General features: G+C 52.9%; 2 protein-coding genes across 2 annotated transcripts; one reads left to right on the forward strand and one right to left on the reverse strand.

The window, feature by feature from the left end:
- The first annotated feature begins 8,928 nt into the window (after positions 1–8,928).
- LOC138110144 (low-density lipoprotein receptor-related protein 2-like) lies at positions 8,929–35,872 on the forward strand. The gene is made up of 36 exons (XM_069014867.1): positions 8,929–9,054; positions 12,310–12,388; positions 18,681–18,815; positions 22,009–22,596; positions 23,063–23,182; positions 23,506–23,625; positions 23,708–23,935; positions 24,163–24,276; positions 24,382–24,501; positions 24,782–24,907; positions 25,008–25,214; positions 25,377–25,545; positions 25,681–25,849; positions 26,053–26,278; positions 26,635–26,760; positions 26,955–27,170; positions 27,394–27,702; positions 27,936–28,148; positions 28,336–28,914; positions 29,316–29,531; positions 29,690–29,928; positions 29,998–30,127; positions 30,471–30,649; positions 30,764–30,947; positions 31,281–31,499; positions 31,728–31,911; positions 32,179–32,380; positions 32,449–32,613; positions 32,908–33,108; positions 33,201–33,744; positions 33,890–34,018; positions 34,209–34,316; positions 34,404–34,640; positions 34,764–35,187; positions 35,403–35,541; positions 35,799–35,872. Exons 1-36 carry the CDS (start codon positions 8,929–8,931, stop codon positions 35,853–35,855), a joined length of 7,527 nt encoding a protein of 2,508 aa, XP_068870968.1. The 3' UTR covers positions 35,856–35,872.
- Positions 35,873–36,361: 489 nt separating this feature from the next.
- CLDN23 (claudin 23) lies at positions 36,362–37,830 on the reverse strand. Its single transcript, XM_069012109.1, has one exon. The coding sequence runs from the start codon at positions 37,647–37,649 to the stop codon at positions 36,951–36,953; it is 699 nt and encodes a 232-aa protein (XP_068868210.1). The 5' UTR covers positions 37,650–37,830; the 3' UTR covers positions 36,362–36,950.
- Between the last annotated feature and the right edge of the window lie 18,049 nt (positions 37,831–55,879).

Below are 55,879 nucleotides of genomic sequence, written 5' to 3' on the forward strand. Positions count from 1 at the left end.
CAGGGACTGGTATGAGAATTGCTTTATTGGTTTATTATGTCTATAGCATAATAACCTGCGAGGCAATGAATACCATTCGGAATATATACTCAGTTTTGTTTGGCTGTCCTAGTCTGGGCTCCTCTGTCTGGGATCTCTTCAACAATCGCACCCAGCCCCTGGTGGGAGGAGTAGAGAGTGGTTTCTTCCAGCCTTTCAGGCCAGGCACAGCAGTTTTTGAAAATATTGAGTTCCCTCTGGATGTTAAGGATGGTATAATCTTCTTGTCAGTTCTATTCTCTTTTTTCTCTATGGCCTGCATTGTGTACACCATGCTTAGAAACAGAACGCTACTTAGTGTGGTGCAACGTCTGCTTGAGGAGGAGGTAAAAAGGAGCAAAGCAGCAAATACCATGTCTACACAGACTGCCACACAGAAAGGAACCAAAAGCAAAGCAACCGCACCCATCTCTACGCAGACTGTCACAAAGGAGAAAGGAAGCAAAAGCAAAGCAACCGCATCCATCTCTACGCAGACTGACACAGAGGAGAAAGAAACCAAACGCAAAGCAACCGCATCCATCTCTACGCAGACTGTCACAGAGGAGAAAGAAACCAAATGCAAAGCAACAGCGTCCATCTCTACGCAGACTGACACAGAGGAGAAAGAAACCAAATGCAAAGCAACAGCGTCCATCTCTACACAGACTATCACAGAGGAGAAAGGAACCAAATACAAAACAACAGCGTCCATGACTATGCAGACTGACTCAGAGGAGAAAGGAACCAAAAGCACTGTCAGCGTCCCCATGCAAGCCACCACTGAACCAGAACAGCCCAAACCGATTGCAGTTGCCCCCGTGCAGAAGAAGAAATCAAAAAGCAAGTCAGTCCGCATAGTGACTGATGAGGATGCAGCAGGACCTTCGCACCCAGCAGAAGAGGCAGAGCCAGAGATCATCACTCGGTCACTATCCCTGGGTGAGCTGCGTGACCTGCGGAGGGAATTCACACGCCAGACAAACGAGTCCATCCTGACCTGGCTGCTCCGCATTTGGGATGCTGCAGCCAATGACACCATTCTGGACGGAAGTGAGGCCAGGCAGCTGGGATCTCTGTCCCGGGATGTGGTCATTGACCAGGGGATCGGGAGAACCCAAGAAACTCTCAGCCTCTGGCGGCGACTGCTTACAAGTGTCAGGGACAGGTACCTTTGTAAAGAAGACCTCCAGGTGCACCAAGGGAAATGGAGCACAATGGAACAAGGTATCCGGTGCCTGAGGGAATTGGCTGTGCTGGAGATAATTTTCTCAGAAGACGAGAGATTCCCTAAGAGCCCAGATGGTGTCCAGTGCACGTCACAGATGTGGTTGAGGTTCGCACGCCTGGGACCAGAGATATACTCCCGTTACCTGGCAACGCTGCAATGGAGGGAAGGCGAGGACAGGGTGGGCGTCTTGGTGAACAAGCTGAGGATTTACGAGGACACCGTCACAGCCCCATTTCGCACCCATGTCTCATCCGTGGAAACAAGTCTTTCAGCTGAGCAAGTCCGGAGTTTGATTGAAGAAGGCCATCAGAAATTGAAAAAGGAACTTAAGGAAGAGATTTACCAGATCTCACCAGAACCAACAAGAGTCTCTGCCATTAGGAGCCGGCGTCCCCCAACCAGGGAGAGAGGATACACCCCACGAGGTAATCTCTGGTTTTTCCTTCAGGAACATGGAGAAGACATGAGTAAGTGGCATGGAAAACCCACCTCCTCCTTAGCAGCCAGGGTACGTGAACTAAAAAGAGGGACAACTACCACAAGAAGCGCATCTAGAGTCAACATTGCTCCGGTCTCTCACACACAGAACTCCAGACGATACCAGAATGATAGTATGACTGATCCTCTTGAAGGGACCTCAGGAACATATTCACCGGAAGGGAGCAACATGCACCAGAACCAGGAATAGAGGGGCCCTGCCTCTAGCCAGGTAGAGGAAAGGGATAATCGGGTCTTTTGGACTGTGTGGGTCCGATGGCCTGGCACAGCTGACCCACAAAAATACACGGCTTTGGTTGACACAGGCGCTCAATGTACTCTGATGCCATCAAGGTATGTGGGAGCAGAACCCATTTCCATTTGTGGGGTGACAGGAGGATCCCAGCAGCTGACTGTACTGGAAGCTGAAGTGAGTTTAACTGGGAACGAGTGGCAGAAACACCCCATCGTGACTGGCCCGGAGGCCCCGTGCATTCTCGGCATAGACTATCTCAGAAATGGATATTTCAAGGACCCAAAAGGACATCGTTGGGCTTTTGGGATAGCTGCTGTGGAGACAGAAGATATCAGACAACTGAGTACATTGCCTGGCCTCTCAGATGACCCATCTGCCGTGGGACTGCTAAGAGTTGAAGAACAACAGGTACCAATCGCCACAGCAACAGTACACCGTCGGCAATACCGCACAGACAGAGACTCTGTGGTTCCCGTCCATGAGATGATTCGTAAACTGGAGAGCCAAGGGGTGGTCAGCAAGACCCATTCACCTTTCAACAGCCCTATATGGCCAGTGCGTAAGTCCAACGGAGAATGGAGACTGACGGTGGATTACCGTGGCCTGAATGAAGTCACACCACCGTTGAGTGCTGCTGTGCCGGACATGTTGGAACTTCAGTACGAGCTGGAGTCTAAAGCAGCGAAGTGGTACTCCACTATTGACATTGCCAACGCCTTCTTCTCCATTCCTTTGGCAGCAGAATGCAGGCCCCAGTTCGCTTTCACCTGGAGGGGTGTGCAATACACCTGGAACCGACTGCCCCAGGGGTGGAAGCACAGTCCCACCATTTGCCATGGACTGATCCAGACAGCACTGGAAAAGGGTGAGGCCCCAGAACATCTGCAATACATCGACGACATCATCGTGTGGGGAAACACAGCAAAGGAAGTATTTGAGAAAGGAGAGAAAATCATCCAGATTCTCCTGGAAGCCGGCTTTGCCATCAAAAGGAGCAAAGTCAAGGGACCTGCCCAAGAGATCCAGTTCCTGGGAGTAAAGTGGCAAGATGGACGACGTCAGATTCCCACCGAGGTCGTCAACAAGATCACTGCGATGTCTCCACCGACCAGCAAGAAGGAAACACAAGCTTTCCTAGGCGCCATAGGTTTTTGGAGAATGCACATTCCTGAGTACAGCCAGATCGTGAGCCCTCTCTACCTGGTTACCCGCAAGAAGAACGATTTCCACTGGGGCCCTGAACAGCAGCAAGCCTTCGCCCAGATCAAACAGGAAATTGCTCATGCGGTAGCCCTTGGCCCAGTCAGGACAGGACCAGAGGTGAAGAATGTGCTCTACTCTGCAGCCGGGAGCCATGGTCTGTCCTGGAGCCTCTGGCAGAAGGTGCCTGGTGAGACTCGTGGCCGACCACTGGGATTCTGGAGCCGAAGCTACAGAGGATCTGAAGCTAACTACACTCCCACAGAGAAGGAAATCTTGGCCGCCTATGAAGGAGTCCAAGCTGCCTCGGAGGTAATCGGCACAGAGGCACAACTCCTCCTGGCACCCCGACTACCAGTGCTGGGGTGGATGTTCAAGGGAAAGGTTCCTTCCACGCATCACGCCACTGACACCACATGGAGCAAATGGATTGCTCTCATCACACAGCGTGCCCGTATTGGAAACCCGAATCGCCCTGGGATTCTGGAAATTATAACAAACTGGCCTGAAGGTGAGACTTTTGGATTATCTTCTGAAGAAGAGGAAGAGCAAGTGACTCGTGCTGAGGAAGCCCCACCATATAATGAGCTACCGGAGACTGAAAGACGTTATGCCCTCTTCACTGATGGTTCCTGCCGAATTGTAGGCACTAACAGGAAGTGGAAAGCTGCAGTATGGAGCCCCACACGACGAGTTGCACAAGCGACCGAGGGACAAGGTGGATCGAGTCAGGTTGCAGAGCTTAAAGCCGTCCAGCTGGCTTTGGATATTGCTGAACGAGAGAAGTGGCCGAGGCTCTATCTATACACCGACTCGTGGATGGTAGCTAACGCTCTGTGGGGATGGCTGGTTCGCTGGAGAAAAGCCAACTGGCAGCGCAGAGGGAAACCCATCTGGGCCGCTGAGATTTGGCAGGACATCGCCGCCCGAGTAGAGAAGCTGACCGTGAAGGTTCGACACGTGGATGCACACGTACCCAAGAGTCGGGCTAATGAAGAACATCGCAACAACGAGCAGGTGGACCGAGCTGCCAAGGTGAAAGTATCACAGGTGGATCTGGACTGGCAGCACAAGGGAGAATTATTCCTAGCTCGTTGGGCCCATGATGCCTCTGGTCATCAGGGGAGAGATGCAACATACCGATGGGCCCGTGACCGAGGGGTGGACCTTACCATGGACAGCATTTCACAGGTCATCCACAGCTGTGAGACCTGTGCTGCAATCAAACAGGCCAAGCGGGTGAAGCCTCTGTGGTACGGCGGACGATGGTCAAAGTACAGGTATGGGGAAGCCTGGCAAGTTGATTACATCACCCTTCCCCAAACTCGCCAAGGCAAGCGCTACGTGTTGACCATGGTTGAAGCAACCACTGGATGGCTGGAGACCTACCCTGTGCCTCATGCTACAGCCCGGAACACCATCTTGGGCCTGGAAAAGCAAGTCCTGTGGAGACATGGCACCCCCGACAGGATCGAGTCAGACAACGGGACTCATTTTAAGAACAGCCTCATCAACACCTGGGCCAGAGAACACGGTATCGAATGGATATATCATATTCCTTATCATGCACCAGCTGCCGGAAAAGTTGAACGCTGCAATGGACTACTTAAAACCACCCTAAAGGCACTTGGTGGGGGAACCTTCAAAAATTGGGAAGCGAACTTAGCGAAGGCTACCTGGATGGTCAATACCCGAGGGTCCATCAATCGAGCTGGTCCTGCCGAGTCCGAACCCTTGCACACAGTGGATGGAGATAGAGTCCCTGTGGTACACCTGAGAGGTATTTTAGGAAAGACTGTTTGGATTAATCCTACCTCAGGCAAAGGCAAACCCATCCGTGGGATTGTCTTTGCTCAAGGACCTGGTTGTACTTGGTGGGTAATGCAAAAAGATGGGGAAACCCGTTGTGTACCACAGGGAGACCTAATCTTAGGTGAGAACGGTGTGTAGGGTTTCATTGTATATATATATATATATATATATGTATGTGTATTTAGAGTTTAAGAAGGTATTGATTTGGGATGATGTAGATGGTAATAGAATAAGGGGTGGATAATGTCCTGGGTTGAGGTGTATTCTATTACCATCCTCATGAGCTGTTGAAATCAGGTGGGGCAGTGTCTCCTTGCCTCCTCCCCCCAGACTATCTTTCTGTTAATGGCCCATCATTGTCCTGCTGCATGACTCAGAGATAACTCCCTCTGGACTATCTTCTGTTAACGAGCCTAATCAACACCTGGCCTCATGACTCATTACCCCATTGTGAGATGCTCCACCCAGAGGGAGGAACCAAGCATCCCATCATGGATATAACTGGGACTCTGAGCATCAAAGGGACTCCACTGGATTTCCAGAGGGCAGGAGCTACACAGCCACCGCTGGATTTTCTGAGGAAGAGCAGACCCCTTCTACTACAGGATCACCACTTCAGAGGATTGCAGCCACCATTCCACCAGACTGCTACCACTACCCTGCCTAATAGGGACTCAGGTTGTATCTTGACTCTGTCAGTGTTTTCTTTTACTTTCTTTTCCTTTTCTTTAATTTCCATTAAATTGTTATTCTGACTTGGTGCCTCTCACTGGTTTGTTTTCAAACTAGTACAAATGTGTAATTGTTAAAATTGAATAATATAATTACAATAAATCTCTTGATAAAGGGTTGGAAGCAGCTGCCTTGGGGAGGGGAGGATGCTTGACACCAACATTGCAAGGCAGGCAATGTCCCCATCTGGTATGGATGCTGCAGTGCATAGTCTGTCACAGATTTGACCACTGCCTACCACAGTGCTGCTGGCCCCCAGCATTTCTTATCTGCATGAGCACACATCCTATTTATTGAGCGGACTTCCTTTGTTTTGCAGCTCACTCTCCCTTATGAGTGTGTTATTGTCTTATGGTCAGACATTGTGGTTGTAATGCACAGCACTCCAGGTTTAATTGCTTTCTCCGTGTCATTCTGAAGTTTGAGTCTCTTAAATCATTGTCAGGGCTGTGTTCGCTGCTGCCAGGCACTGCCAAGGCTGTTTGTGAAGCACTGTGCCCAGTCTGTGTTCCCAGCGTGAGACAAATGGTGACAGGCTTCAGCCCAGTGGCTGCCACCAGACTGGAGCATGTGGCATGTAAGGAGAGACCAAGGGAGATGGGCTTCTTCAACCCAGTGGAGAAATAACCAATAGAGCCCCAGGTGCCTCTTCCACCGTGTGAGAGGTAGACAGTGAATGCAGAGCCAAACCTTCTCAGAGGCACCCAGTGAAAGGACAAGAGCCAACAGGCACGTCTGCAACACAGGGACCTCTGATGAGACAGGTGGAAACCACTGCTCCAGAACAATGGGATGGCAGTACATGGCCCAGAGAGGTGGTGGCACCTCATCCGTGGGGACCAATGAAGTCTTGCCTTGGCCCAAACATCCTGAGCTGACTGTGAGATTGTCCCTTACACAAGGAATGAGGATGGGACAGACACCTCCAGAGCACCATTCCACACATATCCATCCATGATTGTATGATTATATTTCCCCATTTGAAACTGTTGCCCGCTGAAAGCATTGATGGCTATGGAGTCCCCTGATGTGGTCTGTGGAAGTTCACAGACCTGTCTCAGTGGACCAATGCTCTCACAGGAGCAGGCAAAAACCCACAGTGCTTAAAATTAAGAGTATGTGCTACAGTGAGCAAATACAGAACGATGAGAGGCAGACAAGACATGGAGAAATCAGTTATCAGCGTGGCATGGAATCCAGCAAGATAACCTAGTCTAAGGTAAACACATGCGTCCCTTGCTAATACAGAGATATCTTATTCTGCATAAAGCAATTAAGCCTCTCTGCGGGCTGTGCACAAGTGAAGTGGCTCACAGACCTTTGCCTGCAGTGCATGATGTGACTCTTGCACCTCTAAAGATTCCTGCCTGCCTTAGCTCCTGCTGCAGACCAGATGGCATCCTGCTGGGTACCGCTTTTCCCCACAACATGCTCAGCTGCCATCTGCACTGCTGTCTTAAGTAAGTTTGGCTGGTTTGTTTCACTACTCGCTCTGGTCTAAGACTTTCTACGTGAATGAAGATCATATCAGGGATCCTGTCAACCCATGAGCTGCTAGCAAGAGACCACTCTTATTTTTTCCACTTGTAAAGGAGGTGTATGTAAAATATGCCACTCCCTGTCACAGGACCTTGTGGATACTAAAAACTGATGTGAGTTCAAAAAAGGACCAGATATATTCACAGAATCAAAAATGCCACTGTTGCCTGCAAAGACACTCCCATCTTTCCAGGAAATCCTTCATCTGCGAATCAACCTGCCTGGGAAAGTAATCAGAAGAGAAATCACAACAGGTTTGCCCAGCATTTCTCTTCCTCAGGCATCTGCCATAGCTCTCTCCCAGACAGGGTGAGGGGAAAGATGGACAACACTTGAGCTTAAGGTTTCACAGAAAAGCTTACGCAGTGTCACAGGTATATTGGAATTTCTCCCTAGAAATCTTCACAGAAGGCAAAATTCTGTGGGGAGAGAGGGACAGATGCAGAGCAAAGAGCAAGACATTCCAGCTCCTCCTCCCTACCTGAGGGCTTCTGCGTAGAATCACAGAATTGCTGAGGTTGGAAAAGATCTTTAAGATCATCAAGTCCAACCCTTAAGCCAGCACTACCAAGTTCACCACTACACCATGTCCCTAAGCACCACATCTACATGTCTTTTAACATCATCTAGATGTTACACTCAGCAGGTGAAAGCTATATTCTTTGATTTTGGTGGTCAGACAATCACAAAGAAGACCATTTGGTGTAAAAAGTACCAAGGCTGCCACGGAGCCAGTAAATTAGCAGCACCATTTTATGGTAAGTTTGGCCATACACTGAACTGGCAGTCTTTCAGTGAACCCTTGGGGTTTTCAAATAGCTTGAAATCACCTGTGGAGACAAATAGTGACAGCCATCCTCATGCTCCCCCACCTACATGCTTCATTTGGAGAACCCAGGAAGCACTGGTAACTCCAACCACCCTGTACTGGGAGAGCTGGGACCAGTAGCAAGGGCAGTGGTGAGCATCGCTGGCATAAAACTTGAAGATGCCTGCCCTGTGGCAGGTGAAATGAGTCTCTGCTTGATAGTGCACAGGGCCATGAGAAGTAACAGCCTAAGAGTCTGTGATTTCTGTGATCCTCTAAGCCAATTTATCATCCAAAAGCTGTCCTTTTGTCAACACTGGCACCCCAACTTCTGTGCAGCTGGCTCAGTGCCTGGACAGGGAAGGGCCCAGATGTGGGCTAGTGGCATTTGAGCTCGAGGGCTCACATGTCTAGAAAAAGCCTGATAAGAGCCAGGAATGCAAGTGGTCCTGAAATAGGGATAAGGGCAGCTGGGGAGTGCCTCATATGGATACATGGGCTGGGGCATTGGGGCTTGGTATGCAAGGAGATGACACCTGCCCCACACACTCAGTGTCACATTTCACTCCCGAGGTGACTTGCATGGGGTGAGTGACATGTGCTGTGTCTCAAAGGCACTGTGGAGACTGCCCTTGGCCTGTCCTACACAGAGCTGCAGGAGGAGGGGGGTCATTTTCCCCCATAGTTCCCAGAGCTTGAACAAGCCTCCATGGAACTTCAAGTGATGAAGAGTGGCCCTGACTGCCAAGCCATGCACAACAGACAGCCCTTCGAATTGTGTGGCATGTGCCCCATGTGTCAAATGCAAAAACCTTTCTGTCCATGTCATCTAAGAGGTCCCCAAGCTTGGCCACCATGGTAGGGCCCCAGAAGGTGCACAGCCCTCCCTGGCCTCCCTCTGGGATGTCCCAGGACTGTGATGAGGAACAGCTCTCCGTGCTGCCCTTCCAAGTTCCCCAGCCTCAGTCTTTGCCTCCTTGGGTGAGGTTTTGGAGATACAGCCAGCCATAGCATTCTCATCATGAGTTGCTATTCTGTTGGCCTAGTTTGGGAAACGTTGTAGGGAGAGAGGAAAAGATGGTTTTCCTAAGTTTCTGTCTCTCACAGGACTCTGTGGTGGTGTTTATAATCATCCTGTCCACAGGCAATCTGGAGTTTGGGCTGAAGCGTCTGACCTAAAGCCAGTCCAGACATTGCCATCAGAGCAAGGTGTAGATTCAGGGGCAGATCAAAGTCAGGTTTCAGCTCCAAAGAGTGGAGCAGTGCCTGGAGGCTCCTTCATGGTTTGCCTTTCCCATGCTGGATGAGTTTTGCTTTTACCAGAGGCTGTGACCCAGTTTGTCTTTCAGTGACCAGGTCTGACAGCGACCGAAGATCATCCAAAAGAAGCCCCTGAGCTTTCCTGAGCTCTTTTACTGGGTTGTCTGAGATATCTTGATCCATGGGTCCCAGCACAAGATAAGGCAAACTCCTTTCTGGGGCAAGCTAGAGTCTGCAAGAGACAGGCATGGGCTGGCATCTGGGAGAAGCATGCTAGATAAGCCCAGCACCAAACAACGTGGCAGCCAGCTACTGTGTGCCATGTGAGTATTGGAGACTAGTATTTAACCTATAAGTAAACGTCGTCCTATCTTGCTCTTCCTTTCGTCTTGTGAAAAAGGATATTCAAGCTCTCTCTAATTTTTTTTAGTTGTCTAATGCCTTTCAGTCTCCCCCTGGAGTCAGCTTGGAGGAAAAAGCAAGTGGCTGCTCACGTTGAGCAGTTGTAGCCAACAAAGACCTGTGCTCCATGGGCATTGTTGCCAAGTGCCCTGTGCTGGTTGTGGGTGCTCTTTGGGGTGCACAGCACTAATGTCTGATTAGTTCAGTCTTAGCTCCAGGCTTCAAACAAACATGGTGAGCAAACGCCTCCCAGAAGATGCCTCCAGCAAGCAGCACTGTGGCTTCTCTGTCATCCCTCTGGGGACTGCAAGATTTCCTTTTCCCTTACTGTCTGGACTTCCTGGGAGGTTGCTGCTGATCCACCTCAGGCACAAGAAGCTGTACCTTAAGCAAGTGCCTCTGTGCAGCCCTTTCCTCAGGGTCTCTGTTACCACAGAGTTTAGTCTAACTCAGACTTTCCCTCTAGGCAGGCCTGGAGGATGGCAGCAGAAACCCGTAGTTCCCTTCTTGCAGACGCAAGAGGAATGTGGGAGCCTCAGCTCGGCAGAGGCTGAAAGACTGGCACTGTCCATTGGGTAAAATGCCTGTTTCATATCCAGTGGAGATGCAATATAACATGCCAAAAGTTCTCTGCCAGCAATCCTATTCACAAACTCAAATGTTTGGGAAACCAACTGCAAACAGTATCCCAGCATTCACCTTCTTTCTGCTCCTGGCCCACTTTGCTTCCATTCTCTCTTCCCCGTGTAGTGGAGCAAAGTGAAACAAGGGCTGAATGAAGCAGTAGAAAGCTTTGCTACCTTCACAGAAGTGCAGAAACTGAGTGTAGCCGAAAGCCAGAAATGGAACATCAAGGAATTTCAGACTAAATCACCTTAACTCTGCCCAGGACTGAGGCAATGGGAGAAGTCCCTCTGCTTTGCCCAATGGCAGGATTGAGATGGTGAAACAGGGGATCTGCAGCAAGGTCTTGAAACTCCCCTGTGGTAGGTGGTACAGGACCCAGTGGGGCCTTTCCCTGCCTAGTTTGGAGCATCCCCTTCCCTCATTGCATGGGGAGCAGAAAGTCTGTACTTGCTGCTGATCACATGGAGATGGTGAGCATGTGACTGTGCTCTTTAGCAGATCTGGCCCCATATGACTGGTATTTCTTTCCAGAATTTACTATTCTCTTGTATTCTATAATGTTCAATGATAATTTTCACTTGATTTTAAAGTATTGAATTGTTAGGCAGTACATTAAACATTCAATAAATGCCACTAATTCCAACACCCACAGAAATATCATATATTACAATGTTTTAATCCAATCTGTAATGCTCTGATGACAGAAGTTATTTGCCAATGTTTTGAAGTCAGGCAGAGTGATTGGGAAGAGCCTCTACAGCTTCCAAGTTTATATCTAGGCCTCAGATGGAAACAAGTACCAGATTTATGCTGAGCACGGCTGCTGAATAGTGTGGTGAGCTCTGTACCTGTGCCTTTGCAGCCCTGGAGCACAAAGTGAGCACAGACCCCTGCCTGATCTTCAGCTGCAGCTGGAGAGAGGAGCCACCAGGCTCCCATGTCCCTCTCAGGTGGCTGGGGTCAGACTCCCATCTGTGAAGAAACTTTTCCCTGGCATCCTGCTGGGATGCGGCCAGGCCTTGGCAGGTGCTTGATTGTCTCTCAGGTATCCTCGGGATGAAATGTTTGTGCCCTGCCGGGCTGGTATGGCTCAGCAGCAGCTACATAACAGCAAACCCTGGGTGTCTGCACTGAGACTGAGAATCTTACTTCATCCCTTCCTCCAGAGATAGGCAGATGCACTCGAGGAAACATCTGGCAGCTGGTTTCATGGCAGTCCTGCAAGATGGAAGTCTCACTACTGCTGTTTTACTTTTTGCTGCCAGGCTGATAAGCCACAATTATTTACCATGGCCTCTGGAAGTCCTGCTGTACTGTGCTGTGCTGTGCTGTGCTGTGCTGTGCTCTGCTCTGCTCTGCTCTGCCCTGGAGGCTGCCTGGGTTTGGGGCTCTCACTGAGGCTGGGAGATGCTGGCAGGCTCAGACAGACTGAGCTCCTGGGTGTGTAACCCCAGGGTTATCTCTGAATGACCGCAGAGCCTGGCAGGTTGTATGCAAGTGCAGCTAATAGGGGGGAGGTTTCACAGCCCTTGAGCTTTTCCCAATTACTTTCTGCCTTCTTTATTGCTTTTATCATCTCCCCAAAGGGCCTGGGACTGCCTTAATTGGAGATGGAGGCCCTGATGGTGGGTTAAATATGTGCTTTTTCTTCATGAATAAGGCAATCTATATCTTGGTGTAGAATCATAGAGTCATAGAATATACTGAGTTGGAAGGCAATGACAAGGATTCTCCAGTCCATCTCCTTGCCCTGCACAGGACAGCCCCAAGAGTCACACCATGTGCCTGAGGGCATTGTCCAAACGCTTCCTGAACTCTGTCAGCCTTGGTGCTGTGACCACTTCCCTGGGGAGCCTGTTCTAGTGCCCAACCACCTTCTGAGTGAAGAACCTTTTCCTGATACCCAACCTAAACCTCCCCTGACATAACTTCATGCTGTTCCCTCAGGTTCTGTCCACAGGTCACCACAGAGAGGAGATCACTGTGAGCTTCTTCTCTTCCCCACGCGAGGAAGCTGTAGACTGTGGTGAGGTATGCATTAGATATGTGGACAGCTCACACATGCTGAAATTTTGGGCTGCCCTTCTTGACCCTGATATCTCCGTAAGACACAGCCTGCTCAGGACAGATTCTCACCCCAATCATGAGGGATGCAATGACAATCACACCCAGCATCTCCTGTATGACAGCATCCCATGAGCTATCTCCCTCCTAACAAGCTTAGGCAGTGCTGTTTGCCCGTGGTGGTGTCATCAGCCCTTCGGTACTTCCCAAAAAGCCACAAGGCTACAGGGAACATATTTGGCTGGATCAGCACAGCTACACCCCTGTGAAGCTAGAGCCCAATAGTCATAGTCCCAAGGCTCACACATTTTTGTTTCCCAGAAAAAAAAATGTAGCTGGGCCATGTATTTGTGCTAGATGCCGCAATCTGTGGCTGCCCAGAGCTCTAGTTTGCTGTAGATATATGCTACAGCCAGCCACAGGGCTTTCCAAAGGGACTGGCAGCATCCACTCACTGCAGGAGAGCTGTGCTGAAGGTCACAAGCCTACTGTTCCCTGCAAAGCTCTTCCTTTGCAATGGCAAGAGCACGTCCCAAGGGTGCCCAGGACAAAAGAAAAGCTAGTGGTTCCCTGGAAAGCAGAGCCAGCAACCCATTGCCTTGATGCTCCATATCTTTGTTTGATAGCACTGCAGAGATGAGGTGAGGTCCTGCCAGGAACTCTGCTGCTTCTACTGGGCTTGATCTTCCTGGAACAAGGATATTTTGGAGACCCTGTGCTTGGGTCTAATGCTGGCTTATGGCTGGCTGTTGACCTGCGGGTTTAAAAGGTTTTGAGAAAGGGACTCACAGAGTGGCTGACCAGTAGGCTTGTAGGAAAAGGGGTTAAACCAGAGTAAGCTGGGCAGAATGAAAGAGGGTGCCACCCTGAAAGGAGAAAATGAGTGCAATTCTTTATGTCCCAGGATTTACTGGCACAGTCCCTCCAAGGAACAACCAAATGTTCGATGCTGACACTCCTACATTGCTCTGAAGGAAAAATTCAGAGACAGACCACTTCCAGAAAGGTTGCTGTGCCCTGGAGGGCGGATGTCAGCATTTCCCCATGCATTGGGCACCTCCTGGGAGACTGCCAGTCTCTGAGAAAAGCCTGGCACACCTTAAAAATCAGGACCTTGGTAGCTTCTGGGCATCCCGCTGGAACAGACAGGCCAGATTACAGGAGATTTAAAAATCTTCCCTCAGGTTTTCCAGGGAGAGCTTGTGGGGCATCTTACCAACAGCCACCCGAGACAAGGTTAAGTTACAAGGAGCAGTAGTGTAGGCAACATCTTTTGCATTTATTCATTTAAAGTTGATTAAATTAAAATTCTGGCAGTTAAATGAAAGGAAGACTGCATCTTGGAAATTAAAACCCTGCCCTGGGATGGGGAATTAGCCTCCAAAGCCCATTTGAATACTTCGTATGAGAAAACTGAGGCAGTGTCAGAGTCATGGCTACAGGGCTCTCTCCTCCAGTTGTTTCCAGTCTCATCCTAGTGAGTTTGACATGGCAGCAGCAGAGTTGTCCCAGATGTTAAGCTCTGGAGACTTTAGGATTGTTTTAAATAACGTGGGCTGCTTGATTAGCTGAACCAACCTCTCTGCCAACACACTTGCTATGTATGGCAAACACAAACATTTTTGGCTTCAAGCACAATTTCCATGTCATCAATGCAAAAAATTAAGTGGGCATAGTATGTCATAAAGGTAAGAAGACAATCCAAGCCTCGTACCTCACCAAAACACAAAAGAAGTCCCTTATTTATTTAACATTACAGGAAAGAAACAATTTAATCTACCAGCCACAAATATAACACTAATTTAACTTGGTTGCTGTGAGCACTAGGAACTTGATACAGCAAGCTCCTCTGTGAGAAGGCAATTGTTTCTATTTTTGTAGGGACTGGTATTCATGAGATTAAGCAAGATGCTCTGGATGCAGCCCCAGCTCCCTGGGTGCCTGTTTTTGGGCAGTACTGCAGCAGCAGTGTTTTTCATGGGGCTAAAAGCCCAGATAGTGTGAAGCTGTGTGCAGTGCAGTTTGATCTGGCAGAGAGCAAAAGCTGCCATGAATGATGAAATAAAGCCAAAATGCCCATCCTGCATGAGACGTTTGCAGTCTTGTTCAAAGGACTTAGGCAATGTTTTTCCAGGGAGGAATTCAAACCCTGACTATTTATGTCTCTTGCTCCCATCAAATTTTCATGGAGTGCTCCTCCCCTTTGCTTGAGCATTGGAATTTCTCTGCTGGTTCCAGGCTCAAGGCAAACAGACACTCAGCAGTAAAGACTAAATGCAGCACATAGCAAAGCCCGTCACAAAATGTCGACTCTACAGTAGCAAATAGCTGCAGTTGCCTGAACTGCTGCCCTTCTTGCTCCCACTGCCCACCTTCCTGGCATCTGCTAGGTAAGAGGAACTGGTGATTGCTGCTGGTGATTGACTTTGGAAGCAGGGGCTGCATGGTGATGCCATACTGCCAGGGGCTGACCCCATCTTGCTGCTTTTCATCTCTTAATCCTAAAGTCCCAAGGCCTAGCAGGAGAGGGGAAAGTGACAAAAGTCCCCAAGCAAAACTGTGCTTGGGAAGTGACCAGATTTGTACCAAGTCCAGCCAGCATGATCACTACTGTTGGGCCTCCCAGGCTAATAAACTGAAGGTGATCTGTGGCCAGCCTGATGTCAGCATGGCATTCCTGGAACCCCACACTCATTCTTGTCTTCTAAGCTCCTGTGGTATGAGAAGCAGACAGCAAGGCACAATTCCCAATGCAGCTGATATCATTTCCAGCACTGCCAATCAAAAAGGAAGACATGAATGGGCTGTGAAGAACAAAAGCACATGTGCATATATTTTAAAGCAGTTTGGGTCTGCAGCACTGGCCATTCTCTCCCCTGGAGTGCACTGTGCCATGTGCTCCAGTACGTGCAAGTGCTGATGCGGAAGAGCAGCATCCTGCGAGGCAATGGGAGAGCTTTCACGGTCAGCACTAACCTGCTCCTGTCATCCTTCTCTGTGTCTGCCAGCTTGAGGTAACTTGGTTGTTTAACACAATGTGTTCTCGGTTGCCCCAAAGAGCTTTTGGAGAAGAATTAGCCTGGAAATATGTGACAATTCACTGTGTGGTAGAGGTAGGGATGCCAGGAGTACTCCTATGCATGAAATCCTACATCTGGGATTTGCATTGGGCTTGGGCTCAGACCCAAGATGATGGTGCAAGGTGATAAGCACCACTTCTGGCTGAAGAATGAGGGTGGGCCACGCCATGTCCCAGCAGGATGTCAACAGGAAGCTGTGCAAGTACATGCCAGCTGCAGCAGGGATGTCCTATCTCACAGGCACCTGGCTGCCAGCTGCAGCTCTCAGGATGTCAATGCATGGATTAACCCCTATCCTGTCTGAGACAGGCCTTTGGAATGTCTAGGAAAGGAACAAAATGGAAATTCTGCAGTTCATCTGCAGCCAGGGTGTGCCCATGGCTCAGATGCTCTGCCCAGCAATGGTCTCCCCAGTGCCAAAGAGCACCAAGGATTTTTAAAGGTCTGGGATGGTTTCTACACCATGGACAGGGTAGGTATATTCAACCTTGAGAGGGCAGATGTGAGCGGGCAAGGAGGAACTGTCTTTCACCCTGTTAAGCTCTCAGGTGTCCTGTTAGAAGGAAGCAAGTGGAGCTGGTTTCTTTCCACAGTACAGAACTGAGAGGAGGAAGTCTCCACTGTTTTGATATTGAGGTTTGTAAGAGTTCAAAAAGGAATACCTTGAAGAAAAAGCCATGAAGGGCTATTAGAAGGAGACACAATGTCCGGCTCAAGAAATGCTGATCACTGAAACCTGGATGAGGTTGCAGGGAGAACTGCACATTTTCCCAGTTCTCTTTTCCTTAAGCATAATTTCTTCTTCATTGTGGCTTTTTTTTTTTCCACCTTAATTTTGTTCCAAGCTCCTCGGGGAATAAGAAAGGGGATAATATGTGGAGCACAGGCTGTCCCAGGGTTATAATGCTTTACTGCTCACTGGCAGTAAGTAAGATCAGCTGTGATAGCCTGAGAGGAGGGCAGATTGGCCTGTTTTATAGCCTCCTTTGTCTCCCTGCAGCTCTCAGTACTGCTCAGTCATTAAAGAAGTGACCCTGAAAAGCATTGGCAGAGGATGAGGTCTGCTGTTGCTTCCTGGAGAGTGGCTTCACCATGTGCTTCACATCACAGTGGGCTGCACTGTCACCCCAGGCCTGGAGCAATCAAAGCAGGTGAGACTTTAATGCAAGCACTGAGAGCAGGAATCAGTGGCTCCAGGGTGACATCATGAGACAAGGGGGGCATCCTGGTCCAGGACACCAACTATGCTCCTGGGAGTGAGGACCAAGTGCACCTAGATCCCAACCTGCACCATGGTGTTCACGGAGGGAACACGCATGAGTGGGTTGGATGAGAAGCCATGATATACCTGCTACCTGCTCCAGCTGAGTCTCGTGTCAGTAGCCAAGTGCAGATGCAGCCTTCAGTATGTAAAGAATGAGGAAAACTCTGCAGGCAGTTGGAAATCAGAAAGCCAAACTCCATTCTAAAAAAACCCCAAAGAAATCTGGTCAAAGGTGGGTGGGGAGGAACTGTTCTGGAGGCATGTTAAAACCAGGCTAGTTTTCCAAGCAATGGTGAATCAGATATTTTCTTGTGAAGTTATATGCATCTAGAGAGAGATGACAAAGACAATTATTTTTCTTGGTGTGCCTTACTAAGCAGCTAAAAGCAGTGATGTGAAGATAACTGGTATCTGTGATGGCAAAGCAATGTTGGATTGGCTGCTTCTGGTAGAGGAGGACCTTTTCTCATTATCTGAGTTTTTACTCTGTTAGATAATGAGGTCAGCCAGGGAATACAGTGAGAAAGCATCTTTACCTGGGCTGTTCACTCTTGTGTTGAAGGGATGTGTGCGGAACTAGAGATGGGGTATGGACAAGGAAGAATTTGGAGTTATTAAATAGAGGACGGAAAACAGAATGGGAAAATGCTGTGTGAGTTGGGTTGGGTTTTTTTTGTTTTGTTGGGTTGTTTGTTTTGGGGGGTTGTTTTTTGTTGTTGTTGTTTGTTGTTGTTTTTGTTTTGTTTGCTTGTTTGGGGTATTTTGTTTGTTTTTTTGTTTTCTGGGGGTGGGGGGGATGTTTGTGAAGAGTTTTACTTTCTTTGGAGAAGAGCAAGGTGTGGCCAGATGGTTTTTTTTTCTGTGGTAAAGAGTTTCCAAGTTTCCTTGGAAAAAGGAAGAAATGGCCAGACCCTGGTCACTAAAGTTAGAAACACATCGGTGCAAGGTGGCATCTTGCCTGAAAGCAGGACTGGCTGGAGGGGTGAGCAAGAAGTGTGTGTGACAGTGTGGCTGCTTTCAAGAGTGGAGGCACTGTGCCAGAAAGCATGGTGGGACACAGAAATGAGGCCAGAGGAGACAGTGAAGGGTCAGCCACTGCTCATGATGGCTGACAAGGTGTCCATAATGATGAATTCAATCCCAGTCACTATAAGCAGCAGTGAATTCTGCCCTTTTTCCAGCCACAGGCTCAATCTTCACAGGCAATCTCCCCCATCTGTGCAGGGGACTCTCAACTGCTCAGGGACCGGCTGCTCACCTTCCCACTCTCTTGGCCATGCCCTGCAGCAATGGGGAACAGCAGCACTTCACCCTGCTCTAAATATCATGTCCCGGATACACTGACCTCATGGACCTGCCTGGCAGGAGACACCTCAGTGAAGCAGGGTATCAAAGGACTGGAAACAGTCCTTCAGCATCCATATAGGTGTATGTGAATCTGTATATGCATCTGTCTGTATATGTGTGTGTGTATACACAGAGATGAATGTGTGTGCCACCAAGTGGCAGGCCCCTCGTGTCCTCCTAGCACAGCTACCTCAGAGAGCCCTGCATGCCTGCAGTCCTGGGGAGATGCTTCTGCCTTGTTGGTGCAGGCTGGCAGTAATTTTTCCTTCCTGCTCCCAGTGTGGAAGGATCAGAACCCCAGAGCCAGGTCAGAGCTACCCAGGCGAGGAGACTTGTCCCCACCATCCTGTCCTGGGATAAACCTGGGCTTGGCCTTCTTGCAGCAACTGTATCACCTTGTCCCGCCTCCCCAGGTGAGACAAGGTGCAGGGAAGCTTTGAGCAGGGTGTGGTGACAAGCTGTGAAGCTGAAAGTTGGGGTGTGCGACAGGGCTGCTGTTAGGCTGAGCATGGGCTATGGCAGCTGCAGGTGGACATCCTGATTTCCTTCTCCGTTCCCTCCAGGATTCGTGGATAACTCACCGAGCCTGGGAGAGCAGAACAAGGCAGGACCTTCCTGCAGCCTTCTGCTGCTCCCCAGTGGCGGCGTGGAGAGGCACCACAGGCGGATCCTGATGGGTGAAGCCCGGACGGGAGACGGTGAGAGAACTGCGGCATCTCTAAGTGGAGGTCGTGATTTCCTTCTCCATATTTCCCAGATCTCACAGTTAATTCTCAGCGGGCTGGGGAACAGTAGGGTGACAAGGATGTGGGGGAGATACAATCACAAGCCTAGAGTTTTTTGAAAAGAAGCAAATATTTTTGGAACCTTTCAGGGCAGTAGACAGTACCTTGGGGGTTTATTTCCCCAAATCAATGAAAGCTCAAAACGGTCTCAATTTCCTTATCCTGATAATTCACTTGCTTCTTAAAAACATCTTCCTCCCCTGTTGTGTTCTGAAATAAAAAGCATGAAGGCAAACACATCAAGTTTCCAACCTGCCTAGGGTGTTGAAAACATGTAGCTCTTTTAACTGCTGAGAACAAGAAATTGTTTCCTTACTGTATTCATAAAATTAGTCCTCCAAATGGCCTGAACGTTGTTCCTTTCAAACCCCTTTTAATTAAGGGAAATAATACTGTGGTAAACAACACTGTTTCTTTAAGCATCTTGCCAGGCTGTTATCATAGCAGGTCCTAATATTTCCCAGTTCTCCCCAGTAGTGCCTTAGGTTTGTAAACTTGAATTTTTCAAAGCTGTTTGGCCTTTGGGACATGGGAGGATTTCCCAACCAAAAGCCTCAGTGTTGGTGCACCTCCTGCCTGTGCCGAGGCTCTCGGAGGCTGGAGGTGCCACTTGTGAGACCACTCTGTTCCTCATTAAAATACCCCCTGAGGCAGGTGCTGCCACCATCCCTGTTTGCTTTTGCTGGGCACTGAGCTGGCCGCAAGGGTGTAGGTTGGAGGGACACTTAAGCAAAAGAAAGACAATACTGCTAAGACAGCAAAGTAGAAAAATGACAAATGAAAGACAATGTCTCCCACCATTTCCTATCCCTCTGGCGTGGCATCTGTCACCGACTTTGCCAGGCTGTCCCAGGACAGAGTTACTGAGATTACCTGATATGTCAGGGAGTCTGGGCACCAGACCAGGGCACCACCCTGCAAGTCTCATGGGAATGTTGCTGTCAGTGTGGCTGTGGGCCAGACCCTGAAACGGGAGTTGTAGTTCTTGGGAGCACAGGATTGAAAAAGGGTTTTTGTTACCTGGAAAAAGCTTCAGTTTCTGAAAGGTAGTTTGTAATGCTCTCTTTTTATTTATTTATTTATTTTTAATTTAAGCATTGAATAGGATGATTTCCTAGGAAGAAATAGGTATTTCATGAAATCCAGTTTTCCCACTGGCATAAATTTTAGTCAACAGATTGCCGGCAGTTTAATTTTGAGTATAGTCAGGCCACACAGCACAGAGGCAAGTAGAGCTGTCCTTTCTTTATGGAAACAAGATTGCAGAAGTTTGATAACTGATGGGAGGCCGAGTGTCCCACAGATTTTTTTGTTTTTGTTTTTTTTTAACAGCATGATTTCTGTTATCTTTAGGAAAAGGCTGCTTAGAAGTTACTGAAAAGGAACAGGAATACACCAATAACAAAAAGAGAATGGGATCAATCACACAGCAGAAAGGATACATGTAATTTTCTATGAACAATATAAAATCAATCATACTATTTAATGTGAAACTGCCTTTGGATATTTGAAAAAAAAAAAACGGTTTTGCTGTACTCAGAATAGTTTAGAGGTGTTATTGGGACATGGTGCTAAACTTTTTAATAGCATTTTTCATGCTGCTGTTCACATGAGCACAGATTTGCTCCCGCTCATTTTGGTGCCAGCCTTTTCTTATCATCAAGCCCCCCTTAGATTTTGGAGGCAGAGAAGGGAGAATCTAAATGTCAGTGAGAAAAGGAGACTTCCCCACTGATGGAACTGTAAAGAAAACCCAGAAAATATCAAAAAAATCTCTTCCGAAGTCCAGAAAAAAACAATCAGTACCTCATAGAGCAGAAGTCACTGTAGGTACGTATAAATATAATTATGTACGTTGGGCTATTGTCTATACATACATATACCTGTTTGTTCTTTTATCTATACACGTGTGTAAAATATTTTGACTTTAAATCATGCTTCAAAAAAAATTTCCTGCATTTTAAGGGGCTGGACACACCAGGTCTCCTCTCCCTCACTGCTGCCCCAGATTCCCAAGCTAATGCTCAGGTGCACTGGGCATTTCCACTGCACCCACTAACTTCTGGACCCTTTTCCACAGTCCCTCTGCTTCCACTTGCCCTTCCCAGCCAACCAGTGTGAGGAGTTATGGCTTTGGTGGTGTGAGTACACTGTGGGGTGGCAGACCTAGGGTACAGGACACATCCCCAGGGACCTAACACAAATCTCAGCATTGGCCTACAGATGTGAGGAGGGCGTGGGAGCTTTCTGGATAGTCTTGGGGTTGCCTGGATACTGCTCTGTCCTTTCTACTCTCTTCCCCGACCACTAGGACCACTTTGCCTGAAGTTCCTGCCACAAGGGTGGTCATCATCCCAGGGATCTGCACACTTGTGTTTCCTGGGAAGTGCCTGAGGAAGTAAACTGCCCAGAGCTACTGGAATGCTGCCCAGAGAGAGTGGACAGCTGGGTGTGGACACCACACCTTGGAACAAATATCTCCTGACCCAGAGCTGTGCAACACCTTGGTCTTTCCATCTGCCTGAGGGTGTCTCTGCTCTGAGCTTCCAGCTGACTTGGCTGTGTCAGAGCCCTACCTGTGCCAGCCCTGTGGCTGGTACCATCTTTTCTGTAGCATGCAGGAGATCATCCTGGAGCTTTCCCTTTCTGAGCAAGCCAGAAAACATGTACATGCCAGAACGTCTCACAGAAAGACAGTGGTGCTAGTAAGTGTGTACCCACTGCAGCAACTTTCTAGACTCAGCTCTCATGCAGGGCAGTTTGATGGGAAGGCTGGAGAGGATGAGTGCACAGCACCCACAGGCCATGGATGTGCTTGGAATACAGACCAGTCTTGGGGGTGGATGGACACTCGCACCACCACACGCAGCTGGCCGGGAGACAAGCCAAAAGGGATGGAGGGGCAGCACACCGGCAGTTTTCCCCGGGTGTGTAGCGAGAGGTCTGCAAACTCCCGTGCCCCGGGGCCATCTCCGCGGCTTGGGCGATTCCCCCGCTTTGCCTGGTGGATGGTGCTCCTTTCCCAGGCAGTGGCAGGTGCCTTATCCTCTCGCCGGGCTGTTTTCCTCCCTCGGTCGCTGCCCTCCCTCTCCTTGTTGTGCTCCAGCGGCTCTTTCACAGCGCTCAAGGTCGAGGCCGGCCGGCCGGGGGGTGCGCGCAGCCCCCAGTTTTCGGGGGGTGCCCCCGCGTTCAAGGCTGCCGCTGCCTTCCCACGGCCGGCGCAGGTGCTGCGGGCCCGGTTCTCACGGCCGGCTCTCACAACAACCCCCGCCCGGCCAGGCGGGGCGGGGGCCAGGGGTCCCTCCGCACCCCTCGGCTCTTGGCGGGCGGCGGGTCCCGAGAGCGCCCGGCCCGGGGCCGCAGCTGCCCCGCCCGAGTCGGCGATCCCCGCGTCCCGGCCGGGGGGCTCTCCGGAGCAGCTCCCGCGGCGGCGGGGCGGGCGGGGGTCTCTGCGGGCGGCGGGCGGTACCCGCGGTGCCCAATGGCCGCCCGCGCCCGGACATAAAGGCGGCGGCCGCGGCTCTGTGCTCCCTCCGCCGGCCGGGCCCCCCGGAGCCGCCCCTCCCCGCCGTCGCCGCCGCCATGGGCCGTCCCCCGCCGCCGCTCGGCCGGGTCCTCGTCTTCCTCAGCATCCTCCTGCCGCCGCTGCTGCCGCTGGCCGGGAGCGCCGCTGGCGCCGGGACACGCCGCGCCCGTGAGCCAGGACCAAGGGGGGCGGGCCTGTGGGGAGGGAAATTCCTGCCTCATCCCGAGGGGCTGCGGTGGGCGCCCGCCGCATCAGGGCAGCTTCCTCATCCCCCCACGATGGGCACTGGGGGGGTCCCTGTCACCGAGGATGTTCCCGTTCTATTCATCCCCCGGTGATGTGCTCCTGCCCCCTGTGGCATACTTGTCACCCAGACAGCATGGGGACCCCTGCGCCCCGAGGGGCCCCGTACCGCTGCCTAGCGGCTTGGGGGATCCCTGCCTTCCTTGAGCGGGGACGAGAGGCCCAGTTCTCCCTGTAGACCCAGAGGAGATGCAGAGGTGGCCCTGGAAGGGACCGGTCCCTCCCCGCGCTGGGCTATGCTGGGACCCCCAGGCTGCCGGGGGGCTGTGCAGGTTGATGCCCGGTGCGGCCGCCCCGCCTGATCCCGGGCCCGGCTCCCTCTTGCCCGCAGCGGCCGCCAGCCCCACGTGTGCAGCCTCACGCCAGGCCGCCTGCGCTGCCGGCTGCATCCCCGTTCCCTGGCTCTGCGATGGCGAGCAGCAGTGTCCTGACGGCACGGACGAGCGGTGCGGTGAGTGGGGGAACTCTGGCACCCATCCACTGTCATGGGGTGGCCTGGGGGCTGTGCTGCATGGGCATCAAGGGGCTCTGGTGCTCTGGGGAGTGGCGGGGCAAGACAAGCCGGAGGCATCTGTCTTTGCTAGCTCTGCCTGTGTGGCATCCTGCAAGGACCTATGTGCCCCAGAGATCCTTGGGAATATCTGTGGCATGAGAACACACCCTGGAACCTATGTTCCTTGGGCTCTGCCAGCACCTGTCCCATTCCAGGATGAAGTGGACCCTTGTTGTTCTGCCACAGCAGTAGGTCCCAGTGACTGTGTGTTGTCCCTGCAGATGTTGCCTGTGGCGGGGACCCCCATGTCTGGCAGTGTGATGATGGCCGGTGTGTTTCTAGCAGCTGGCGTTGCGATGGTGCCGCTGACTGCCTGGATGGCTCTGATGAGCAGGACTGTGGTAGGTACTCTCTGCTGGGGGCTCTGAGGGGGGGTGGCTCGGGATGCAGGGCAGGCTGGTGAGTGCTGCGCTGTTTCCTCAGTGTGCGGGACAAAGAAGGTGCAGTGTCCTGGCACCCACCACTGTATCCCGCACTGGGAGCTGTGTGATCGGCACCAAGACTGTGAGGATGGCTGGGACGAGGAGGGGTGTCCCCAGCAGCCCTGTCTGCCCGGGCAGTGGCAGTGCAGGAACAGGGTGTGCATCATGGCTGAGTGGAAGTGCAATGGGATTGATGACTGTGGTGATTCCTCGGATGAAGATGTCTGCGGTAAGCAAGAACACTGGATGCCCCTCAGTAGGGTGAGACCTGTCTGGGCCATGTGTGAATTAGGGAGTACTTTGTTTTCCTGGGCTCCAGCTTCCCTTGGGATGGTGACAAGCTTCCCAGGAAGCTGTTGACGCTTTGCAGGGCCTTCCCAAGAGTCTGGGACCCATGGTTTCCCCTGTGCCCAGGGTATTGGCCTGCCCTGCTGACATGAGCTGTGTGTGCCATAGCCCCCTGTACACCTGGCATGGTGCGGTGCGATGAGGGCAAGTGTATCCTGGAGTCCCTGATGTGCGATGACAAGGATGACTGCCTGGATGGCACTGATGAGCCCAGCACATGCGGTGAGTTACATGCAGCTGCTGGCTGCTGCCCATCTGGGTGGGGCCAGGGGGAGGGGATTCACGGAGCTGTCCTGCCTCCTGTCACTCTTTGCTGTGTCCCCCCAGGTCGGAGCTGCTTTGTACGCAACGGAGGCTGTGCAGAGACGTGTGCTGACACGCACTGGGGAGTGCAGTGCTCCTGCGGGGCTGGCTGGGTGCTGCAGGCAGATGGGCAAAGCTGTGCTGGTAAGGGGAGGTCAGGGTGCATGTGCTTCGGTCAAATGTGGCCTTGGCCACTGACAGCAGTCTCTATGGAGCCCATGCCTCTGTCCTGCTCCTGCCTGTGCATCACACCCGGTCCCATAAAGATTGTGTCTAGATCATGTCCCAGCAGCAGCTGGTGCATTTTGGGGCTGAGGCCCGTGTTCTGGTATCTAGAGAGCCTGCCTGTAGTCGCAGGGGAGCTAGTGGCAATACTGTCTGCGGCAGCTCCATGGCAGGCTGCTGATCTCACCTATCCGTGCAGATGTGGACGAGTGCTCTCTGGAGTACAGCCCCTGCAGCCAGCTGTGCAGCAACACCCCGGGTACTTTCAGCTGTGCCTGTCTCCAGGGCTACACCCTGCGGCATGGCACCGCCTGTGAAGTGGCAGGTAGGGAGAGGAGGGGAGCCCAGGCTGGCTGATGGGCCGGGCAGTGCCCCTAGCTGGCCATGTCCCTGGTCAATGAGTGACTTGCCTCTCACCCTGGCAGACAATGCAACACAGATCCTGGTGGCCGTGGGGCAGGACCTGGCCCTTCTGGATGTACGGACCCAAGCCTACCGGCCCCTGCTCTCCACTGAGACCGAACCCCGCGCCCTGGTGTATGACCTGCTCCGAGAAACCTACTACTGGCTGACAGAGGACGGAGAGCTCCGTGTTCACCACCCAGGGAAAGGCACAAAGCCTCTCTATGCAGGTGAGGAGGACCAAGCCTGCTGGGTCCTGTAGCAGGGCTGAGATGGGTGCTGAGAGCTGGCCTGCCAGCCCAGTACTGCTTTTCCTGTATAGAGGAAGGGGCAACCTGGGTTTGCCTCACTCTCTGGAGCAGGTGTGCCTTAAAACTGCTCTGTCTCTACAGATGCCAGAGAGGTGAACAGCATCTCCGTGGACTGGTTCACAGGGCAGCTGTACTGGGCCAGCAGCCATCCTCCAGCCATCTGTGCTGGGCTGGGCGATGGCCGGGGTTATGTGACAGTGCTGGGGAAGGACATTGCACCAGAGCAGCTGACAGTACATCCAGCTGCAAGGTGAGCAGTGAACGAGCCAGGGTTGGCCCAGGCTCCTGGGATCACGATACTGGTGCTGACCGTGTCATGCTGGCTGCGGGTCTATGGCAGCACTGGTATTATGCTGTGAAGTGGGTGCTTAGTGCCTGCCCCCAGGTCCCTGTACTGGGTCAACCGTGGGCAGAGGGGCCGGGCAGTCATTGCTGCAGCTGGCATGGATGGCTCAAACCGGCGGGAGCTCACAGTTGTGTCCATGGAGGAGCCTGTGGGACTGAGCCTGGACCATGTGGCTGGCAGGCTGTACTGGATCAGCGAGTACAAGGAGGTAGGGATGAGGGCGCTCTCTCCCACCCAGAGGGATGATAAGGTGGGAGTTGGGAGGGTGGCCCTGGTTCCCCTGTGTCCATGGCCAAAGCATGGGAGGGAGCAGGGAGTGGTGCCTAGGTCTGGCATACATTCCTGGGCTGGGAGGAGAAGCATCAGGGTCTGGGGATGCCACATGGGCACTGTGCCTTGCCTTGTCCCCAGTCCATCGAGACACTGCGGGTGGATGGCAGCGGGCGCCACTCCTTCCACGCTGTTTTGCGGAGCCATACGGAGCCTCTGGGCCTGGCCGTGTTTGAGAGCCGGTTCTTCTGGACCGATGGCACAGAGCTGGTGTCAGCAACCTGGGCCTCTCCCCAGGAGCACGCAGTGCTGCTCCGTGCCTCTATCTCAGCTTTCACTGTGCTGCACGCATTGCAGCAGCCTCCCCGTGAGTACCCTGTAGGTGCTGCCCTGCTGCAGGGCTGGCAGCATGGCAGCAACCCCCACTACATCCCTGGGTGCTAGGAAAGGCTCACAGGGTCCTGAAGCTCACCAGATCGTGCCCAATGGTTTGCCTGGTCCTGTGACGAGGGGTTGTGTGGTTGGTACAGAGGGGACCTATAAAACTGTAGGAAAGCTGCCAAGGCCCATGGCTCTGGGTAGACCTGAGCCTTCTTAACTCATGAGACATCATTACCCTGCCTCCAGCCCTTTTCCAGACCCAGGACAGACTGTGGTTTTTGGAGATAAGGAGAGATATTGGGGTCATGACTGCCTAATTTTTTAACATCCTCTTGCTCCCAGGGGACACTGCTGCATGTGCTCCGGGTCTGTGCAGTCACCTTTGCCTTCTGTCCCCTGTGCACCCTCAGGGGTACAAATGTGCGTGTCCAGAGGGCCTCTTCCTCCTGCCCTCGGGGAAGTGTGCAGGTGAGCAGGGTCTGGCTCTCTGGGGTGGTATACATCCATGTGGGAGTTGGAGGAGGGCCGTAAGGGGCTGCGGCTTTGCTGGGATGAGGTTCCCGGCACACAGCAGTGCTGTGACATTTCTGTCTTGGTTCGTGCTGGTGACCCTGTCCAGTGTCCCTGGGGCTGTGCTCACACACTGCCCTTATGCCCTGCAGAGCTGTCCATTGTGTATGCATCAGGAAAGGCCATCTCCCTGGTGCATGTGGGCCCTGGAGCACACACCAAGCAGGTGCAGGAGTGGCAGGAGCCCTTCCATTTGCAAGATGTGGACTGGCAGAGGTCAGTACTCTATGGGACAGATGACCATGGGACTCTGCTGCGTCTTGTGGGCCACCCTGGCAGGAGAGAGGCCATTGTGACTGGGCTGCCAGGTGAGACCCTACGGGGTGATAGAGGGCACCGTCCCCTTCCTGATGTTCCCTGAGGCCTGAGGATCTCCTGGGTGCAGAGCACAGTGGGCTGGTGGTGCCCACAGTGAGGCCATGTCGAGGCAGTGGGCAGCTGTGCCCTGGGTTTAGGGTCTAGGGGCACCCAGGCAGAGGCACAGGGTCATGGGGCAGCTTCGTAACTGCTTGCCTGCCTGCTCTTGCCAAGTGTGCTCTGCCCGTGTGGACATCCGCTCGGGGGACCTGTACTGGCTCGCATGTAACCGGAGGGACATCGGGGTGATCCAGACATCTGACATGTCCCCGCGCATCCTGCACCGTGCTCACAGCAGCATCCAACACCTCTTCTTGGACTGGCAGCGTGGTGCTCTCTACTGGCTGGCCCGCGGGCAGCCCCTGCAGCAGCTGAGCCTGGCGGGGGGTGCTCCGTGGGATGCCTGGAATGAGACATGGCCTGGAGACCTGCCTGCAGCCATGGATAGCAGAGCCTTCAGCGTGATCTGGAGCTCAGCCCTGGGTGAGCCCTAGTGGTATCTGGAGCAGGAAGTGGAGGTAGTGGATGTAGGCAGGAGTGATCAGCCATGCCCTACATGCAGTATGTCCCTGCCTGGGCAGTAGGATGCTGTGTCCTGTGGCTGAGTCCCTGGCCTCAGCCATGAGGTCCCTGCCATAGCTGTGGGTTGTGCGGCACAGGGGCGGCCATGAGGGGTGCGGGCAGGCTCCAGGTCCTACCATGCCTCTGCCTCACAGGCCTGCAGGCGCTGAGTCTGACCAAGCGGCAAGCAGTCACCCTGGCACCCAGCTGGCCCCATGGCCTCATGGCCGCCTTTGAGCCATACCTGGTGTCGGCAAATGGGACAGCTCTGCTGCTGTGGGACCGGAGGACGCTGGCCCTCGTGCTGTCCATACCGGCAGCAGGTGTGCAGGGAGCGGTGGCCTTCGTGGGCTCAGAGCTGCAGGCTGGTAAGAGCGGCTGTGGTTTTGTGCCTGGCACTGCTGCTGTACCTGATGTACCTGTACAGGCTGGGTGGCCTGTGCTGCTCTGAGCTGGGGCAGGGTGCCTGGCTACTGGTGGCCATGTGGGGTGCTCTGGGAGGTGCCTGGAGTGTGGGGAGGGCACAGCCCCAACAAATCCCAAATCCTCTGCCAGTTCCACCAAGCAAAGGGACTGCCATGCCACTCCCTCCACCTGTGACAACCACTATGAGGACAACCACAAGCACCACTGCTACTGCTACCACCTCCACAACACCGCCGCCAAGCCAGACCACCACGGCACTCACCACTACTCCTGCACCAACCAGCAAGGCTACCACATCACAAACCACCACCAGACAGTCCACATCAAAGAAGACCACCCCTGCACCAACCACTGCCCGGACCACACCAACCACTGCCCAGACTGCACCAACCAAGCCTATCAGTGTGCAGGCAGCCAGCACCAGCACCACAGCCACTCGGTCTTTTACAACTAAGATCAGTGCCCCACAGCCAACCACTACCACCCCACGCCCAAGCAGTTCTGCATGGGGAGTGACACCTACCCCACCCCTCCGGTCCAGCCCGGCACACCCCTTGACCTCAGTTCTCCATCTGTCCTGTTCTCGCACGCATGTGCTCTGCCGTGATGGCACTGGGTGCGTGGCCCAGGAGTACCTGTGTGATGGGGAGAAGGACTGTGCAGATGGCTCTGATGAGGATGGGTGTGCCCAGCTCTGCAACACCCCAGGTAGGAGCCATTCTTCTGTCCCCTGTGCAGCTGTGTCACCCTGTGCCAGGGCTTGTGGCTGCTTCCTGGTGGGGTTTTTGGGACAGGGTCCTGGTAAAGTCTGTGTCCTGGGATCTGATGCTTGTGATGTGACATATTGGTTCCTTCTGAGCTTGGCACTGGGTTCAAGGTGCTGTTGGAAAAGGACAGAGTTGGTCTCTCTGCCCGTAGTGATGTAGATGTGGCTGAGTTGAGACTGCCACAATCACCTTGCTCAGGACCTAGGCTGCTAGAGATGCACTGTCTAGGAGGGACCAAGCACTGTCACTTGTGGGGCCTTTCTAGGTCACTGGAGGGCTAGCACAGGGTCTGGGCACCCTGGCGGCCTTCTGCAGGCAGTGCAAAGCCCCTTGTCTCCCCAGGGGCCTTCCACTGTGCGAGCGGAGCCGTGTGCGTCAGGGCGGGAGAGCGCTGCGATGGGGTGCCACAGTGCCCCGATGGCTCGGATGAGACAGGCTGCTGGACCCCCACACAGGAGTGTGCCCTGCGCTGCGATGCTGCCACCCGCTGCATCCCCAAGAGCTGGCTCTGTGATGGCCATGCTGACTGCCTGGACCACACTGATGAGCAGGGCTGTGGTGAGACCCTGGGGCTGGATGGGACGGGCTTCTGGGATTGCCTGCCCCACAGGTGGATGCACCAGGTTTCTTGTGGGTCCAGGAGCAGACGCTGCCCAGGGCAACCTGCTGAGAGGATGAGGACAGTGCCCCTGCTCAGTCCTGGCCTTTGCCCACAGTGCTGAAGGAGTGTGGTCTGGCTGAGTTTGCCTGTCGGAGTGGGCAGTGTGTGGCCCTGGCCCTGCACTGTGATGGTGACCACGACTGCCAGGACGGCTCAGATGAGGAGGGCTGTGCTGTGCCCCGGCCGCTGCTCTGCCGTGAGGGTGAGGTGACGTGTTCCCACAGCGGGGAGTGTGTGCCGGAGGCCTGGCGCTGTGATGGTGATGCTGACTGCGGGGATGGCTCAGACGAGCAGGTGAGTGGACAGCCTGTCCCCACTCATGCCCAGGAGGGCTGGTAGCCTTTTTCACCCTCTGCCTTGCAGGGCTGTCCTTGGGAGGAAGGGCTGTGTGGGGACCGGCAGTGGGGCTGCTCCCATGCCCATGAGTGCATCCCTGATGTCTGGCGCTGTGATGGAGAGACTGACTGCACAGATAGCAGTGACGAGGCTGGCTGTGAGCAACACCCTGATTTTCTCCCCTCTGTCTCACCCAGGGGTGGCTGGTGGGTGCCCAGCACAGAGGGAGATGGGTATGTGTCTGTGCTGAGGTGAAGGGCCCTGTATGCTGGCTGCCTATTCCCAGCATCTGTGGTGGCTCCAGGTCCTGATTAGCTGTTCTCCCTGTAGGGGCCAATGGCCTTTGGGTTAATATAGCCTGAAGCCAGGCTACTGGCACAGCTCTGGATGTGGCTGCAGTGAGCTCTGGGCAGCCTCTGGGACCGGCTAAATCTGCCCCAGATGAGCAAAAGGAGCTGGTGGATGAGGCTCAGGGCAGCCTTCTCCACATGTCCCTGCAGGCCAGCCTGCTCCCTGCCAGAGTCACGAGTACCCCTGCGGGCTGGGGTCCTGCCTGAATGCATCCCTGGTGTGCAACGGCCGGCAGGACTGCGCGGATGGCTCAGACGAGGGGGGGAACTGCTCTGTGCCCTGCCAGCGGTCCTGCACTCATCTCTGCTACCCCTCGCCCCAGGGCCCTGTGAGTGCCAGCAGCCCTGGGGCAGAGGCTTGCCATGCCATGATGCCCTGGCCCAGCTGCAGAATGGAGCCTTGTGTCCCCAGGGTGGGCAGCTGATGGTCCCTTTCCCCACAGCGGTGCTGGTGTGGCCCAGGCTATCGGCTTGCTGAGGATGGTCTGTCCTGCATGGACATAGATGAGTGCACGGAGTGGGAGGGAGCCTGCAGCCAGACATGCCTCAATGCCCCAGGGTCCTACAGCTGTGGATGTCTCCCTGGCTACCTGCTGGAGCCCGATGGCCACGTCTGCAAACTCACTGGTAAGTCCTGGGGTGGCCTAGCAGCACTGAGGATCCTTGGCCCTCTAAGGTACACCAGGGGTTCATGGATACTTGTCCCCCTGTGTCTGCTGCCCATGGGGAACCTTGTAGTCCTGTGAATGGCCCTGTCCCCCCTGCCACGTTGCCTCCCAGGCCCCATTTAGCTGTGAGCTGCTGTTTGCCAGCCCATGGCTGGTCTGAAAATCCATCTGCACTATCTGAGAACATCTTGTGTGGTAGGGCTGAGTTCCAGCTCCAGTGCCTGTGAGTGCTGTGTTCCTTGCCTGCATGTGCTGGGACCACTAGTGCTGAGCAGGGTCTGTGTTGCCCCAGGACCAGAGCCCAAGCTGCTGGTGGCCATCCAGTCTGAGGTGTTGTCCTATGGCCTACGGAGTGGGCATGAGGAGGTGGTGCTGGCCACTGACAAGGATCGTGTTGTCTTCTCACTTGACTATGACCTGGTGGAGAGGAAAGTCTTCTGGATGGACCTGGCCACAGAGAGCATCCACTGGCAGGACCTCAACTCGGGGAAGAGAGGCACACTGGTGAAAGGTGGGCTGTGACAACAAGGAGTTATCAAGGCTGGCCTCTGTCCCTGTGCAGTCTCCAGGTTGCAGTGGGGTGCCAAGCGGTGATCCCTTATGTGGAGAAGTGCTAGTGGGAGCAAGGTTGGGAGGAGCCAGAGCTCCTGGCATAGAAGGGACTTGGGCTGGGAGCACTGTGCCAAAGGGCCATGCAGCGGTCACCCCACACAGGTTCTGCCTCTTGGATGCCTTTCAGGTGTGAGATCAGACTGTATAGCAGTGGACTGGCTTGGGAGGAACCTGTACTGGACAGATGGGGCAGCAGGGCAGGTGCTCGCCACTCGCTTGGGGGCTGCCTGGCGAGGGATACCAGAGTACACTGTGGTGATGGATGGAGACCTGGACCAGCCCCACTCTCTGGTGCTCCAGCCTCTGGCAGGGTAAGTCTGGGACAATGGGGTATGGGGACCTCCTTGCCATCCTTGCCCTGCCCCATTTTCCTCCATGGAGGCAGGTGAGAGGCTGGGGAAGAGGTGGGATGCCCTCACCTTGGTGCTGTCAGGACTGTGGGACACCTGCCCTGCCCTGCATGGAGCTCTCAATACATCTGTGATGGGATAGGAAGCTCAAGGCTGCTTTTCTGGGCTGCCTTGGTGCTGGAATGATGCTGTGTCAGGGCCATAGGCCTGCACCTCTCTTCCCACTAGGCTGATGTACTGGTCAGAGGTGGGGAGCCATGCAAGACTGATGGAGGCCAGCATGGATGGGAGTCGGCGGCACGTGCTGCTGGCCCAGGGACTGGGCTGGCCAACAGCACTGGCCCTTGACCTCCCCACCCAGAGGATCTTCTGGCTGGATGAGAAGCTGGGCAGTGTTGGTTCTGCACATCTGGACGGCAGCAGTGTGAAGGTGTGGTGGGGCACTGGTGACAGGGCCCTGATGGGGACGGGGGTGGGCACTGACGGCCTCTCTGACAGGTCTTGAAGCTGCGCTGGGTCCGGAGCCCCTTTGCGGCAGCTGTGTGCGAGGGGCAGCTCTACTGGTCGGAGAGGAAGACATGGTCCGTGCAGCAGGTGGACAAGGCCAGCGGCAAGAACAGGACCGTGCTGCTCAAACGGCAGGGGCAGCCCCACGGCCTCCAGGTACCTACTTGGGGAGCCCCAAACCATGCTGTGCCAGCGCTGCTGATCTCCCATCCTGCACAGCCCTGTTGTCCTCTGAGTGCAGAGGCACTGGGAGCTGTACCCCCATCCCAGTGGTCCTTGGGCAGCAGTCTCTGTGGCCAGGTGTCTCTGGTCCAGTTGGAGCATCTCTGCCTCACCATCCTGCCCCGTGCTGGGCTGTGTGTGGGCCTTGGGAGCATGGTGTGGTGTCAGCAGTGCTCAGTTCTGCTGGCGGGTGCTGATGGAGCTGAGGCTGAGCCTGCTGTCCCGCAGGTGATGCATCCGGCCCTGCGCCCCACAGCCCCCAACCCGTGTGAGACGCGCGGCTGCTCCCACCTGTGCCTGCTGAGCGCCAGGCACACTGGGCAGTGCCGCTGCCCTGCCAGGCTCATGCTGGCCGCCAACGAGACCACCTGCCTGCCCATCCGAGATTCAGCCTTTGCCCTCCTGGTGTCACCGGCAGCTGTGGCACAGGTAGCATCCTCTGGAGCCAGCCCTTTGGGCTGCTGTTCTCACCGCTGTCAAGGAAGAGGGGTCCCCATCTTAGTGCTGCCTTCTTCCTCCAGGTCTACCTGAAGGATCTGCCTGCAACAGCTGGATCCCAAGGGCTTCCCCCACACCGGGCCTTGCCCTTGGCCAAGGTGAGCCGCCTGACAGCTGTTGACTATGCAGTGAAAGACAAGAGTTTGTACTTTGCAGAGGTGGGAAGCAATTCCATTGGACTGCTGCGCCTGAAGGACTGGGGGCGGCTGTCCTGGAAGAAGGCAGTAGCTGTGGAGGGCACGGTGACATCCCTGGCCTTGGACTGGCTGAGTGGGAACCTTTACTGGATCGGGGGGCAGCCACCCAGCATCCACGTGGCAGCTCCCAGGGGGCGGTGGGCCCTGGCACTACTCAGCGAGGGGCTGCAGGGCGCTGCCTGGCTGGCACTGTGCCCTCGTGCTTCCACTATGTGCTTTGTCACAGCAGCTGGCAGCCACAGGCATGGTGCTGTGGTGGAGTGTGCGGCCATGGACGGCACTGGCCGCAGAGCAGTCTGGAGGAGAGCCCGGGCTCCCACTGGCCTTGCCTTTGGGGGTGCTGGCTCCAGGCTGTACTGGGCAGACCATGGTGAGTGAGGGCTGAGCCAGGGCACTGCTGGGGATAGCAGCGGTGCAGGCACTAGGTCCACAAAGCACAGCCTGGCACAGCCCTGAGGGGCAGCCTGAAGCCCTCTCTGTCTCCACACTGAAGCCTCTCCATCTGTGCCCTGCAGAGAGAGGTACTATCAGCAGTGTTGAGCTGGATGGATCCCGCTTCCGGGTGGTGCGGGAAGGGCTGCATGGTCTTTCACTCTTTGCCATAGGAGAAGGCTTTCTGCTCTGGAGCACGACCTCTACCAATGGTAGGTCTGTTCGCTGTGCTTTAGGACACTAAAGCACTACTACTGCACTAGGACATGGGGTTCTGCCAGTCCTTCTGGGGTGCAGGCTTGGCCCTCTGTGGGGTGAAGGGCAAGCTAGGGGACCCCCACCTCCCATCTCAGGCACCCCTGTGGGAGGAGGTGGAGCAGTGCTGACCCCATGTGTCTTTAGGCTCCAGCAAGATCTGGCACAGCCGGCTGGAGCAGGCTGACAACTGGTGGTTCCCGATGGAGCAGGAGTTGGTAGCCATGAGGATTTACAGCCAGTTCTCACAGGAAGGTGGGTCTGGGACTGCCCCAGCCCAGGACATCTGTGGGGTTCAGCTGTGCCTTGTGGTGGCCGGGCTAACCAGCGCTGTTTTGGTAGGCACCAATGGCTGTGCAAGGAGCAATGGGGGCTGTGCCCAGCTCTGCCTGCCCAACCCTGCCGGGCGGCAGTGCCGCTGCTCTCCCGGATACCACCTGGTGCATGGGGCAGCATGTGCGCTGGCACCACCTTGCCCGGCCCCACTCCAGGCCTGCCCCGACCTCCAGAGCTGCATTTCCAGAGAGCAGATCTGTGATGGGCGCTCCGACTGTGCCGACGGCTCCGATGAGTCTGACTGTGAGTGCCTGCCCACAGCCAGGGCGTGGTGGGGTCCTTGGCACAGGGAAGCCTGCCCAGTCTCTCCCAGTTTGGGAACGGGGTCTTACCCGCATCTCTGCTGATCTGTGCCCATCCCTCCAGGCGCCTCAGTGAAGGTGGGGACGCAGGTGCCTGCAGTGGCACCATCAGGAATGTCCCACATAGAGGAACAGAAACCAGTCTCATCCATAGCTGCACCCTGGCCTTGGCAGCCCAGCCCCAGCCTGTCGGCAGCCCCTGGCCCCCAGGAGCATGGAGAGCCCTTCGTGGTACCCCCCAGCACAGAGGAGGTGCTGGGGGCTGTGCCCTGCAGCAGCGAGACATGCAACCTGCGCGGGGACTGCGCCATCGAGGCTGGCCGAGTGACATGCCACTGTGCCCTGGGCTATCGTGGCGACTACTGCGAGGAGGCCGAGGTGCAGCCCCTCGCAGGACCCATTGCCCTGGGGGTGGCCGTGCTCCTGCTGCTCGCTGCTGCTGCTGTGGGGGCCCTGGCCTACATGCGGAGGCGGGACAGGCGGAGGAGGTGAGCTCTGGGGCTGGGCTGGGCCAGGTACAACTGGGAATAGAGAGGGACAGGGACAGTGTGGAGTCCTGATGCACTCCTGGGCTATGTGGAAAGCTCGGAAAGCTCCAGTCACCCCAGCAGGCTATTATCAGGGGTTGTGGCAGGACTTTGGGATCTGCCCCATCTCTAGGAGATGGCCATGCTATTCTCAGTGTACATTTTTCCCTCTTCAGGACCTCAAGCACTGCTTCAACTCGGGTGCTGACCTTGTACCACCGTGAAAGTGATCCTGAGGAAGAGGATGAGGAGGAGGAGGAAGAGCTTCCCCCCAAGAGTGATACATTTGTGAATGAAGCTTATGAAGGGAAAGAAGTGAGTAGCATCTGGAGCAGGTCCTGCTAGGGACTCCTCTGCCACCCTGCAGTGCCCCAGGGCCCAGTGCTGGCATGGTCCCCACTCCTGAGGCAAGCTCTGCCCTCCTGCTGAAGGAGAGGGGCAAGACCTGGGGCGCCTAGAGTCTGACAGGGCTGTCCCACTCTGCATGTGCCTGGAGCCCCTGTGCTAAGGTGTGGGGTGGGCTTAGAGAGACTGGGTCAGACTCGCCCCTGACACATCTGTGATTTCTGCAGGAGTTGCCAGCCCTGCTGAGGAAAGGATCCCCTCACATCAACACCGTATTCTCATAAAGGAACAATGTGCAGCATCTCTTGTGCCACTGTGGTTTGTGTGCGGGCCGGAGAGGGGAGGTTTTGCTCTTTCTAGATGTCTAAGACCTAGGGAACGTAAGAATCCAGACAAAAAACATTTGGGAGGTTTATCAGGAAGTCTCCAATCCCAACACACTCTCTGAGACTGTCCCTTGAACTACTATTCCCCTACAGCAAGGCTTAGCTTGCTGACCAGGGTGATTTGAGCTTGCCTGGTATAAGAATTTGGCCAAGTAACTCTGCAAGGAAGCTGGCTTGGCTTTTACCTTGTTATGCAGGGGGCTGAGAAGGATTTTATAGTGCAGTTCTGACCTCCTGAGTGTCCCCTACAAACCAGTGAGACCAGTTTTACCACCTCACACTAAGCTAATTTTGAAAGGGGAAATATATGCTATTTTTTTCTCTGTGATCTTCCTTTCCCCCCCTTCCCGCCCCCCCCCCCCCCCGCCTGCCCCGCCCTGAAGTGTGCTCAAGGAAGGAGAAATTTTACCACGGGGGAAAAGTCCTTTGGGAAAATGTATAAAAGCTAGCTATGCCCTTTTACAGACCTTTCCTTCCTGCTTCAGGCAAAGCACAGGGAAGCTGGGTGAGCTGTGCCCACTGGCTCTCAGCCCAGCCTGCCTGGCAGAAAGCCCATAACCATCCCACAGCACAAACCCATTGCTTTGCATTTATTTTGCTGTTCGCACAGTCCTGAGCTGAGCAGACATGAGGCAGGTGCTCCCCTCCCCGATTGCCAGCTCTGAAGGTTACACACTTCTGATCTGTATGTTGCTTACATGGGAACACCGAAGCTGCCTCTGCCCAAGCTGCTGTGCATGGTACAGGAAGATGAGGTAAAAGTGGCATGGAGGGACTGGAGCCACCTCTCATCCTCAATCCAGCGTGGCTTTGGCACAGTTGTAGATCCTAGAGAACAGCAGGCTTTTGAGGAAGTTGCAAATATTCAAATAAGGTCCTTGGTCTTGTTTTCAGCCTGCTCAGAGGCGCCCCGGGAGAAGGGCATGGCTTGTAGGGGTAGGAGCCAGCACTGCTCTTGATGCCAGGGAGGTGACTGCTGTCCCAGTGCTGGGGCTACAAGTCAGAGTCACAAGGTGGGTTGCTCCTCCAGTGCTGTCCATCTCGCTCATCCTCCAGCACGTCCCAGGGATTGCTGTAAGCTCTACTGGAGCACTGCCCAGCCTCTGTCACAGGGCTGGGGGGCAATTTGGGGGCTCTGCGCTCCTTGCAGCAGTGATGGAAGCTGAGGGTGAGAGCCAGCCCCCCCAAGATCTCCAGGCAGCTTCCCAAGTAGCTCAGTACCAAGCTGTAGCCTACGCTCAGCGTGCTGCCAGGCGCTGCGGGCAGTGCCCACAGCTCCTGGGTGTACCAGGAGCTGGGCACTAGGCTCATCAGCCCAGAGAGGAGCAGCACCAGCCCTGCCACGCCGGCCACCAGGTGCCGGGGCTCCGGCTGCCAGCAGCGAACACCCAGGGCAGCCACCACCAAGCCCACCAGGGTGAGCACCAGCGAGGAGGGCATCAGCCCTTGGGCCACCCGCACGGGCACCTGCTCAAAGTAGCCCAGCTCGTCAGCCTGCCCGCAGAGGCGGTCATGGGTGCTCTGCTGCTCCCTGCATATGTCCCAGATGCCCTGCTCCCAGACGACGTCCATGGCCTGGTCAGGTACGTGGCTCACCTGCCTCCACTTGGGTGAAAGCGTGCCCGTGAGTGTCAGCAGGAGCCCGCAGGGGCACAGCACCAGCCCCACGATCATCGCCGCCGGCGTCCGCATGCTGGCGAGGCGATTGAAGCGGCCTCCGGAGGGCTCCCGCTTGTTCGAGGTCGGCGGGAGCTCCGGGGCTCGCTGGACAGGAGCTGTGGCACCGGTGCAGGCAGCGTGGGCGGTCCCGGAGCCCTCACGGCGGTCCCGGAGCCCTCAGGCGGACAGCCCGCGGAGCCGGCCCTGCCCGGGCCGCGGGGAGGTGCGGGCAGGAGGCGGTGCTGGCAGGCGGAGCCCGGGCCGGGCAGGGCTGGCCGGCACCTGCTGCGGGGACAGCGCCTTCCAGGGCCGCGGGCGCCCGCGGGGAGCGCCGGAGCTGCGGCCCTCGCTGTCCCCTCGCAGGTGGCGGGAGGGGGGTCGTGCCCGGGCTGCTGGGGTGGCACAGGACCCTCCTACAGCTCCCTTCATTAACTGCATGCGAGCTTATTTTGCTGTCAAATTAATTAACTAATTAATGAAAATAATTCAGATGAAATGCTGGCAGATTGCACAGTTGGTAACTGGCCCAAGAGACCTCCGCATTTCCCTGTCCTTCAGGGACGGCTCCTGAGCTTGGCCGTGCTCCTCCCCTCCCAGGCTGCCTCAGAGGGCACCAGCAGACGCAGCAGCCTGGCTCTCGGCGGGAAGAGTCCCTGGGATGTCCACTGAGATAGGTATGGGAAATCACCACATTTAACAACCCCGATGTAGGATTTTGAGCCCCAAAAAGCACTTGGCTTGGGCCTCACATAATTTCCCTGAATTTCTGCCAGCCACACTGAGCCCAGGAGAGGGCAGCATTCTCTGTGGAGCAATTTGGGATGAGCAACGCCAGCTGAGCAGGAAGGCTGGCTGCCTGTGTGCCCCACGGCATCTTTGCACTGCTGGTTTCTTGAACTTGGCCGTCTGGAGGGCTGGGTGGGTCTGTGCTGGACCAGCTGCTCCCGGCTCCCTTCCCCACTCCTCCGTCCCACAGCTATTCCCCGAAGCCCTGAAGCCCTTCAGTTCTGTGGGTGCCAGATCATTTTGGGGACGGATTGTGAAGCTGTTGAATACTGGATCTTAGTCCATCGGGAAGGCAGGGGTGGGTTGGACTCAGCCAAAGGCTCATGTCCCCAGCCACATCTGCAGAGCAGCCAGATGAGCGTAGCTCCCCAGCAGGAGCACCTGGCTTACTTGTACACAGCCAGTAGCTTGCTAAAACTTGGCACTCCTTATCTGGGAAACTAAGCTAGGACTTGCTGATTCCTTTCCTGTCCAATTAACTTCTGTAACTTTTACCCCACTCCAGCCACTGACTCTGTGCCAACACACTCACTACTGCCCTGGGAGCTGTGGGCCCAACCAACACACAGCTGCCAGCCTGATGTGTTGCCCAAGCCTGCCTTCTGCCATGGGATCCCCTCACAGGAACAGGTGCTGCAAGCCTGAAATCTTAAAGTCCTGAATCTCTCATGAGGTTGTATCTAGACACCTTTCTGTCTGGACACCAAGTGGAGGTTGGCTGTGAGATGTAGTACTCCTGAGGAAGAGGGGGGCAGAGGTAGCTGGTAGCAAACTGGGTGGCACAGAGCCATGGATAAAGGTCTATTGGTGCCATTTGCCTCTTCCCAGCTCAGGAGGCTTTTACTAAGGTGACAAATCACAGCTTGGTGGCAGTGCTGTCAGGTGTAGCAGTGGTCACCCATGGACCAGCCAAGACAAGCCGTGAGCAGGTGACAGCAAGCCCTGAATCCTGCATGGCTGGCCAAGGCTTTTCTCTCCATCCCAGATGTGTGGGTGGGGCATGTCCCAACCATGATGGAAAGGGAGAAATTCTGCATTTTGTTGGATTTGCCCACATTTTACCCAGAAAGGCTAAGAAACCTAGAGGGTAATGCCCACCCTGGGCTTTGCAGTGCCTGCCCTAGGATCCCTCTCTCTGCAGCACCTTCCTTTTTCTCTCATCTGTTTCTTCAGCAGTGCTGTGCCCCTCTTGCCCTTGCTCACACAGGCTTCGGTCTGGGAGGTGGCCACTCCTTGGATCTGCTGCTGCAGTAGAAGCTTGGTGCCACAAATATCACAATTATGCACTGGGGCAGGTATAAAAACCTGGGCCTTTCCAATTTAATAATAATGCCCAGGAGGATGTATCTGCCCTTTGGGCTGGTGCCCAGGCTCCTGGCTGTGGGACAATGATAAGCAGATTAGGTGATGTGGCCCTGATGCTGGATGACCTGCCCTGATTAAGTTTGGGGAAGGAAATGGGATTAACAGAGCTGTTTCCCGTTGCCTCAAAGTTATAGATTGTTCATTTCTTCCCTTTTACTTTCTAATGAGGTGGTATGAAAAGCAATTCAAAGCAGTGCCTGGCCCTTTCCAAGCTCTGGGGAAGCATTTAAAGCCATCTGGCCTGAAAGATAAAATGGTCTGGCTGAAACTGCCTGCCTTCCCACATTGCCCTAGCTATTGAGTGGGGAAAGCCACCTTATTTGGTGTTTCCTACTTCTACAAGGCTGTGACTTAGTTTTTCCTACACTGTCATAGTAATCTCTTTAAGAATGTGAAGGAAACTTTATCCAGGCCTGGTTGAGTTGGCTTGCATTTTATTACTATTTTTTAACACCCCATTGTAAATTGGAGGAGCAGCAGAAGGCCTTGAGCTGATTGGATCTGGAAAAGATCTAGGGCAGGATAGTCAGAACTTGAGACTGATTCCAAGGAAGAAATTTAAAAAAAAAAATCTCCATGATGAGCTATTTAGTGTTGAGTTGCTTCTTCCAGCCTCAGACACCCTCCATCACTGAAGGCTGGGAATGGATTTGGGGCAATATTCCTGTGTTCGACCTGTTCCCTGCCTCTCTAGCTGTCTGCTTCCAGCCACTGGTGGTGATGGCACCCTAGACTGGACAAGTACTAGTGTCTCTTAGGTGACAGTGTGGGGTCAGTGTGGATAAGACCAGTAGCTTTTGGGTTACCCCATTATCACACCAACTGAGCAGAGTTTGCCTGATGCCAGCAGTGGCCACAGAACACATGCACATGACAATCTCCACAGCTTCCTATGTGATCCATAGTCTGATCAGACCCCCAGGCCCAGCTGAGCTTTCAAAATGTGGCTCTGGAGAGAAGAGCTTCCCTGTACAAACGTAGCTCTGCCCCTACGTTGTTGGCTGAGATCACAGCATTGAGACTTGGCAGCAGGGGGATCCTTTCCAAGGCTTTTCACAGCTGCGGGAGCAGAATCCTCAGCAGCAGCAGGATCTCTCAGCATCCTGTTTGCCGTGTGGGGAACAGTTGGGGCCAGGGCTGTTTAGCAGGAGCCTGCAGCTGGCAATTCCTGTTTACATCTCACTGACCCTGGGGCTTTGCCTCTGTCACATATGGCAAGATGCCCCCATACCACCATAGTGCCTGCGTGTCCTGCAAGTTATACTGTACCCTATCCCTTCTCGGGTTCAATGTGGGCTCATGCCCACGCTGGACACCGAGCCACAAGGCTGCCAGGTCTCTGGACATGGCAAATGGCAGCACGTGTGCTGTGCCACCCTGGGTTGCCCTATGACTGGCAGGTAGCCAGCAAGCACAACACTTGACCCAGGCTGTGTATCATTCATCCTCTCTCTCACCTGAGGAGAATTTGCTTTGCACTGTAGAAGTCCCCTGTATCTTGCCTGATGTAGGAGATGGGAACTGGCTGGGACAGTGCCCGTGCAGGCAGCACCTGCACTTAGGGGGCTGCAATTTCCTGGGGTCTAGACACTTATGTAGCTCCACTATCCATCTGTGTTTGCCTTTCAGTTGAAACCCTAAATTCCTGCAGGCTGGGAGCAAAGCATGATGGCTCAAGCATCCCATGCTGGGCTTTTTAGCATTAGACCTGGTTGTCTAAGCCTCTCCTCAGTCTCCATCCCAAAGGAAAACTTCCTTAGCCAGGTGTCCAGATTGAATGATTTTGTTCTGGCCATTCCATTTTGCTGCTTTTTCTTCTAGCATTTTGCATGGGGCAGTTTCTAAGAGTGCAGACTGAGGGTTCTCCTTGCTCTCAAGCCATGGCCCCCACAGTATGTGAGTGCAACTGGAACACGCTCTGCATTGTGCAAACAGCTGCAGTTGCAATGAGCTTCTCCCAATCCAGCTCCCAGCTTCCTCCCTGGACACACACACTGCAGTCTTTGTGCCTGCCAGGAGGCCAAGGATGAGCCCCAGGCAGGACAGGGTCTGTGACCCCCTGGCTGGCTGAATGTGGAAGAGGGATCTGTGTGTCCTCCCCAGAGTGCAGATGGCAGTGGTCAGCACCCAGCAGGCAGCTCCATGCCCCAGATATCCAGCCTTTGTGGAGGCACTTCCACTTGCCCCTTCACCTGCTCCCTTCCAGGCTGACCATGGTGGCAACAGCAGCCCTGAGGATGCACTCTAGAGAGGTTATCAGAGAACAGGGATGTGTTGGGCATTAAAGTGCTTGCAAGCACCCATACTGACAGGTCTCACTCCATGGCTGTGACCCAGCAGTGGCTTAACATACCCAGGCCTGTGGCCATTAGAGTTTTGGCTGTTCCCAAATTCAGTGTGAGGGAGCTGAAATTTGGGGTCCGCATCTTGTAATGCCTGCAGGGAACAGTAAATCCATCAGTGAGCACTGAGGCTGTTCCTGCTCTCTTTCTGCAGCCCAGCTGTGAGTCTGAACACTATTCAGACTGGATCTGAGTTGTTGAAAGCCTTATTAGATGCCCCCCAGGTATTCACTCATCTGTTAAACTTCCTCACTTTCTAAACTGCAGCACTTGGACTTGCCAGATTGCCCAGTGCTGCTTTCAGTTCAGAGAATTATACAAAAAGCATTTTTGCAGCTATATCTATTTTTGTCTGACTCAGTCCTGACATGGTTGAGAGTAGTTTGGACATGAAGCTCTTGCTCTGGGTTTTGGAGGTGCAGCCCATTTCAGACAGGAATAAGAGAGCAGTTAAAGCTGTGTCTGGCTGTGGAAACTGCATGTTTGTCCAGTTCCTGGGCCACAGATCTTGCAAGCTAAAGGGCAAAGCTAATGCTCGTGGGTGCACAGCATGTTGCAACTGGCAAGGCAAAAGCAGTGCTCCATGATGGAGGTTCATCTCATTATACTGTAAATGTGACTCATCTGCATGGACTTTGATCTACCATTGGGCTGAAACGCCTGAAACCAAAGCACAGATGACTTATGAATGTGCCTTTATGTATTTACTGGGAGTTTGGTCAGCTTTGCAGGCCAAACCACTGGACATATGGCCAAGGCCACAGTAGAAAAGACCTGCTTAAACCTTTCCCATTTAGAAAGCCCTGGGTGGGAGACAGCTGTGCCCCATGCCTGTTCTGGAGGCTGAGAAATTGTGAAACTTCTAGTCTATGGGAATTTATTCTAATAGTTGTGGATGGAAAGATAGCTGCATCTTGCTCCCATCATTGAGTTACAGAATGTTTTGGGTTGGAAGAAACCTTACAGATCATCTACTTTCAATCTCCCCCACCGTGGGCAGGGACCTTTTACACTAGACTTGGTTGCCCAAAACCCCATCCAATCTAGCCTTCAATATTTTCAGGGATGAGGCATTCACAAATTCTCTGGGCAAACTGCTCCAGTGACTCACCACCCTTGCAGTATAGAATCACAAAATACCCTGAGCTGAAAGGCAACCACAAGGATTATCCAGTGCAGCTACTGCCCCTGCACAGAACCGCAAGAATCCCACCATGTGCCTGAGAGCATTGTCCCATCACTTCTTGAACTCTGGCAGGCTTGGTGCTGTGACCCCTTCCCTATAAAGAATTTCTTCCTAATATCTAATCTAAACCTACACTCTTTCAGTGTAAAGTCATTAACCCTTGTTCTACCACTATATTCTCTTCTAAAATGTTCCTCTGCAGCTCTCTTGTAGGACCCTTTAGATACTGGAAGCTGCTGTAAAGTCTCCCCAGAGTCTTCTCTTCTCCAGGCTGAGCAACCCCAGCTTTCTCAACCTGTCTTCATAAGAGAGATGCTCCACCTCTCTGATCATCTTTGTGACCCTCTTCTGGACTTGCTCCAACAGGTCCATGTCTCTCTTATGCGGGAGGTCCCAGAGCTGGATCAGCACTCCAGGTAGGGTCTCACCAAAGCAGAGCAGAGGCACAGAATCCCCTCCCTCGCCCTGCTGCCCACACTTCTTTGGATGCAGCCTAGGAAAAGTTGGCTTTCTGGGCTGCAAGGGCACATTGATGGGTCATGTTCAGCTTTTTGTCCACCAAAACCCCCAACTCTTTCTCCTCAGGGCTGCTCTCAATCCATTCTCTGCCCAGCCTGTATTTGTGGTTGGGATTGCCCCAACCCAACCGCAGGATCTTGCACTTAGCCTTGTTGAACATCTCAGGCCTGTCCAGATCGCTCTGGATGGCATCCCTGCCCTCCAGCATGTTGATCACGCCACACAGCTTGTTGTCCTCAGTGGACTTGGCGAGAATGCACCTGATCCCACTGTCCCTGTCACTGACAAAGGTATCAAGCAGCTCCAGTCCCTGAGCTGGAACCACTCGTCACTGGTCTCCACCTGGACATTGAACTGTTGACCACAGCTCTTTTACTGCCACCATCCAGCCAATTCCTTGTCCACTGAGTTGTCCATCTGCCAAATCCATGTCTCTCCAGTTTAGAGACAGTGATGTCTTGTGGGACAGTGTCAAATGCTTTGCACAAGTCTGAGTAGATGATGTCAGTTGCTCTTCCCTTAGCCACCAACACTGTAACTCTCATAGAAGGCCACCAAATTTGTCAGGCACAATTTGCCCTTACTGAAGCCATGTTGACTGTCACCAATTACCTAATTATTTTCCATGTGCCTTAGCATAGTTTCCAGGAGGACCCACTTCATGAGATTGCCAGGCACGAAGGTGACACTGAGAGGCTTGTAGTTGCCTGTGTCTTTCTTATTTCCCTTTTTAAGAAATGCTTCCACATTCTCAGTTAGTGGGTGCTTCACCAGACTGCCATGACTTCTCAAATATGATGGATAGAGGCTTAGCCACTTCTTCTGCCAGTTCCTTCTGGACCTACAGATGTATCTCATCAGGTCCCGTGGAGTTGTGCAACTTCAGGTTTCTGAGATAGTCTCAGAATGTTTCTCCTACAGCATGTGGTTCCTCATTCTCCCAGTCCCTGCCTTTGCCTTTTGCAAGTTGGTTGGTGTGGCTGGATCACTTGGCAGTGAAGAATGAGACAAAAACTCATTGAGTACATCAACCTTCTTTATGTCCTGGATAATCAAGCCTCCCATTCTTCCTTGTATTACTGATGTACTACACAAGTTCTTCTTGTTGCCTTGATGCCCTGGTCAGGTTTAATTCTGTCAGGGTGCGCAGTTCCTGACCTGATTCCTGGCTGCAATTTATTCGTATTCCTCCCAGGCTACCTGGCCTTGCTGCCACCCTTTTTGTAGCCTCCCTACAGGAGGGTTTGAATTTGAGTTTGTCCAGGAGCTCCTTGTTCATTCATGTGGGCTTCCTGGCATTTTTGCAAATCTTCCTCTTCATTGGGATGCATTGCTCTGGAGCTTGTAGGAGGTGATCCTTGAATACTAGCCAGCTTTCTGCCCCTCTTCCCTCCAGGCCTCTATAAAGCAGATCCCTGAAGAGGCCAAAATTTGTTGTGGCCGACGTGTAGGACCCAGTATTTGGCCTTGGCATACTTCAGCCCCTCAGTCCAGAACCTTCCTACCAGCAGATCCCACGTCTCTCCTTGGGGTGGATTGATAGAATTTCAAAGTGTTTTATACCTGACTTGAATTGAATTTCATCTGGATGATGTCAAATCCTATCTTTGCCAGGCCTTTAAGGTCATCTGATGAATCTACTTTCTGGCATTCCTCTGGTCTTGTTTTCTTTAACATTATCCACAATATTTCTAAGACAGTGTACCATGACTTCTAACCCACAGTATGGAAGCAGTGAATAGTATGAAAGCCAGGACCATTTTCCTGCTGTTCCTTTCTGTATATGTCTTTCTAGTCTGACTGTAAGCCATGAATAGCTCTTGTCACCAGATCAAGGTGCTTTATTTGTTCTAATTTTACATCCATCTTTCATCTAGATGGTATTTCCCTTTCTGACAAGAAGTCTGAATGGGTAACAAAAAGTTCTTTCTGGAGGTCAAAATTTTCACATCTGCTGCTTCCCCTTTATCTGCCAGATCTTTGAGAGAGAAAATTTAAATGGTTTGGTATAAAACAGTTCTTAAGAAATCACAGTTGTTTGCTTCACGTTCCCCATATTAGCCCCTTGGTGGCTCTGAATTAATCCTTTGCACAGGTCGATTTTCTAGACACTGAATTATGGATCTATAACTTGACTTCAAGCCTTTTAAACAGGATGCTGTGCTCATTCTGTGCCATTTCCTTGGTTCCACCCCAGCAGTTCTTGGAGAGTGTGGCTTGGGAACTGGAGACAGCGCCTCGTCTGATAATGAGTGTTGCTGTAGCTCATACACGCTTCACCTGGCTGAAAGTTTGTGAACCTCTTCTTTCACAATCCTGGCTCATTTCCTGACCCTTTTCTGTTCATCATTAAGGCTGAATGCTGGGGCAAGAGTTTGGTTGTAGGTGCCTAAGAGAGAGACTGCAGTCTCAGCTAGTTATCTTTATCCCGGTGCTTTGTGGAGAGTAATGGATCTCTTCAGTGAAATATTTACCTCTAGATTCAACTTTTATGTGGAAGCTAAATGCACAAAAGGCAGCAGAGCCATCAGTTTCTTCCATGTGCTTTCCTCAAATGAATAGGAGCGATGTTCTTATCCACTTCTTGGTCCTTCCTCTTCACTCTCCCAATGTTCCTTCTCATGTCCATCACTATCTTTCCAGCACATAAGCTGTCTACTCACTGGAAGCCATCACTGGCAAGGCAAACACTGGGTACAGAGCTAACTGGTTTGGTCTAAGGCCACCTGCAAATGTTTGAGTTTTGCTAATTCTCAGATCTTTCCTCTGCTCTGATTTTCCCCTCTCCCTCCCTTTGACAAAAAGCTGGTTGCAAGGAATTACTGCTGCAGCACATGGATTTTAGGAAAAAAAATCTCCCCTAAGAGGAGAGGCAGCCCTGGTACAGCTCCTCAGAGCAGAGGGGGCTTGTCACCCTTGGGGGTTGTGTAGTGTTGGATAGACAAAACCACCTGGCTTGCACCAGCGTTGGCAACAGTCTTGCTCCCAGAGGAACATTGGACCAGAGACAGCGGAGGCTCTTCCAAACAATGCTGCCATGGATCTGCAAAAGAAAATATTCAGTACATACCAAAGCCAGGTTATTCTACCACATCAGGAGCACATCTGCACTGCACTTGGACACAGCAGCCCTCTCTTTTTTGCAAGGTGGCCCCATGTTACTCATAAGTATAATGGCAATGCAGTGCATGGAGAGCTGACCTTGCATTGCTCCCTCAGGCCTGTCACTGCATTTGGAATAGCCTTACTGAAATGTCTGAACTTGCAAGCTTGTTGCTGAGCTTCCTGAGCACCAGAATTTGGGATTTAATAGTAGGGCTGGGAGTGCTTCCATCTTTTCCCATGGCCTGGACTGCCTGCATGCCCTGGGAGCTGGTGCCTGTTCCATTGTTTTACTGTCTTTGCTACTGCAGCAGTAATTAGGATAAGGTATAATTACAAAGTTTGCTCTGGGACATATGCAAGGCCTCTGAGCTGCATTGCGAAGTCCTCTGTTTTTTCTGCTCCTGTTAGTTCTGTGACAAATGCAGACTCTTTGGTTTAAAGTGGGAAGCTAGTGGTGATGTAGGTATGAGCTGGCACTAGGTTCCATGCTCCCTTCTTCATCTGTCCTCTCCAAAGTAACCTATGGGTACCCAAGATGTCAAACATGGCAACTGTAGATGCAAACAAATTATTGTAGCTTAGGTGCTTGATGGAGAAATCACGGCCAAAAAATCTGGAGATGTGTCCTGGAGGTCAGCAGGAGATGAAAGAAAAGGTACTCCCATCTTTTGGAGACACCCAGGATTATCCAGGCAGCACCAGTGATACCTGGCACAGAGGACTCACTGGACATGTTTTTGGAGGGTGGGCAGAAGGTATCATACAAAGATTGTTCAGCTTGGCTCTTCTAGCCTTTCACACCAGTGCCTGCCTTTGGAGGATGGAGTAATGGGCTTGCTCCCGAGGCACACCCCAAATCTGGCAGCAAAGAAGACCCATTTTTTTTCCAGGAAGTTCATTGCAGACCTTGGAAAATATGGCAGTTTATGGCTTGGTCCCTGAATAAGCTTGTGCATGTTTTTGCTAACTACCACCAGTACTCTTCCCTCAGCCCTCTGATTCACCCAGACCTACCTTGTTTTCACATACCAGCAATGCCTCAGGAGCTGGGCAGTTATCAGAAGACAATGAATCACCTAAAACATCCGTTAACTCATTCTGTAGGAGCTCGTCTTACTCATAGCACAAATTCCAACTCTCAGCTGCTCTGAAAATTTTTTGCCCACAACATATGCAGCCGCTCCCGGTCACATTTTTGCCATCTCTGTGAGCAACACAGGCCCACATAGCTAGAAGACAAGGTCAGCAGCTGCAAACCTCACAGAGGGACCAAGGATTTTCCCTTCCACTCAGGAAGAGACTGATGCTTGTTTTTAGATTTTTTTTTTTCCAATGGTAAGGTTTCCCTTTGGTTCTGAGTTTTTCTGCTATAACACCAGACAGAGAATTCCACTTGGTGGCTGGTGCCTCTAGCCCAATAATGTGCCAGCAGGCTTGTCTTAACAGGGCTGACCTTTCAGAGAGATGTTCAACTTGATGTCAGCTACATCTGCAAAGGCAAACAGGATCCAATTCTGATCCTGCTTTTCTTTCTACCTTGGCTGGATTGGCTCCTAGACTGCTCCATAAATCATTGTCCAGTGATAAAATACCAAGGGGGGCTGGGTTTGTCTGATGCTAATCTTGAGAAGTCAGATTTTATCTTAGTAGAAACAGCCCCTGGGACTTGATGATCTTAAAGGTCTCTTTCAACCTAAACAATTCTATGATTCTATGGTCTCTGTGCACCTTGGGTGTTCTTCGGTAGGAATGTTATTGTGGGCCCTGGATGAGGCACAACAGTACTATCAAATGGTTCTGTTCAAAGAAATAGGAAGATTTCATCATCTTGGGTTTGTGGCATAAACATTTAGGAATCCTGTGTGGATTTCAGGGGGAAGATCTGTTTGGTATTGCTGTGCCTTCTTGTACCTCTATATTCCCTTGGACTGTATCCTTAGCCATCACACCCTCTGTGCCAGAAAGCCTGTAAGGTGTTAGAGACCTCAGGTCTCAAGTGGCTTTTTTGTAGGTGGACTACAACATTCAACCAGTTCACTCTGCCACCTCATGTGGGGTACTGTCCCTCCCCTTTGTGGCTGTCCAGCAGCATCCACTGGCTCAGGACAGTCCTGTGGCATAAGTGTGTCCTCCTGCAAGGGGTTATTGCTTCACTCCCTCACAGAATGGCTGGGGTTGGAAGGGACCTCTGGAGGTCATCTAGTCCAATTACTTTTGTAAAGCACAGCCACCTAGAGTAGGCTGTCCAGGGCAATGTCCAGTCAGCTTTGGAATGTCTTCAAGGATGGAGATGCCACAGCCTCTCTGGACAACTGTGCCAGTGTTCAGTCACCTTATAACAAAGCTGCCTTCCAGATGGTCAGCCTCCGTCATGTATGAGAATTTAGATGGAGACTGTGCAACTTCTCTGGGCAATCTGTGCCGGTGATCAGTCATTCTCACATTAAAAAAGTATTTCCTGATGTTCAGACGGAACCTCCTCAGTTTGTGCCCATTGCCTCCAGTCCTGTCACTGGGCACCACTAAAAGGAGCCTGGCTTCACCTTCTTTGTCCCCTCCCTTCAGGTATGTATATACATGAATAAGATCCCTTCTGAATCTTCCCTTCTCCAGTCTGAACAACCCCATCTCTCACAGCCTTTCCTCACAGGGAAGATGTTCCAGTCCCTTCATCATCTTCATGCCCATGTCTCTCTTGTACTGTGGAGCCCAGAGCAGACACAGTACACCCAGAGTGGCCTCACCAGTGCTGAGCAGAGGGAAGGATTACCTCCCTCCACCTGCTGGCAGCATTTCTCCCAGTGCAGCCCAGGACACTCTTAGCCTTTTCTGCAAGGGTGCACTGCTGGCTCATGTTCAACTTGGTGTCCACCAGGTCCCTGAGGTCCTTTTCTGACAAACTGCTTTCCAAATGGGTGGTCCACAGGGTGTACTGATGCCTGGCATTGTTTCCTTCCAGGTGCATTTACTTTCCACTTCTCTTTGTTGAACTTCATGAAGTCATTGAAGTTCATTTGCTGTCAGCCCACTTCCCCATCCTGTCCCTCTGAACAGCAGCCGCTCCTCCCAGTTCTGTGTCATCAGTAAACTTGCAGAGGACACAGTCTGCCCCATCATCCATATCACAGATGAAGATACTGGACAGGATCAGACCCGGTCTTGACACTGGGGTACACCACTAGTCAATGGCATCCAACAAGACTTCCTACCCTCAAGTGACACTTTCTGGGTCAGGCCATTCATCCTGTTTTCAGTCCACCTCGCCCTCTGGAGTTAGGAAAGCTAAAGTCCAACTGGAATTGAATTGTTCAGACAGTATTTCTGTATTCCCCCCAAGGTTTCCACCATCTGTGGGCTCCCTTTCTATGTCTGGGTTTGGCCAGAAGCTCCTTATTCATCCACATAGGCCTCCTGGCAATTTTACCTGGCTATACATTTGTTGAAATGGAGGTTTCATGAACTTGGACTATTAACCAGATTTTTTGCCTGCCCTTCCACTCACCTCCCCACTTCTTCCATCCAGGGCCTTATCTCATGGGACTCATGCAAGCAGATCTTGGAAGAGGCCAAAGCCTGCTCTCCTGAAGCTTGCTTCTCACCCTCCTCCCCCCCGCCCTGGGATCCTCAACTCCACCATCTCATGGTCACTGAAGCGAAGGCTGCTTTTGAACTTCACTTCTGAGCCCCTCCTTGTTGATGAGTAGGAAGTCCAGCACTGCAACTCTCCTTGTGGCTCCTTTGTCACTTGGAAGAGGAATTTGTGATAGGTGCATTCTGTGAACCTCGTGGATTGCTCATGTCCTGGTGTGTTGTCCCTCCAGCATATATCAGGTTGGTTGAAGTCCTCCATAAGGACACCGGGACCTGTGAACATGACATTCCGTTCTGTAGAGGGCCTCATCCAGTTGTCCCTCCTGGTCAGGTGGCCCCTAGCAGACACCCACTGTGATAACATCACCTTTGCCTGTTCTTCCTATAGTGCTAGTCCATAGAGCTGGCCCCTTATCCGTCCCCAGGCAGAGCTCCATGCATTCCAGCTGCTCACGCACATAAAGAGCAACTCCCCCTCCTCATCTGTCCATTCTGTCCTTCCTAAAAGCCTGTATCCCTCTGTTGCCACTCTCTAGTCATGGGATTTATCCTACCACAAGACTGCAGCCCTGCAGCTGCCCACAGATCTCTGATTCCCCATACTGCATGCATTAGTGTACAGACATGTTAGAGAGTTCCTGGAGAGGCTTTGGGGGATTTCTCCACAGTGGTGCCACAGTTCCTTGCTTAAGCCCAATTGGTGCTTTTGCAATCCCCTCCTGTCGCAGCACCCTTTGCTCAACCACCCCATGTGCCACTCCCTCACAGGACTGCTGACTACTTTATCTCCCCGCCGTTCAGACGGTGGCTTTGAGCACACAGAAGCTCTGACGTATCCTTGCAGCCGTGCCCATGCTCATGGGTGTGTCAGCCGACACTCAGTGTGTCCATTAGCTAACTGAGCTAATTGAGTTTCGCTGTTTTCTTAAATTGCACTGAAGACAGTTTGCATTCCATTGTCTCTGTTCTGTGAGGAACTACTGACTGCAATCTTTTAGAAGCAGCAGACTTCCAGAAAGCTGATAGTTCTCTGTCTTGCATCTTCCTGCAGCTGTGAGAGCACAAACTGGGCACAAGAAGATTCATCCTCAACTCAGGCATTTTGCTCATGTGTTTCTAGGGCTGGCCCAGTCCTGCTGAAGGCTAAGTGGTTGATGACTGCATTAATCTCACCTGCTGCAGGTGAGATGGTTCGCTCTCAGAGCAAACTCTGGTCAAAGGTTGATACACATGCCTTAGTCACTTCCCAGTTGACTTAGAGAGCTCTCATTTTGAAAATGTCTTAGGAGGCATGGCTGACAAATCTCTCACAAGTACAGTTTAGCTCTGAAATCCACTGATTTTCCTCTAAAAAAGCCACCTTTGGGGATTTCCCAGGCTAGGTACAGCCTAGGGTGGGATGTTCTCTGCACATGCTCCCTGACAGCCAGGCCAAGTGCTCCAGCTGCTCTTCTCTCAGTAACCACAAACACTTAGCATATGTCAGCACAGATGCTAGTTCTGCTAAGTGAAGATGTTTCTGCATGGAAACCTGATTCTGAATGTACCCCTAAGAAGGGGAACAGTCTCTTTTGGAGGGAGAAGTGATCCTGAGGTTGATGCCAGGTAGATCCCTCTTCATCAGTAGCTCCAGACTCCAAATGACCTTCAAAAATTGCACCACCTTCATGTAAAACTGGGGCTGAGGTGGTTGTGTTCCTTTCAACCCCGTGCAGGTCTGTGGCACCTCTCAGGCTTGTCTCTGCAGGGCTGTAGAGATCACCTGCCCTGAGCTACCCCAGACATCCCCCTTGCAGCCATTACACCAATGTCAAAAGATTCCTTTCCTTCAAATTGTGAGGGCTGCTGTCCCTGTTCCTCCACATCATTCCTGCCCGTACACTTTCCAGCCTGTGTGTGAGCACGTGTGCCTACAGCAGTGCTCCCCAGACCTTGGGTTTGGCTCTCCTCCTTTTTTCCCCCCTCACCTGAGTCAGGCCACTCTGTTTTGGAGGCCAGGTCTTGGGCCTTGCTCCCTGCCAGCCCTTTGTGCTGACACTGCCCATGGTGATTACTACATCCATGCTAAGGAGAGGGACTGTTGCTGTGATTTGCTGTTAACTTTTCAAGGAAGACATTCTTGCCTTTCTTTACAGTGGCCCAGGAGGTGCCCACTTTGATGCAACACGTACTTGCAGAGAAAAGCCAAACAATGCAGTACCCCCAGGGGTTTTACCAACTCAAACCACTCTACCTTCTTCTCCCTGGCTTCACCCTCCTTTTCCTGATGGCACAGGATATGCAAGGTTGCAGCCTGCACTTCACCGATGTCCTTCCAGCAGCCCTGGGTGACATGTACTACTGGGGCCAGTTTGTCAGGTAAATGGGAATGGATGGTCTGGGAAGGAGCTGAGAGAACTCTTCAGTACCAACACAGATCCCCCCTACTTGGGACAAGGTGGTTTTGGTTGATGTTCTGCTTGTGGTGTGGAGGCAGACACAATGCCAGATCACCAGGAGCTGCCAGCTGCCCTCTGGCAGGACACCTGGAGATGGGGAGCTCAGCCTCTGGCTTTGGCCTTGGTGCTCCTAGGCTGAGTATGACAGTCTACAGGGCCAGAGCACTTCCTTGCTAGAGGGCAGTACTTTGGTGTTTGCAGGTCTGGAGAGGCCCAGGGACCCAAGGAACACTGAAAAGCAGCAAAGCTAAGAGATATTTGCTGGCTCATGGAAGTTTCCAAAGCCTCTCCTGGGAATTACCCTCCTCTGCCTCTGCTGTTGCCTTGTGTTCACTCACCTCCTATCCCCACTTTCTGGCACACTGATTTTGTTTCCCTTTTGTTTACTGGCTGTAGAGAAGTCCTTGGGTATTATCAGCATCTCTTTCTGTTTGGACTAATTAAAAGTGTTTTGCCTTATTTTCATACTTTTCCTATCATCACGTGTACCCAGGGGCATGGAGAAATCTCCCCTGCTTTCCAATTCTTGGAGTCACAGCTGGGGGCAGACCACTGGTCCCAGGGCTATTAGCATGCTATATAACCAATTGTCAGGGAAATTTCTCCTACAGCAGTCTGTGGAGATGGGGACATGGTCACAGCACTCGATGGGTATCCTATAGGTACATGCAGCTCTGGTCCTCCCACGCCTTCCCACATGGTCCAGCTGGGCCAACCCCCAGCAGGGAGGGATGGTGAGAGCCTGCATGTTCTTCTGCTGGTGCTCATCCTTTGAGGGAACTGTGTTAGGAGGCTTCCTGCCTTCTCTGAGTCATGTCAAAATCAGTCCCAAATATTCTCTTTGAAGCTTTTCACACAGCACTGAAGTGATCGTGCCTTCAAAGCAGCTGCTGGAAACAGGCAGGCTGCTTAAAAGGCACTTGAGCACTCTCACATCATTTTCAGGCTGTATTAAAATTTTACCGTGCTGTTTCGCACCTCAGATGAATCACAGTTGATCCTGAAAAGCATCGGGGGCTAGAGGGGGAGGGTGGGATGTGTGCAAGGAAGGGGCTTTTGAAAGGGATTATTAACGCACAGAGATGTTTTGGTGTCTGAGAAAGGCCCTGAATGGCAGCTCTGTGCTTTCTTTCTCTGTGCTCATTATCAGTGAAGGGTGTAGCTGCTGAAGAGCTGAACAGAGCGAGGGGAGGACATGGCTGCTTCTCAGGCGGGGATGAACAGGGGAGAGGACGTGGGAACAGAGGGAGGTGGGTGCTGGCTGTCTCCCTGAGAGGCAGTTTCAGGTTACGAGTTCAATGCCTGCCTCCCTTTGGGAGGCTGCAATACGGCAAGTCGTTTCTTGATGTGCAAACAATAAAAAAGAGGGTGTGTGAGTGTGGAAGATGGAGAAAGCAAACACCTCCTCTGGGATCTGGCTGTCTCTGCAGCTGCTCACCTAAGACCTCTTGCGGAGGGAGTTTCACACAAGAAAAATGGCTGGGGGCATCAGGTTGCTTTCAGGATGGCGTTTGAAAGCCTAAGAGATCTGCCTCGAACCTCAGGGTATAAAGGGTATTCCTCACTCTTTTACACGGGCATAGAGTGAGTCTCTTGGGTCATATCAGGGTTTACGGTTGTCCTTTTGGTGTTCCCTGAGGTTGCCCTGTAATACTGGAGAGAGGGCTGTGTGGGGAGGCAAGAGGGCGGGGTGCCTTTATTCCCCTCCCAGCAGCATCCTTGGGCACAGGGAGCACATTTCCTGCAGTGATGGCCTGGCATGGGAGAGCAATCAGGACTTTGTTTTCTTCAGGTTTGTCATGGTCTCATGAGTTCTGCAGATGCCTGCTGGGTCCTTCAGCCTTGTTTTCTGGAGAAGGAGTGTTCCAGTCCCCAAGGCAAGAAAGTGCATGTCTTTGCCTCTTCTTCTTGCTTGAAAATTCCCTGACTACCTGCACCATCCCAGCCTCGTTGCAAATAGGCTGCCCAAAGCCACTTGCCCTCCTGCAGACTCACATAGCCAGGCCTCCTGGGCAGGTGGAGAGGCCAGGAGGGGAGTCAGACACTTAGTGGTGGGGTGGGAAGCACCTCCTTCCAGCTCAGGAGGTTGAGGTGCTGGCAAGGAGTGAGCAGCTGGACTAGTGTGTGTTTCCATCCCAGCCCTCTGGAGATTTCAGCACACAGGGCTAACAGCACTTGATGCCTGTGTGTGTCAGGTGCTGGCATGGGTCTGCTTTCACTGGGCAGATCCATCACATGGCAGCTGGATCAAGGATGGGAGAAACCCTGGTGCTGCTCCTGACAGGGGAGGATGCTTTTCTGTTTCTGCTCAGAACCAGGAAGCAGAGGGGGAAACCTCTGTTATTTTTTCAATGCTAATTTTCCATTCTTCTTTGCCTGCCTCAGTAAGCCGAGCACCAAACCAAGGGCTCTATATATCCTCTGGGAGTAAAATGCCCCTCAAAACAAGCCCTTATTTCTTTCTACTGAAGCTGAAATATGCTGTCTCCCTTATCTAAAAGCAGTGAGGGGAAGAAGATGCACACAGGCCTAGTTCAGCCTGCTGCCACTCCCTCTGTCCTGGTTGATTTGCCACTACCCCTTGTCATACTGACGCCTGTCACTCTGCTGACAGCATAAGAGACAAACACCAGTTTGCCTTGGCCAGAAAACTTGCCTTGCAAAGAAAAAAAGCCAGCTCAGGGCTTTTCACTTGGAGAGAAAGAGAGTGAGAAGAATAGACTTGAAAGCAAATTCCCATGTTTTTTTGCTTCGGGTGAGAGCTTTTCCCACGCTCCATTGGAAGGAGTGCAAGGAGCAAATGTTTCCCAGTGCCTATAAACACCGAACACTGCTGAGGAGCAAGGAAAAAAGCCAGTCTATTGGAGAGAGGCAGAAATCAGTGGTGTGCACTCCCGCAGTGCCTTGTGCCTGTGTGTCTGCTCCTTCCAT

Source organism: Aphelocoma coerulescens, chromosome 4 (genome assembly GCF_041296385.1).
Source record: "Aphelocoma coerulescens isolate FSJ_1873_10779 chromosome 4, UR_Acoe_1.0, whole genome shotgun sequence".
NCBI classification, from domain to species: Eukaryota; Metazoa; Chordata; class Aves; order Passeriformes; family Corvidae; genus Aphelocoma; species Aphelocoma coerulescens.

Excerpts from the sequence above, each read along its gene's own strand:
- LOC138110144 (XM_069014867.1), top strand. The coding sequence starts at position 8,929 with ATGGTAGGGCCCCAGAAGGTGCACAGCCCTCCCTGGCCTCCCTCTGGG. Across the intron at positions 24,277-24,381 it reads TGATGAGCCCAGCACATGCG|GTCGGAGCTGCTTTGTACGC; the intron begins GTGAGTTACATG and ends GTGTCCCCCCAG. Across the intron at positions 33,745-33,889 it reads GCTGTACTGGGCAGACCATG|AGAGAGGTACTATCAGCAGT; the intron begins GTGAGTGAGGGC and ends TGTGCCCTGCAG.
- CLDN23 (XM_069012109.1), bottom strand. The coding sequence starts at position 37,649 with ATGCGGACGCCGGCGGCGATGATCGTGGGGCTGGTGCTGTGCCCCTGC.